This window comes from Corvus kubaryi, unplaced genomic scaffold (assembly GCF_017639235.1).
Source record: "Corvus kubaryi isolate FWS band 111438036 unplaced genomic scaffold, C.kubaryi_AGA036_p1.0 37322, whole genome shotgun sequence".
Classification (NCBI taxonomy): domain Eukaryota; kingdom Metazoa; phylum Chordata; class Aves; order Passeriformes; family Corvidae; genus Corvus; species Corvus kubaryi.
In genome coordinates this window covers 2564638-2626205 of record NW_024581101.1, presented here as the reverse complement: position 1 = coordinate 2626205, position 61568 = coordinate 2564638, and the positions used below count along the sequence as shown (strand labels likewise).

Here is a 61568-nt window from a genome sequence, read left to right as displayed (position 1 = left end):
GGGTCCCCCCCGGTCCCCCCGCGTCATCGCCGCCGCCTCGCCCGCTGCCCCCGCGGCCCCGGGGCTGCCCCGCTCCGGGCCGGGCTCGGCCGCGCTCCCGCGGCCTTGCGGGGGGGACGTGCCGGACGTGCCGCCGGGCCCGGCGCTGCCGGGCTGGGTCAGGGATTCCCGGCCTGCGGCGGCCTGCGCGAAACCCGCTCCTCACCGCGGCGTCTGGGCCTGCTGTCAGGCAGGAAAGGAGGGGTTAGGAAGTGTAATGTTGTGGGTGTTAAATGCCGGTGAAATAAACGGAGTGGCTGCTTTTGCTGAGGTATAAACCTTATGAATGTGTGTCATTGAGGAAGGTCAGTCCCTCTGCAGGGCCGGGAGTGGGGGGTGGCCCTTGGCCCCGCACCCCCGAGATGTGTCTGTGTGAAAGCGACAAAACTGAAGTCGTTCCAGCCCTTTCCCAAAGAGTTCAGACGGCCTTGATTTCATTTCTGGGAGCTCTGGGCAATGACGTGTGGCGCTGATGTAGCACTTTGCAGCTGGAACGCTGTAAACTTCCCAATAGCGTTTACAGCATTGATACCTGTGACCAGCACTGGCACCTCACCTGGAAGGAATGGAAGGCACGTCCTGGCCTCTCCCGGCTCCCAGGGAGAGCAATGGTGACGTGGGATTTTGCTATGACTGTTGCTCAGACTCCTCTGCATCTGGCTTAGGAGGTGGTTTTCCACTTTAGCGACTGTGTAGAAGCTCAGGTGTGGACAGAACTCTTTGTGTGCAGAGCAGACCTTTGGACCCCGCTGCCTTTCTCTTTCCAAAGCCTGTTCAGAATTTCAGGTGGAAGTTGGGCTTCCTCACACCTCTTGTGGATAATTCTGGGACTGTAAATTGAGTGAACAGACATAGAGTAAGTTCTGCATTCAGTAAGTTTTGGTGCTCTATGGTCTTCCTAGAGAAGGTGAAATCTAACTGTGTGCTGTCTCAGGTTTAGCTTGGGACTGCACCCAGTATCCAAGAGGAATATTAGCAGTGCCACTGTGAAGTCTGGTGTCAGACAAAGTGGTTTTGCCTATCACTTAGATTAACATCTAATTTTTTTCCTCTCATTCTGTGTGGCACAGAAAAGCCTTAAAACCTTTTTTTTAAATGTGTGTGTGAACATGTTGAAACATGTACTTTTCTTAGCATTTCAGAAATGAGAGAAATCAATTTTGAAGTGAGTTACGGAGTTAATGAGAAATTTCTTTTTTCTGTATAAACTCATCATAATTAAATTTCAAGGGTTTTTTTTCCTGTATGTTAAACTAATCAGCACTAACTAATGCTTTTAGTTTGCCTTCTTATCTGGTATTATTTAACTGTTTCTCATGGTTTACAGTAAGGACCAGGATTGTAAATGAATCTTTACAGTGAGACAGGTTGATGCCAGGTGGGATGAGCTGAGTTTCTCTCTGTGAATCCTCAGAGTGTTGAGAATGTTGAAGGAAGGCTTTTTCTACCCTCATTGCTTAGGGTTTGCTGTGTTTGGAATTTGGACTTTTGGCTGCATATGATTGTTTATTAACCTGAGCTCCTCGACTTCAGGGCTGGCTGGATGTCTGAATGCCATGTTCAGAACAGAGCCAGGGTTGTGAAGGACACAAAGCACTCCAACCTTCATTTTAATTATCTCAGGCACATAATGAACCCAAATTAAATTGGAGATGCCAGCAGTTGGAGGTAAGGGGTTTTTACCTACCCATTTCTGGTAGCTTTTTACAGACAGAAACCCAGAATTGTTTACAATCTCAGCTGGATGGTGCAGCTACTCTGGTCAGGCAGGTAATTGAACTGATGACAGTTTACAATCTGGAGAAGTCTGATTTGTTTGTTTGCCCAATATTCTGACAGAGTATTTCTCGTTCTGGTGTTTCAGCTTTGTTTTCCATCCTCAGTGTGGCTGTTTAGGTTCGGAGTGGCGTTTTTCAGAAAATATGCCAATACTGTGACCACTCAGTACGTTGTTATTGCTCCTGGGCTTTTGAGAGTGATAGAGATGGAGCAGCCCAGTGGCTACTGGGTGGTTTTTATCTAGGGAATGTCTACTCCCACTTCACTCGAGTTTTTAGGCAAGATCTGAAAGCTCTCTGTGAGATTTCTTTGTTCCTTTTTTTTAAAACTTAATCTTTAAGTGTCAGGTATCACAGGGCAGATGAGTAGTTTAAGACACGCTAATAAGAATTGTACCTCATGGAGCAAAACCACACAGAATGCAAGTTTATGTGCATTTGTGTTCCCTTTGTTTTTCCTGTTTATTTCCATGTTTTTGTGCAGCGTGTGGCTGCCTGTCTAGGTAATCACAGAATCACAGAATATCCTGAGTTGGAAGGGACACACAGGATCATCAGTCTGACTCCTGGCCCTGCACAGACACCCCAACAATCCCACCCTGTCCCTGGGAGCGGTGTCCAAACACTCCTGGAGCTCTGGCAGCCTCAGGGCCGTGTCCATTCCCTGGGGAGCCCTTCCAGTGTGCAACAAGTTCTGGGGGAAAAGAACCTTTCCTGATCTCCAGCCTGACCCTCCCCTGGCACAGCTCCAGCTGTTCCCTCGGGTCCTGTCCCTGTCACAGAGAGCAGAGCTTGGAGCTGCCCTTCAAGTGGCGCTGCAGCCCCCCATGACTCTCCCCTCAGTCCCCTCTTCTCCAGGCTGAATTCTCCAGGTGTACTCCACAGTGGTTTTACTTTGTCATTGGCTGCTGGTGGTCTCGAGACATGAGATGTGTTTGTAAAGGGGAGGGTCAGTGAATCACAGAATCCCAGACTGGTTTGGGTTGGGAGGGATCTTCAAGCCCATCCCATTCCACCCTCTGCTGTCGGCAGGGACACTTTCCACCAGATCAGGTTGCTCCAAGCCCCATCCAGCCTGGCCTTATGAAGGTCTGAAGTGTGTCCAACTTGCAGGCAATTAGTGCTCTGGTTTTAAATGAGCTGCAGCAGCTCGGTGTGGAGTCAGCTGCTGTACAGATGAGTCAAGCTGAATGACTCCGATTATCAGCACAGTCTCCAGTGACCTGCTGTTCCACATTATCTTTGTTTATTCCTGATAAAGGTGACTGGCTCTGCTCTGGTTTTAAGAACTTTCTGATGGGCTGAGTCTTCTGGCTTGGCCTGGTTTAGTCTTTGTGTTGCAAAACGTGTAATTCCAGGCAAAACAGAAAATCAGCTGTTGTTGGACAGTGGGGAATTTGCATCCATGAGCGGCTGTGCTGGTATGGAACAGCTTATGGGATTTGGCTCTGAGTTCCTGACTTGCCCATCTGCATTGATTTAAAACTAGCCCTGTGTCCGAGGTGCTGGTATTTATAGATCCTGCCAATCCCAGCATTAGCAGAGCAGAGATGTTACGGTTTTGTCACCTCAGGAAAATGTCATCTGATAGCATGGTCGTTCCAACCTGTTCTTTCTGGGGACCCCAGTGGGTAAAGGCTTTTTTAATTCCTGTCTATTTGCATATTGTTGCATCTTGTGCAGGTCCAGTGTCTTGAGCTTCCTTGTGCTGAGATTCCCTGTTTGAGGTCATGAGTAATTTCCTGCTTGCTCAGCTGCCTCAGCCTCTTGGCCTCCTCCACTACTTTTTGATACAGTTGTCAATTGATTCTTAATTGATGGTTACTTTGGCACATGAGGGAAGTGTTGGAAGACTACCTGGAGGATAGAAATCCACTGCTGAGGCCCAGCAGGGCCTGCCCACCGGGAATGGGGACGGAGCAGCCTCCGAAGGGCCGTGTCGCTGCCTCTTTCAGTCTGCAGCTCTTGCCTCAAATCTGTGCTTTGAAGAGATGTTCCACTGGGCTTCCCAAAAGAGGTTGTTCCCAGAGCTCCCTTGTTCCCATCTCTGGGAAGACAGACATCTTATTTTAAGTAGTAATCACAAAGAGTCTTTTTTGGGTTGTTTGTTCCCTGTTTATTGAAACCTTCCTTGGAGGAGGAGTTGTCAGCAGCTGTAGAATCACAGACTCCTGACTTGGAAGGGACCCACAAAGATCATCAAATCCAACTCCTGTCCCTGCACAGGCACCCCAAGAATCCCACCCTGTGCCTGAGAACATTGTCCAGGCAGGGATCAGAGTCACACCAGGGGATTTTGTTTCAGGGATCAAGAAGCTGCTTCTCCCAGCTCCAGGGAGGACTCTGTGCTCATGGTCTCTGAGGTGATGCTTCCAACCACGGGACCATGGACAGGTTCAGGGGTTGAATTTCTCCGAGCCCTGATGTGACTTCACTAATAGTTCTTTCCTTGTGCTTATCACTGGAACAGCTTATCTCAGCCTGGCTCAAGCAGTCAGGACTGGGAGAGTATTTTCAAAAGAGAATTTTTTAAAAAGAACGGATTCGCTTCACTTAATCCATCACTTTTTAGATCCGTTGTACCTGTGTGGTTACTGTGTCAGAGGACTCATCTGTGATACAATTGCATTCTTGTGCTCTCATATTTTAACTTTTATAGTTTTTTTTCACAATCTAAGGCAACAAAACATATTTTCTTTATGATTTATCCCAAGATGCAGCATTTGTTCTCACTTAGCATGTTTTCAGCTCTGCATTATTTTAACATGCGTGGTTTGGGCCTGTACTACTCATCTCTAATTTTTTTCCAGTTTTCTGATTATTTTCTAACATATTTTCTCATTATATTCTAAAGTACTTTCTAATTATCTTCTAAAATATTTTCTAATATATTTGAGGAGCTGATAATATCCTTGCTGCTGTTTCATTTTGCCATGTGGGATTTGGACGAGCACACACTAAGAGGTGTAGCTGCACTTATGCCTTTTTCCATCCTTCTTTTAAGGAAAATCTGATATGGGAGACTTTGTTCTTTTCAGCTGGATGTTTGCAGCTTCATGTTCTAGAAAAATAATTAAAATCCGTTTACAGCTCTCTCATACAGAGGTGAAAGGAAGGATTTTTGATTCAAGTTCTTTTGGGAACCTGAAAATAGAATTGCTTGTTTAGCTCTGGGCTGTGATTTAAGCATTTTTTCTAGAAGTTATTATGGAAAAAATCACCAGGAGAATTTGCTGCTCTTGCTGCCTGCCTATGGAGCTGTTTGTTAGTAACAGCAGTGATAATACTCAGATTAAGGGCTGCTTATTTGGGGCTGTTGTGGGTTGTGGAAACATGGAAATGTCAGGGAAAGAAGTGTGATCAGGGAATGCTGTCGGGCCCCACGTGTGTCAGTGTTTGCTCTTTGCTATTCCCTATAAAATTGTGTCTTCATCTTCGAGCAACCAAGTCCTTTTCCATTCTGGAGTCAGTCAGGACTGCTTGTGGAACAACTTGGGCTCTGTCTTTCCAGTGGGATATTTGCTGCCAGGCTTAATTCAGCACCTTCCTAGGCATGGAATGTGGTGAAACTCCCAAACCAGCTCCAGGGTGAAGAGGGGAGTGTTTGCTGTGCTATACTGGGAAAATGGTTTGGATTTTTTACATTTCCAGAAAGAATGGTGTGGTTTGGATTGTTTTGGTACTCTGGAAGTAAAATTCCAGAGCTTTTAGGTTGGTCTTTTTGATCTTTTAATCTTAAGCTTGATACATTGCTGTTTGTTGGCAGTTGGTGACTGAGGGGCTTGTTGCTGGTTATCAGAGATGGAAATAAGAATTTCATACTCAGATTTTACTTAATTGCAGATTCTCTCTCTAGAATTTCCCTTTCAGACCCTTTCAGAAATCTTACACCCTGCAGGGAGGCTGGTGCAGCATCATAAAATATTTTATAGCATGAACACATTTACAGTGTTTCAGGAATGAGTCAGAGGCAAATACCAAAGTTTGGATAATCCTTTTTCTCTCATTTCAACTTCTGTTACATCCCATCATTTACAGTGAAAGACAATTCATGCTCATACACTGAACTTCACTGCTTGTGTCACTGGGAAGGTGTCAATATAATTTTGGAACTCTGATTTTGGGGAAAAAAAGCTAAAATGACTGGAGAAACCTGTCAGTGCAGGAGAGCATTCCCAGGGTCATTCCTTGATGCTCGCTCACAGGATGAAAAGTCTTGGAATGGGAACATGTTAATGCACTCGTCAGGTTTCTCATTCCTGCACTGAAAAAATGATGATTTTGGATCTTCAGAATTACCATGATTGATGAGATGATTCTTTAACAAGCAGTGACTGAGGGATGAGTAGAGGGAGAAACCTGTCTCTTTTCCAAGGGTTTCATTCACATTGGAAGAGTTTTTAGTCAGATTTAGTTAACTGTTAAGCTGTATATTTAATTAGATATATTTCCCTTTTCTTTGGATTAAAATCTTAATTATGGGACAGTGTTGATCCTGCTCATGGTGCAGGTGGTGACATTATCCAGCCCTGCCTGGCTATGCTGGGTCCTGTAACTCCACTGCTGTTGCCCAACTGGAATGAAAAAATTCCCAACGCCATGTCCTAATAATCTGTTTGATGACGCAGTTGAGTGAACAATGTTTTGGCAGCGGGGCTGAGGGAATTACAAACCTTCTCCTCCTTCCTGATGCCTGGCACTCCCTCCGGTGTGCTGGGGCGGGAGCTGGGCACATCCCTGGGGTCTTGGTAGGCAGGAGGCTGTTGATCCATGAAAAGAGGTGGATGGAGCTGGGTGTCCTGTGTCAAAGGAGCTCTGATGGGCAGCTTTTCTTGCCAGTTTGTAAATATAGGAGTCAGGCAGTGCAGGACATTCTGGATAATGCAGCACAATTTATTTGTTGTTCGAACAGAGTGTCAGAAAAAACTGTTGTCACTCCATAGAAAACAGTCTCTGTCCAAAGGGAGAAATAAAGGCTGTTTTCCCAACATGACAAAATTGGACCTACACATGTGGGTCTTAAAGATACCTACTCCCAGGAGGTGGAAACTGGAGACTGAGTATTGATTTTAGGGTAATGTTTAGGGGTTTTAGGTAATTTTTAAGGTTTTTATTCTTTTGCACACATGCTTCATACAGTAATGTAAATGCAGGGCTGTTTCAGTTAAGCAAAAAATGGGAAGAGAATGAACTGAAAGGTAAAAAGGCTTAAAAAAAGCTGTTTGAGCAGAGCACTGCACTGGGAGCTCCAAGTTTCAGGGGATTTTTGTTTCTTACTAAGGGAAATCCTGAATTTACAATTAAGCTGTTCCAACCTGAAATTTCTGGTGTGGCTTTTGCAACACTCTACATCACTTTAAAATGCAGTATAATTAATTTTGAGGGGGTTTTCAGGGGGTTTAGGCTTGGTTGCAGTAACTTTACACTTGAATATGAAGCAAAGTACTACCAGTAGAAGGAAGAATAAACCAGTTTTCTAATGTCTGTGTTGTTTGTGTGTTTAGGTGGCTGTCAATGCACACATCCCTCCAGATTATCTTCTTAGGATCTGTGAGAGACTTGGACCCCTCTTAGACAAGGAAATCCCCCAGAGTGTGCTGGGGGTGCAGACTTTGCTGGGTGTTGGGCGCCAGTCTCTCCTGAGGGCAGCAAAAGGTAAGATTTTCTCAATTTACCTGGCTTGAATTCTATTTTAACGATTAACCCCCTTTTGTTTCCATTCCTTTTGGGATATCTGTGTGTTTGCATGAGCCCTGGTTTGTCTCCTGTGCTTCCCGGCTTTTTTCTTCCTAAAATGCAATTGTTGCTGGCCCTGTTGGATATGTTTTCTTGGGTTGGAAATGCCATTTTAAGCAATTCTTGCCTACAGTTGCCTGATCTTGTTACTTCCTCTGCCTCCTTCCCCAGTGTGTTGGTGTTGGTGTAAATGATGTGAATGGGATTAAGGGTTTGATCCAGTTGAAAAAGGCCATTTTTTCCATATCCATTTACACACACTTGTGTCTAAAATCACTGAGCTGGGCTGTTTTTCAGCCTGATTTCTTCCATTCTTTGTCTCCCTAGCTGTGCAGACACAGGATGGGGTGGTGGCATTTGGGGCAGCATTTAGGGAGTAGAAGAAGGCCAGGCTGATTCTTCATTGACAATTCCTGCTTGTCCTTGCGTCAAGTTAATTTGAAAGCCCCCAATCCTTTCATGAAGAGAGCACCAGTCCTATTCCCTTTGAAAAATTCTCTGCTTGAGAGACTGATCCTGAGAGCAGTTTTGTGTTAGAACGAAAGAGATCTGAGAGCCATCTGCTATTGAAGTGATTCCTGCTTCCCTCCTCACTCCATGCCCCTGCCACTTCCTCCCTGTAGGAGCCAGAACTTCCTTGATCCTGTGATGTGCTGATTCAGAGAGCTGAAATGTTGCAAAATTTGTTGTAGTGAGTTAAATGAGCTGGTGGAAAAGGATCACAGGGCTGGAGGTGACACAGGAGGAGGAGCATCATCCTGGGAGAGGAGGAGGGATGGCAGAGCAGGACCTTCCTGTTTTGGTGGCAGTTGAGCCCTTAATGCCCTGCATCCTGTGAAGTCACACTGTGATGCTGACGAGCATATCTGCTGATCCATTGGATATCTCCTGGAGGGATGTGCCGTTCCCAAACATGTTGCCCTACACACTTTTGGGGCTGAGTCTTGTTTTGCCTGTGCTTTGCTGTAATTAGGTGCAGAAATTCAGGTTTGCAGAGAAACATTCCTTCATTTCATACTCAGTTTGCAGCTTAGAAGCAAACAGCAGCAAAATGTAAAGAGAAAATAAACATTTTTCTGCAGGGGAACAGAAGGGTTTAGGTGGATGGATCTATTTTAGGAAGTGTGAGTGCTGTTTTTAATGAGTATCATTTAATACTCTGTGCAGCAGTTTGGGGTTCAATCAGAAGGTGCTCTCAGGAGTCTCTGAGTCACCTCAGCTTGTGCACTTTATGTTCAGAGATCTACATGGTGCTACACAGATCCACCAACTTGCGGCACTGTCCTTCTGTTTCAGTACTTACTCACCGTGGAAGCTCATTTCTCTCCCTCCAGATGGCCAGAAATGGAAGAAATCCAGGTCTAATTTCTGAGGCACTTTGAACAGTCTCAGAAAAATCACTATTGTTCTAGAGAGGAGCCTCTCCGAGGCCAGTTGGCAGCAGAGGGCTGGAGAGTCTTTAAAGAGAACAGTCTTGACTTTAAAACAATTTTTTTTTGGGGGGGGGGGCGGTGGGAGGGTGCAGAGGACAATCTGAAAGGAGGGCATGTTGCCACAAATTGCAGGAAAACAGATTTATTGGAAAAAACCCTCACTTCTCCTACTTTTTAGGCAGCAAAATGTGTATTCTCAAATGTGCAGTTCCTAAGCAGAGTTGTTGAGATTGCAGAAGGTAAACATGGCAAGGATTCAGTCCTGCCTCCATACAAAGTGCACCCACTTTTTAAATTCACTTCTTCTCTCCATGGATTTAGAGTCAATAATCACCCAAATTAGGCAAAAATAAGCTGAAACCATTTATGGTGACGCTGGCGAGGAACTGGAAATCAGAGTCACAATCTTTAAATGAGGAATGTCTGACAAACTATTTAACGAGACAAATCTCGTTCTGGGCTGCTGGGAGTGGTGCTTGATCCATTGGTTATTTAATGTATTGATTATTTTTTGTCCCTTGTCACTCTTGCTGGTGCAGACTTCAGACACACGCTATGGAAAGGATCTGCATTTGCAGCTCTGCACAGGGGCCGACCCCCCGAACTCCCGGTGAACTACGGGAAACCACCAAACGTGGGTGAGTTTGGAAGTCCATAAAATGGTTTTTTCTCCTATCTATATTTATTCCTGTCCCACAGAAAGTTCCTCTCACTGACTAAACCACTAGTATGAGTCTGCATTAGTATTTTCTTTAACATTTCATGATGAATTAGTCTAAAATAGGTCTCTGCCTGACAATAGGATAATTTTTGTGTTATTCAGGCTTGGATTTTCCACATTGTGTGTAGCCATGTTTTGCAAAGCTTTGCTTGGTTGTTTGGAGGGCAACAGGCTTGAGTATTTTTTTGTGATATGCCTCCATAATATGTACATGTGCTTGTAAGATTGGATGGGCATGGTCACAGGAGCATGGAATCCTGGAATCATCATGGTATCTTAGCCAGAACAGTATCTGGCTCCCAGGGAACTTTTTTGACTCAAGAATTCCTTTTAGTTGGATTATGACAGAAAACAGACTGCTTGCAACATCCCTCTCCAAAAAGGAAATAATCACCAAAGCAACATTTGTGTTCCTTCAGCCTCAGTTGTCCACACAATTAGATAAAGAACTTGTATAAAACTCAGATATATGTGGGCTCTCAGCTTACATCTCATCACAGAGCTGCTCTGTTTTATATAAACTCAAGTGTTTGCCTTGTATGGTTTGAACTTTCATTAACTGTTTTTATAGCAAAAAAATTGATTCTTGCAGGCATAAAAGTAAATCCTGGTTTGTTTCTTCTTTAGGGTATTTTATCTCTGTTTGTGCAAGTGGATACATTTGCCTGGTTTGTCAGGGAGTCCTTTCACGTATGGATCTTCCCTCCCTTTGCAGAAGAAGGGATGGTGCTGGCAGTTTTCTGTTTCTACCCTATCTGTGTATTTATTATTTTAGGCTGGTTCTGCAGTTACTTTGCTGTGAGCAGTTGTGCTGATGGATTACTAATAGTCTGCATTGTAGATTTATTGCACACAACTCCTCTGGTTGTATTTCTGCACGGATTCTTGGATCAATTCTTTCATCAGACTGGGTGTTTTTGGAATATGTGGTATTATTAATGAGGCATCCTGGCAGATGGGACTTCAGCATTTGTCATGCTTTCATGGCAAAGGGCTGTGCTGCTTGTTTGGTAACTCTTTAGTGACTTAAAGAACACGATAACTGTTTGGTTTGGGTGTTTTCCTAATTGGTTTATTTTTTTTAAGAAAGGCAAAGGTATTATACGGAAAAGGGTCTTTCACAGCCAGGAATTAATTTTTGTAAGTATTGATTCCTGGAAGAATGCAGTCCTTAGTGTAGCTACATAAACTACTACTAAGAGAGGAAAATGTGTATAAATATTAAAATAAGGATTCGACTTCAGACAGGAATTTGATTTTCCTTGTTAATCCTGAAGGGGAAGTCAGAAAATTCTGCGTCTGTTTGTGCAAAATGGGTGTTTTTTTCCTGGTGAGTGGTGCCAGCCAGAGATGCTGCAGTGTGTGTGTCTTGTTTTAAGTGCAAGATGAAGAAGTGTGCCCGACCTCTTTGGTGTTTTGGCATAACTGTGAATTCCCACACTGTGCTGGCTCAGGCAGATGGACTTTTCTGGAATTACTTGCTGAAGGAGTTGGGCTGAAGTAAAAGACACCCATTAATGTGTGTGATGATTGTGTAATTACCTGTGCAAAGTGGTAAATCGAGGTATAGAATGAGCAGCCAGGAGTATTCTCACATCGTTTCCCTTCCAGTGATAAGGATTTAAGCTTCCCACCATAAATGCTGTGAGAATGGGGTCAGTGATGGTCCAAATGGGATCAACTGGGAAGGCCCAGCTGGAAGAGTCAGGCACTGCAGCGGTTGCCTTTCCATGTGGTTGGGTTGGGATGGAACCTTGTGTCTGTACTCCAAAATGAAAGGTCCTGCACAGTGGAACTGGAGTGGGAAATTCGTGTTGCCTTTTCCCTGCGTGTTTGTGCAGAGCTGGGAATCTTGTGGGGCGGGGGGAATCTCTGGGAAAGTGCTGAGCTGTGCAAGTCATTCCCAGGGATGTGGTGTTTGTGTGCTGGGGCTGTGGTGATCTGCTGGAGGGGGACAGGGAGGGAAAATGCTGGCTGGGCTTCCTGCTGCCGACAGGACAGCACAGAGGAGGAGAGTCTGGTTGAGCCTTTCTGGGCAGCTTTTGCTGTAGTGGAACTTCTGGAGTTTGCTTGTGCTCTTCCAGACAGAAAGTGGAAAGACTGGTCATGCAGTACCTCAGCACTGGGAGTGATTCCCCTTTGATAAACCTGCCTTTGATGCTACTTCGATTTTGTCAGGGCTTTTTTTTTTTGCAGGCAACTCAAAGCAGGTCAGAAAGAAGGTTGTTTTCAGTCTTTAAGAACTGCTCTAACCTGAGGATGGAAATATTTCTGTGGGCAGCTGTTGTCAGTGAAAACAACACAAAATTTGGAAGCAGAGAGTTTTCAGCACAGTCTCAGTGAACAAGCATTTCATCTGGGTGGAAATTCACAGTCAAGGTGATCCAGCTACCTTGGGCCTGCCAAAGAGCAGCGCCGGGATGAGGTCAGGAATCGATGAGGGTTTGTGCTGGAAATGAGTTCCATGAGGTCAGCAGCTCCCAGAGCTGGAACACGCTGCGCTTTTGCTGCTTCTCCTGCGCCCAGACTCTTTGTGGCCACACAGCCATTCTCAGAGAAGGTGTTTTCCATGTGGAAGCCAACTGTGTTTGCTTCCTGGCATTCCTATGAATCCTGACTTGTGTCTCTCCCATGAGTGGTGCCTGATCCCTGCTTGGATTTGTGATGAGGGCAAAATCTGGGTCCTTGGTACAAAGTTACAGTGCTTCTTGCAGAGGGTAGAACAGTCTGATAAGAGCTCATCACCCCTGAGAAACTGATTTTAACGCAAACATTTGCACCAGTTTCCCGTTTTCTAGTTTTCCTTGCAAAAAGTGGAGAGAAACAAGGGTTTTTAGGGAGAGCAGGAATTCAAGCTGGTGCTGCCCAGTGACTTTGCCTCACTGAAATGCTTTAATTCCTTCTGAAGTTGTGATTAAACTTTGAAGTTGAGGCTGTCTGATGATTGTTTTTTAAATCTGGCTTTCACTGGTGGGTTGTTGTTGCAGGGTTTGAAGTTTATCCTTCCTAGGTGAGCTTTCTTGCAAGGGTTTTTACATTTGTGCTGTCACCTGCAGTAGAATGGGGGGTAAATTGTTATTTAGGAATTGCTGTTGTCAGCCTATGTGACTTGCATTAAGGACTGCAATTTTCCTCAAGGTGTGGTCTTCCAGGACCAAGGGCTGTGGGAAAGAAAGAGAAAAACGCCTGTATTTTACAGGTTGGTAGTTGGAGGAGCTGAGATGGCCCTTCAGTGTTGGGACAAAATTAACTTTTCTTATCAAGAAGGCTGGATCTCCTCCCTTTTTATGGGAAATAACTGTCTTGAAAGTTTTTCCTGGCAGGGAATAGTGAGGGGGTGGACTTGGCAGCTCTTACACCCAGTGTGGCATGAAATACATCAGTTAATGAGATAGGTTAGTAAAATTTTTTAGGGTTACTAAGTTGCTATTTCTCCATGTGGGAATTGTTAGGTTTTAATGCTTTGGGGCCTTAGGAGGACAATAACTTCATTGTGCTGTAGAAAGGAAACTTCACAGGGATTTTTGTCATGTGGGGGTAATTCCCTATTTAGATATTGTGTATTAATCTTCCTAAAAATACAGGAATGGAGAATATTTGGTTTGTTCCTTTGAAGCAGTGATAGGTTTTTTTTTCCAAAGATGCTGTTGCCTTGATAAAGTTGTTGCTCCTCATGGCTCAACAATAGTTCTGGATGTCTCTGATGGAAGCATTTCATAAACAGGGCTTTTTATTTTGTAATTATCCATGGGAGATGGAGGAGTTTTGTCCTCATTGTGCAAATAGGGAAATAAACACAGAAAAAAAAAAAAACCAAATGACTTTCATATCCGCTGAAGCTGAACTGATCGCAAGGCTGGGAATCGACCGGAAAAGTGGGGTGCCAAAACTGTGGGATTTAGGTGCCTTTTGGTGCTTCCTTCATGGGATTTACAGCAAACAGCAGTGGTAAATGTTCAGAAGGTTTGCAGGGGGACACAGAAAATACTGTGATTATTAGGAATATTTTGACATGAGAGTGTATCTTTTTGATTCACACAGTTGTTTGTGTGGTTAAAAAAATATTCAAAGCCATTTGAAATTGCTTACAGGCAGATACACTGTTATTATGTATTTAAATATATAAATATAGATGTATTGAAATGCTTGAAGCCTTGAAAGGCACAGCAGAATCACCATGTTGCTGAATGACTCCATGTCTCTGTTGGCACACAGGGTGGGGGAAAGGGAGGTGTAATATTTTTAAGAATTCAGCTTTTAAGCTGTCATACTTGAAGAGTAAATAAAATAATGTGTAGGCAAAGCTGAGGTACCTTTGTAGAGCATTTATCACTACAGGATCTCTGCATTACAGGTAGGAAAAAGAGTTTAAAATTTCAGTTTTACTTTGCTTGGGGAGACAGTTTTGTTTAACAGCCCTCTATAAGATCAGGTATCAATTGAATAGTAGGTAGGTAGTAAATTAATTTGCTTTAGTGTGTTTTGCTTTTTAGTATTGCTGAATATGTGTTTTTACTTGCAAAGCAAATATTGACTGAAGGTGAGGTTATGCTGGAGCCTGATGGCTTTTGCAAGGATCTTCTATGCAGCTTTTTTCCCTCATGTGTCATGTTTCATGTTTCAATTGCATTGAGGGATTAAAAATAAGCCACATTTCGGAACTTAAAACTGAGACACAAAAATACTTTCTTTAAAGCTGGAAACAATTTCTTTCCCTTGCTTGTGTGTAAATACTTCAGTGATATCAATTTACACAAGGAGTTACAGGTTAGGAACCCTTTGAAATGGCACTTCTTGACTTTGTAGATTAATTTTTTAACGTATTCCATGATCTTTTTTTGTGTAGATTGGCAGTGATATCATGAGACAATTAAGAAATGGCTCGAGTTTTTCACTAGACTTTTAAACTAAAGGAGCGAAAGGCACTAAAGAGCTTCGTGGGGCTCCTGTGAAGCCCAGCCCACATCAAGGTGCAGGAGAAGATAAGGAGTTGCTCCAGGGAATCTGCTATCACAGAGTCTCCACAAACCCACCAGCACAGCTCTGTCAGATCCTCAAGTGCCACTGAAAAATCCTCTCAGAACTTTCAAATCCAAAGTTCAAGTGCTGTGAATGAGGATAGGTTAGGGAAAACCGTAGTAGGATAGGATTGGTGAAATTAAGTACCCCCAAATGGTCTCAAAATTGTGCATCCAATCAAAGGCTTTTTTATGGGATGGTTTTGTGCATTTAGGTTTTAGGCTGCTTCTGGAAGGGCTGCTGGCTATGGAAACAGGAGGGAATTCGTTGTTGCTGCTGCAGTTTTCTCTTACCTGCCATTCTGCCACTGGGACTTTTCCATTAGTGGCACCTATTTCTTGTTCTTGGATTCCACTGCCATAGGAATGCAGTGATGTGGATGTGGAAGTCCTTTGGCCCTCACATACAATCTGGAAGCCATTCCAAAGAAAGATTTTCATCACCAAAGAAGCACTTAAAAGAAACTGTTATTATACTCTTCTTGTAATTGATATTAGTAACATGTAATTTCCTTAACTTCTTAAATTTCCTTTCTTCCTTCAAAGATTTTCCTTAAAGATTTTCCTCATCCATGTAGGATAAATGTATCTGTTACCTGTTCATGAACTGAGCATTGGAATAACTCCCAGTTGTGGTGGGAACTTTGCATTCTGCTTTCATTTTTAGTAAGGAAGCAGGTGCAGTCTGTGGAGGGAATTGAAAGGCTCCATCAGGAGTGGGATTTCTTTTTATAACACTGGACAGAATGTTCTGATAAGGTGGAAGAGGTTCAGATTTATTATTGTTTCTAATACTAAAGTTGTTAATAAATACTGTATTGTATTTAATATTTATTTACTCTGAGTTCTGGACAGAATTCATGTCTCAGTCTTCCTTTTGCTTTGTTTTTCTCTCCCAGTTCATATCCTTTCTGCCAGGCAATTAACTGGATGTGGCCGTTTCAGCCACTTGTTCCCAACATCTACCTACCAACACATGAAGATGCACAAGAGGATTTTGGGGCACCTCTCCTCTGTCTATTGCATAGCCTTTGATCGCAGTGGGAGGAGAATTTTTACAGTAAGTTTAAAATTTGGACATTTTTTTGCAAGACTGCTTTGTTTGGTTTGATTTCTTTCTTTCTTGAGTCCCTCAACACCCTCTTAGTCACTGATTGAGATGCAGACATGACTTTGTTCAGCTGCAAGTTGTTTTTCTACTAAATTTACCTTCCAGGATTTGTAGTGTGTCAGTGAATACATGATAATTATTGTAAGTTTTTCTCCAGAATACAGTGACATCCATTTCTGTGCTGATGCCCTTGCTTTTTGTTGAGCATATTTAAAAATCAACAGATTTTTCAAATGAGCGTTGCAGTTTTAGCTGTCAATGTTTGTCACTGTGCATGGAGTGCCAGGGCAAGGGGGGATGACTTCCCACTGACAGGGGGCAGGGTTAGGTGGGGTGTTGGGAAGGAATCCTTCTCTGTGAGGGCGGTGAGGCCCTGGCACAGGGTGCCCAAAGAAGCTGTGGCTGCCCCATCCCTGGAGCCAGGTTGGACAGGGCTTGGAGCAACCTGGGATAGTGGAAGATGTGTGTCACTGCCTTCCAAATAGATCCCTTCCAGCATAAACCACCCTGTGATTCCGTGATTCTCTTTTATCAAATTGAAATCCTTGACTCTGTAAGATGATCCCCAGACTCTGCAGTTCATAGAACCATAGAATCAAAGAGTGGTTTGAATGGGATGGAATATTTCAAGGTCATCTGGTTCCACCCCCTGCCATAGGCAGGGACACCTCCCACTATCCCAGGCTGCTCCAAGCCCCATCCAACCTGGCCTTGGACACTGCCAGGGGTCCAGGGGCAGCCACAGCTTCTCTGTGCACCCTGTGCCAGGGCCTCAACACCCTCACAGGGAGGAATTTCTTCCATATATCCACCTTCACAGGGAAGAATTCCTTCATAAAACTCTGCCTCTGTGGAATCCCACCGAAGTTGTTCTGTCAGTTCATGGGGCTTGGGATCCCTGTCCCTCCACGGTGACCCATGTGTGATGTGCATGGAACGTGTCCCGTATTTTCTGTAACCTTTGGGAATTTCTGTGGGATTTCAGGGGTCAGATGATTGTTTGGTGAAGATCTGGGCCACGGACGATGGGCGCCTGCTGTCCACGCTGCGGGGCCACTCGGCCGAGATCTCGGACATGGCTGTCAACTACGAGAACACGCTGCTGGCCGCGGGCAGCTGTGACAAGGTGGTCAGGGTGTGGTGCCTCCGGACCTGTGCCCCCCTCGCGGTCCTGCAGGGCCACTCAGCTTCCATCACTTCCATACAGGTAAGGACTGATGGGGTTTTTCCTAACCCCTTGAATTGGAATGGTAATAAGAGCTGTGGTGGTCAAGGATAAAATTGATCTTTTTGTCTCTGCTTTGTCCCAGCTCAAGGGTGTTTTTCCTGGTTAAATAAATCATGCAGTGCCCAGGGGATCATCCTCCTGCTTCCACGTGCTCTTAGCCGTGTGATCCCACTGCTGCTTCCTTAGGTCTAGAAAATGGGAGATCTGATGCTCTTTTAGAGTAACTCAGAGAGCAGCAGCCTCTCCTTGGCTCAACTCGCTGACATGTTTGGCATCTTTGGTGCTCCTGGCACAGCACCTGACCCAACGCTCTTGTATTTACAGAGAACATTTGTTTTTCAGAAGGATCAGTTAAAATTCCTTACTCGCCGTTTCTTGTTTCCTTGTTATGTTAGCTTGTAGCATAAGGAGCTGCTCTGGATGTTGTAGCAAATGCAGGTTTTCTTTAAAAAATCCTCACAACTGCCAGGCAGAAACCTCCAAAAAACAAAATTCCAGGATAAAAAAGACAATCCGTGCAATTTGGCAGGTGATGCACATAGAGGGGAGAGTGAGTGGGGCTGTTTGGCTCAGAATCCCTCTCTCCTGGAGTGGTGCTGCCTTGGATTCAGCACAGGCTTCTCCATCATGCCAGTATTCCCCAGGAGTCTCATTTCTCCCCATCTTCCCTAGACTTTTTGTCTGATTTCAACCATGTTAAGGTGATTGTTTTGGAAACATATTTTACACCTGGCTTTATAACTGGTGTATTATTTGTTGACATATATATGTGTATATATACGTGTGTGTGTATGTGTTTCTCTCAAGCTCTCTATAAAGCTGATAATTTAGAGTATTATCAGTCATGGCTTTTTGAGGAAGCAGTGCTGGATTCCTTTATCAAATTACCAGGTAGCCTGAGGATTAAAGGTATTGCTGCAGTTATGAAATTAAGAATAAAAAGCTTTCCCACTCCTTGGAGAGATTTAGGAAGATAGAGGAGAGGGGATCCTGCTGTGCAGCTGTTCTTCATTGGGCTTGGATGCAGGAATCATTGTATTTGCCATGTTTGATCCAGTTCTATCCTAAAAAGAACTGTTTCCTCATGTTTTTGCCCCATTTACGGGGTCTGGGCTTGTTTCATTTCTCCAATTTCCTTTGTGTGATAAAAACAAAGAATTCCTAACCAAAACGTAGGTGTTTTCCATTTCCTCAGCTTTATTTTTATGGAAACTCAGGTCTGTGCTTACCCCTGCTCTCTGTACTCTTGGGGAGAAACTAATGTGTTAGTGAAAAACATTCTTGTCAACAAGTTTCCAGCATGATAGAAGAGAGGATAGGAGCTGGTTTAATTGTTACAACTTTTATTTTTAGTTCTCTCCTGCAAGGAAAGGAACAACTCGATACCTCACTTCCACCGGTGCCGATGGAACAATCTGTTTCTGGCAGTGGCATGCAAACACCATGAAGTTCAAGTAAGACTGTTTAGATAATTATAATTATTTTAACTCAAGGATGAATTTATTTTTAATTTTGGCATAGAGAGGAATGCTGAGATAATGAAATAAGGGCGTTTTCTTGCTTAATAAACTGGTGTGTGGGGCTGGAGCAATTTGGGATTCTGTGGCATTTGAACCCAAAGGGGAGGGAGAGATTGGGGTTGTTATTTCTGGGGTTTGTGCTTTGCAAGACAAAATTGTGGAAGAAATTCCAGCTTTTATATTCAGGATTAAATCCTTGTCCAAAATGTACAGGCAGAAGAATTAATTTGCTCATAATAAGAAGAATGTACATATGTAGATGTCATCAAACCCATATTTAATTGGGAGGAAATGCTATTGGATTAATGGTTTGGCAGGGTCTGTTTTAAATAGATTTGAATTGGTATCATGATAAATCAATTAAATAATCTTCAATTTAGAGAATTATGGCTTTCTTATTAAACTGAGGAAGAAAATTCCTAAAATGAAAAATAAGTTCTAGCAGACTTAGGTGAGAATTATAAAATTAAGAGATTTAAGATGAGCATGTTGACCTCAGCCTGCTGAACTGCAGGGAACTGTGTGTGTTGAATAAAGAAGGAAAAATAAAAATGTTGGTTTTTGCATGTAGGGATCGTCCTGTGAAGTTTGCAGAGAGGTCCAGGCCTGGTGTTCAGATCTCCTGTTCATCTTTCAGTTCTGGTATGTGTTCAGCATCAGCCGTTTCATGAATCTGGGGCCTTGGGTGACAGTTCTGTTATTTCTCTTTAAATACAAAGAGTGTTAAACCCTTTCCCAGTTATTTTTACCACTGTCAAATTGGGATTGTTGGAAATTTTCCCTGAAAAGTGTCTGCTTCAAGCTGCTCTTTCTCTTTTTTCCTATAATTGAAGCTAAAATATCTTGACCACTTCCAAGGCTTTCAATCTCTTGTTTTGCACATCAGAGATATTTCTCTGTAACATCCTTTTAAGACTTTACCTCGTGAAGGTTTTGAGTGAAAAGTTCTGGAAATCCTCTGTCAAAGATTCCACTTTTGCTAATCTTCCAAATCTGGCTGAATTCTAAGAGGATCAATTCAATGTATTGGAAAATCTCAGCATAAGAGACCTCCTTTGCAGCTTTGAATGAGCAAAATAAAATGATTTTTATGAAGAAAATGATGTAATTACTCATTAAATTTGCTTTTTGAAATTGAGAGCCCTTGTAGAGCCACATTGCTTTTTTAAAGCTAGAAATCCTGAATTAACTAAGCCCATTCCAATGCAGCAAACCACACAATAGTGCCATTTCTGGGCAATATTGTAAAGAAATTACAATAAAATACCTTAATCACTGCATCCCAATTCAGCAATAATTTCTCTGCTGTGTGTCAAGTAGATACGGAAGTTGCACTTAAATGTTTTATTTGTCATTTACCTGTTGACATTGAAATTTTCTGTTTAAAACTAGTTTGCTGCTTTGACAAGAAAGCAGCAAATGAAAATAAATGAAGTTAAGTTGTTCCTTGGATGACTTCTTCTCACAGAGAATTCTCTGTTTTAGGTGGCATGTTCATTGCAACAGGGAGTACTGACCACGTGATAAGAATTTATTATTTGGGCTCAGAATCTCCAGAGAAAATGGCTGAGCTGGAATCTCACACGGTAAGAGGCAAATCCAAAAGAAAATCTATTTTTCTACCCCTTTATCTCATTTCAGGAACTTGGTTTCTGTACATCCTATTTTTTTTTATTAACTGTCTAGAATTTGTTTGGCTTTCAACACTGTGGTATTTAAATGCCTGGAAAATTGTGGGATGTTTATTTTTAAATCGCTCTGAGGCAAGAAGTTTGTGCAAAATGCATTTCATTCCCCCGGAAAACTGAGGGAGCAGGTGATTTTCCCTCATTCTTGAAAAAAGTTTGTGTTAGAATGAGGAATTAAAACAGTTTTAATGCACAATGTCATATTACAATGTCATTTTTTCCCTATTAAACTTGCTGTTGAATGTTTAGTTAAATCCACATAACAAGACAAAGTAATTCATATTTTGGTCTGTGCTGTCAAAGTTTGGATCGTGATGGTAATTTCATTTCGAAAATAAAGCTTAAAGCATCTTTTTTTCAGGTAATGCAGAAGGGTTCCCATAAAAATTCAAACTACAAACTTACCACCTCAGGAACATTTTATGGATTAAGCCCAAGGTCTGAATTGATTTCCTGAGCTTCAGTGGGAGTCATGGCTCTCACGTTTAAGTCTCAAAGCCAACACATCAAATAAGTATTTTGTTCACAAAAGAAAAGAATATTTTCTGTATTGAACAGGTCTGGAAGAAGCTGTAATTCCTTTAATTTCTTTAAATCCACTCTTAATCCTGCAGACAGCTGTCAGCCCTCCCTAAAACAAATCCCAGTTACCAGGAGTTAGAGACATCAGTGGGAGTAAGGAGAGCAAAGCATGGAGCCAGCACAAGTATTTGGCAAATTAAAAAAGGGCAAAGCTATGTCTGAAATGTAACATTTGTTTCTCAACGATTTGTAAGTGTTAATAAAGCCAAGGTTTGCATTTTTGGGATTACATTTTTCTATGCACTTTCACGTTAGGTCTAAAAATGGCAGGAAACCATCACCTCTCTGAAGTTTTCTATTTCAGTGTTTTACACAATGTGTCTGGGGAAGTTTTAACTTCAAATACAGCTGTTCCGTACTTGAAATTTTTTTTGACAATCTTTTTATTTGCTAAATAAAAAGCTTGTCATGAAGATCTTTTAGGCTGAGTTTTTCACTTCTGTTGTTTCCTTCCTTCCTGTTTAGGACAAAGTGGTTGCAGTGCAGTTCTGTAACAACGGTGACAGGTGAGTGCTGGGCTTTGGACCTGACAATGATGGTATTTAATTTTCCAAACAACATTTCATGGAAAATTTGGCGCAACAGGAAGATTTCCCACGGGCTTGGCTTAATCCTGGGCAAATTATTGCAGTGTGTTGCAAGATGTGTGTCATGTCCACAGGCTTGAACTCGTTGTCCTCTGCTGTAACAACACAAATGTTCTGTAACTGTGCTTTTAATTTGTTTTTTCTTTCAAACAGCAAATTGGAACCCAAATTTTATAGCCTTTCTGTGTAAGAACAGCCTTCCTTCCCAGGTAGCCCCCACAGAGGGGTTGCTTGTGGAGTCAGAGCATTGTAATCAATGTAGTCTAAAGCAAAAGTTAGTAAATAGAGATGTTGTTAGCCCAGCTTTTGCTCCTATTCCTTATTTTGCGGGGTAGGAGGTTTAAGGGATGTGCCTTTAAGGGATGAGCCTTCCAAGCCAAGCTGTAGCTGTGCACCTGTACTTGGAGAGCTTTGTCATGTGAAGTTATGTGAGAATGTGCTGGTGTAATTGTATCACCAGTTCTTTCCAAGCCATGTGAGAGGCAATGAGGTCACATACTCACTGAAAACTATATTCTGTAATGATGCTTTGAATGGAAAAAAGGGGCACCTTCCTTTTTATTTTAATATAAAGAAGTAAAATTAAGAAGAAAATTAATTTGTCACAAGCATTTTCAAGCTCTTTTTCATCACAGTGAAAAAAATCAGACCAAGGAAGCTGAAAAGGTGAAACAATCACTTCATAAAATTGAATAGATTTGCCTTTTAAGTGTAATTTTGTATACAAATGGAATATACTTCCAAAGGTGTTGGCCATCCTGTGAAAATATATTACTTGAGGAGCTTTTTTCCCAGTTTCTCAACAAAAGTGATTTCTGTGACGTTGATGGCCAAAGCATTATGATGTGGTAAAATACATTTCCTGGATGCTTAAAATTTTTAAATAAGAAGGGGTTTAAAAATTAGAATATTCCTGTTCAGCTCCACAGGCAGGACAACCTCCTTGTGCTCCATTTGGCTCTTTCCCTTGCCTGTCTTCACCCTGTCCCTAAGTTAATGTATTATAATTTATGCCAGACTCCTGGCACGCAGTTTCCCTTTCTTTGCTGCCACTCTGAGCTGCTCCAGGGATTTGCTGATGTCATTAAAAAGGGAATGTGCAGCTCATATGAATTACGACATTGAAGTCATTCCAAGGCCATCTGCTGCTGGAGCCAAATGTAATTAATGTTGTGGGCTAGAAACTCTCTTGTACCCCACAATATCTGATAGGAAAATTGTAACCTCGTGAGCAGGAGAGGTAGAGATACACAAGTACACACTTCCAAGTGTATATATATCATTTATTGGTGTCCATGTGGGGATGAAACCATCTTTATTCAGAATTTCATGGGGTTTTTTTCCCTTTGCCCCATAGCTTAAGGTTTGTCAGTGGAAGCAGGGATGGAACAGCAAGAATCTGGCACTACCATCAACATGACTGGAAGAGTCTGATCCTGGATATGGCTACAAAAATGACAGGGTAAAGCAAAGCAAGCAGAACACACCTCATGGGCTCATTTACCTGCAAGCTAAATCCTCCATCATGTTGAAAACTGGTTATTTGCTTCCATTTTGAGTTAATTTCAGTGCATGTATTGAAAATGTCATGGCACTGTCAACTTACACAGTTAATTCACCCCCAAATAAATAATAATCTGTTGCTACTTCCCTATCCTAATGGTTGAGGAATATTTAGCATTTTACACATGAAATAAGAATGTCAAATAGTTTATCTCACAGAAGGAGGTTTTGGTGGAGCCCCAGTGATCATATGCTAATACATATATCCAACACGGTTCTTAAAATTGTATTTCTACCTTCGATTTCCAAGTAAGAGGTGAAATTAGTGTTTAGTTCTCAGGTTCAGTTAGGGTTTCATGTTTTTCTGAGATCCTCAAGTGACTACTTTAAGTGCCCTGTAATTGAATTGTAATTTAATATTCCCAACAACAAAGAGCAGAAATGGAGAAATCCATTAGGTTCTTGCTTTGCAGAATTCTCCATATTTCAGTGGCTACACTTGCAGTGTTTGCAGTCAGAATGTGAGTTGGGTTTATTTAGCAGGTTCCTGCTTGTCGTGGAGTTTACTGATACTGATGACTGATAAGAAAAATGCCTTGTAGAAAAAAGCTTAATAGGTCTGAAAGTAAGAATTGGGGTAGAGGAGGATGATGACAGTGGAATAGAGGAGGAAATGTCCTTTTTAAGGAAAGAGAGCTCTATAAATCTCAGTGGCACTGAATATTTCCCGTATCTGGTTTTTACCACTGCAGAACCATCCTTCCTTCTTCCGCCTTAGCCAGAGTCACAGAGGTGGCTGTGAACCATCCTTCCCCAAAATTCATACTGAATTAGCTCTCTTAAATGTTCCCATATGTCGTTACTGATTTATTCCTTTTAAAATTACTGATTTCCTTAGAAACAATGTGGCATCTGGGGAGGACAAGGTGACCAAGCTGAAGGTTACCATGGTGGCTTGGGATCGATATGATGCCACTGTCATCACTGCAGTCAACAATTTCCTCCTCAAAGTGTGGAACTCGTCCACAGGGCAGCTTCTCCATAGCTTATCCGTGAGTACAATTCCAGGGGGGAATCCCAAATGGATGTAGTTCACTCTGAGATTGATTTGAGGCTAAACTGCATCACCTGCATCAACTGCATCATTCCCCTGTCAAGGATTTGGTGTTGAAGTATTCAGCTGTCCCCTGCCTGCCAGGAGGAGGGTGTCCTGTGGGGAAAGGAGCTGATTGCAGAACCCTGGTGATTGCTGGCTGACAGGGAACCCTTTGGAGGCTCCATTCATGCCCTGATTTCTCCTTCCTCCCATTCCTCCCCATCTCAGCGGTGCCAAGCAGTGACAATGCCAAACCTGTGGCAGGAATGGTGACCAAGCACAGTTCCAGTAAATTGAGGTGTCCTGGGTGACTCCCTGCTCCGGGATGTCCTCTCAGTAACTCCCAGCACATCTGGAGATACCACATGGAGAAATGCAGCTTCTTTTTTTACTCCCTGCTGTCGTTGCAGGGTCACGATGACGAAGTTTTTGTTCTGGAGGCTCATCCCTTTGACCAAAGGATTGTGCTTTCGGCAGGACACGATGGGAATATTTTTGTTTGGGATATAGACAAAGGAACAAAAATTCGCAATTACTTTAACATGGTAAGAAGGATCACAGAAGGTTTGGTTTATTCTTTTTTCACAAAACTGGTCTTGGGACAAAAGCAAATTTCATTAAATACCTCTAGAGCCAGTACGGCTCTGAGATCTTTGGTGATCTTGCCCTATGTTTACAATTAACATAAAATGTAGACTTCCAGGTGGTTGTTCCAGAACATACATTAAAAGTTGGGCTGAAATTTCAGGACAGGGAGAAAATGTGAAGTTTTACTTCGTTTTTCAGTTTAACTTTAATAAATAGAAGTGTAAATCAGTCTTGAGTGAGATGAGAAATCACAGAATGAGGATTCAGTACGTGTTGGAGCACAGGGGAAATGTTTGTGAAAATGCTGTTATAGAGAATGTATGGTTGTGAAAGGAATTCTCTGTGCTTGGTACAGATTGAGGGCCAAGGCCATGGAGCTGTTTTTGATTGCAAGTTCTCACCAGATGGGCAGCATTTTGCCTGCACAGACTCTCATGGACATCTGCTACTATTTGGTTTTGGATGCAATAAATATTATGAAAAGGTGGGTTGAATGAATTTTAAATTCTTCCCTGTCTTGACCTGATTTTGTCTTAGAAGTATTGTGCTACAATTTATTCCCTCACCCTGCCCCAGGCAAAATAATAATTAGGTCATGGAGCTAAATCAAATTATCTGTTTATCTAAATCAAAAAGATTTAGGCAATAGACTCTATAGATAGAGGAGAAAAGCATTAACTTCTCTGTCCACCTCTCTTGGCCTGTTTTACTGTTGAATTTTTGCATCAGGCCTTGGTAATAAACCACATTTGTGGCAGGAATCTGTTCTTTGTCATAACATTCCTTGTGCTGATCCCAAGTGTAGGAGTTGTGGTTCATGGGAGCCATTCCAGAGCAGCAAGACAGCTGCAAATGGCCATTGATTTATTTCCTAAATTGCTTTTCTTTCAGATTCCTGATCAGATGTTCTTCCACACGGATTACCGGCCCCTGATCCGGGATGCCAATAATTATGTGCTGGATGAACAGACTCAACAGGCTCCACACCTTATGCCTCCTCCATTCCTGGTGGATGTTGATGGAAATCCTCATCCCACGAGATTCCAGCGGCTGGTGCCAGGGAGGGAAAATTGCAAGGATGAACAACTTATTCCTCAGCTGGGATATGTGGCTAATGGTATTCTGTCTGAACATCATGAATAACACAAGTGTGGCACAGTATTGAGCACCAGCTCCTGGGATGGTGCTGTGGGGATGTATAAATTAATGGTTTAAATTCAGTATACTGATAGAAGAGGAGATGGGGTGGGGTTATGGCAAAAAGGAAGTGTGTGGAATCAGATTGACTGGAGGCAAGAGTATTCCAAAGTCTGGGGATTTTTCCCTGGTATATGCCAGATGTTTAAAGCATTGTCTATTAACCTCTGTAACTGTGGATGTGAGGAAGAAAGCAGGAGGGTGAGGAAGAGGTGGAAAAAACAGCTTTTGTTTTTTAAAACAGTTCTTTTTTCTCATAGACACAAACTTCTGCAAAATGCTGATCCCCCAAAAAGACCTTCCATTCTTACCTACTGAAGCATAATTTCTTTCTGCTTTTTCTAAGGATTTGTGTTTATGTTCTACATGTGGTCTGGAGTTTTAGGATGTTATTGTAACTTCTCTTTTAAACTTTGCCTCCATTTATTACATGAGAGCAGAAAGCCAGCTGGTAGTCAGATGTTTTGCAGAGCAGACAAATAGTGGTGCAGAGTTCTAAATGGGATTATTTCTATGGTGTTTGATAATACAGAAATCCATCATTTTATCAGTATTTTTGGCTTTGTTCTTGTCAAGGTGATGGTGAGGTGGTTGAACAAGTCATCGGGCAGCAAACGAATGACCAGGATGAGAGTATCCTTGATGGAATGATCAGAGAGCTCCAGAGGGAACAAGATCTGAGACTAATTAATGAAGGAGAAACTCCTCCAAACCCTCCACTCAATAGATCCCACTCTGTTAATGGAGGTTAGTGTCCCAGCCTTGTCTTCATCAGTTTCTTCCTTATCACAGGAAGGACTGATCAAAGTGTTAAAGTCAGGTATAAAACGGTGTCTTTGAGGATACTTTCCTCTCCTCTTCTTGTACACCTTGTTAACCCCTGTGGAGCAGTGAGATGTTCTGTAGATTCCAACAGAGGAATTACAAATTTAAGGGGCAGCTGAGGGCACCCAGTGGTCTAACCAGACTGTTTCTGATTGCCTGGAGTTGTTAGACTGGAATTATTCCTGTTCTAAACCAGTTTTCTGAAAAATAAGCATGAAATTCACTGTATTGTCTTGATATCGATGCAGAGATGAAACTTCATAACTGCAAAATGCCAAAATGAAAGCGTGTAATTAAGGGTTGTCAGTGGAATACAGTGTTGTGACAGACTAATGGTTTCCTGCTGCAGCACAAGGCTGAGCATCAGTGCTAATAAACATGTTGCTCTGTCTTAGTGTTTCCTTAGAAAGCTTGAGATTATTCTCCTGGTAAGTGTTCTGCTACTGTGATTTTATATTTAATACACAAAGTGATTAAAAATTGAAACCACGCTCAATCAGATGTGAGCAGCTGAGTGAGTGCAGCTGATGGGAGGGAGCAGATGCCCAGGACTGTGCTGCAAGTCAGCCGGAGCCTTGGGAGAATTCACAGCTGCTAATAAATCACTTGTAGGTTAAGTGACTGATTACATGTGTTTGAAGTAGATTTCCTGGCAAAGCCCATTAGGATTTGGATTTGGAATTGCTTGTGTTTCAATTCGAGAAGGAGTAAGAAAAATATCAGGGAAGTACAGGAAAATGCATTTTTGCTTTGATCTAAGTTGATATGTCAAAAAGGTTGCCTAAAAGGCAGCTTCAGGTCACACAAAGTCTTTCCTGCCGCTTAGGATACGTTGATGTTTTGTACAGCCCCTGTTCCCAGTTTTATTTGTGTGTCCCTGTAGCTGTGTAAAGGAATTTCCAGATATGACTAGTGTGGAAATTAAAGCAGTTGCCTTCTAGATCTTGCATTGATCAATGACTTTGCCGCATGAACTGCCCATTTGAGTGAGTTAATTAGACTATGTATAAAGTATTTAAATAGCCAGATATTTTTATATAGCTTTGCACAACCATAAATGCAATATTTTCATGTGATTTACTGTATTTAAGCCTATGGGAATTGTGTCGATAAGTAAGGACAATGATTGCAGTGATTCCATTATTACCAAACTTTGTTTATCGATCTTTGTGCCGTCCTTAAGCTTTAAATTGTGGATGGGATACAGGAAAGGAATTGTTCCCTTTGAGGGTGGGGAGGCCCTGGCACAGGGTGCCCAGAGAAGCTGTGGCTGCCCCTGGATCCCTGGAAGTGTCCAAGGCCAGGTTGGACGGGGCTTGGAGCAACCTGGGATAGTGGAAGGTGTCCCATGGCAGGGGGTGGAACTGTTTGATCTCTAAGGTCCCTCCTAACCCAACCATCCTGTGACTCCATGGTTTTATTGATAGTTCATGGAAGTGAAGAAGCTCTTTCTCTCTCTCTCTTTCTTCCTTCCCCAGCTCTGCGCAGCCCGGGCTTGGACGTTGTCTCCCCGCCCAACGTGGGGCTGCGCAGGAGCGGGCAGATCGAGGGCGTGCGCCAGATGCACCACAACGCGCCCCGCAGCCAGATGGCCACCGAGAGGGACCTCATGGCCTGGAGCAGGAGGGTGGTGGTCAACGAGCTTCCTCCAGGCATCAGCAAGTAAGAGGCTAAGTGGGACAAGGGATTGAGTAGTGTAATGTGTCTGATCCTTCCGTGCTCCTGGAATGGTTTTTCAGTGATGCATCAGCTTTGGGGCTTGGTTGGTCGGGTTGTTTGGAATATTAGGATCAGAATGGAGCGTTGAGAATGGTAATTCCTTCTTTTCACAATTCAGTCTTTCTTCAGTAGTTCAAATACTGCATTTCCCTCCAGCTTTGTCTAAAAAAGGCTCGACAATAATTTTAATACATTGGAAAATAATTGTGGATGCTCAGCTGACAAGTTTGCTTCCTTAGCTTGTGATTCCAGGAGTGAATGGATGGATGCTGCTAGGGGGATTTGTGCATGGATTTCTTAGAGCAAGACAAGTATTTTAATGTTTATATTAATGAGGCTGTTGAGTTACATGATGATTTAATGAACATAATGTGTGTTTGTTATGTATAATTAGGGTCCAGGAAGAATGTCGAGCTGCCAAAGGTGAAATAGAAATCAGTTTATACACTGCTGACAAGAAGAGAAAGCCATCCCACACCTTACAACGGGTGAGTTAATGCCCTGGAAGAGAAAACCTGGGTGGGAAGCAGTTCTGAGCACGGAGCAACAAAAATAAGACCAACAGAAAACCCCAAACCAATTTTATTGAATTATTTAGAAGATCAGTAGTCCTAATTGTTTCTCTGGCTCACTGTCTTCCTTCTGTAATTGTGATTTCGCTGTCTATAACATCCAAATATTGGTAAATCTCTATCCTTGAGGCTTCAGTGGTGGGAAGATGCTGGGAAAGGAAAAGAGCAGAGCCACAGTGGGTTTTCAGTTTGACTTGTGGAAAGTAGAGGTGCCAAACTTTTACAAGGGGCTGGATTTATCTTATGCAGAGTCTGCAGGAATTTTATAGAAAAAAAAATGGTGTTTTCAGTCATTTCCTTTTCAAAGACTGCTACTTTATAAAGTAGAATTATTATTGAACCAAAAATCCACACCTGAACATCCACAATGTGTCAGAGATATTATCTAATTCTACAATGATTTCCTACTGCTCAGTTGTACGGGAGGTGCCACACTCAGTCACTGTAACCAGGCACCTTTTAACTGTGTAACTCATGAGTAACTCCCTGCTCTGTCCCTGTTTGTGCTCCTGTCCCCGTGGCAGAGCGAATTCCAGGCGGGAGGCGGCCGCTCCCTGCGCAGGAACCAGCGGAAGCGGCAGCACGCGTACCAGACCCGCTCCACCATCGAGCACAGCCAGCAGGGAGCCAGCCAGAACCCCTGTGCACGCCACGAGTCCGACAGCTCCTCTGAGGTCTGAGCTCCCAGCAACCTCCAACAGCTCCCCTGTTCCCAAAGCGTCCACTGTAGGGAGGAAATTCGTGCAGCCGAAGCTCAGCTGGAGCTGGAGCTGCTGGGACTGGAGGGGACAGTAAAATGAGGTTTTTCAAATGTATTCATGGCAAAAGGCAGGGTAAAAATAACATTGGCCAGTTCCAGGATGGGGATGGTCACCTCACAAACAGGGACAGTGACAGGGCAGAGGGATTTAACTCATCCTTTGCCTCTGTCTTCAACACAGATGATGGAGCAAGGGGGTCCCAGTGCTCTAAGCTGGAGGGCCGTGACTGACAACGATAAACTCCCAGTCAACCCTGAACTTGTGTGGGATCTGCTGCTCCAGCTGGATCCCTGCAAATTGATGGGCCTGAGAGAATTCATCCAAGAATCCTCAAATTGCTTCTGATGTCATCATGAAGTCTCTCTTGATGATTTTTGATCAGTCTTGGGAATCCAGAGAGGTCATGGCAGTGACAGGACCCAGGGAGCAGCTGGAGCTGTGCCAGGGGAGGGTCAGGCTGGAGATCAGGAAAGGGTTCTTTTCCCCCAGAGGGTGTCGGGCACTGCCCAGGCTCCCCAGGGAATGGGCACGGCCCCGAGGCTGCCAGAGCTCCAGGAGCATTTGGACACAGCTCCCAGGGGTGCACAGCGTGGGGTTGTTGGGGTGTCTGTGCAGGGCCAGGAGCTGGACTCTGATCCTTGTGGGTCCCTTCCAACTCAGGATATTCTGTGATTCTCCATGTGGGAAGAAACACTCAGGTCATTGAGTCCAGATCTGGGATTTGTGGTGTTCCTGTGGCATGTTGGTCTTGGAGAATGAAGGATCATTTACCTGAATGCCAGGACAGTGTTCAAAAGTAGCTTAAAACAGCTCCTGTATTTTTGGAAACCTGAAACATTCTCAAGTAAATTTAACTGGGTTGTGTTAAACCACTTGCTATTTTGGGATTTCATACAGCACATGGATTCTAGGTAAGCACTTTGATTTCATTTTGCAGTGCTTTGATTTCATCTACATCTGTAGACTGCTGTTGAAAGAGATTGAGTATTGGTATTAATCATTGATTTTGGCAAGGGAAGAACTTAAAATATACCAGATTAAATATAACTTGTTCTCCTTAAGGAGGAGACTGAACATTGTTGCTTTGTAAATGCATTGGAAGTACAGAACAGCTCAAAAAGCTGGGCCCTGAGCATTAAACTTATTAATCAAACATTTAAATAAGAATTCATTCTATAGTTCTGATATAATTAAAATTCACATTTGTTTCTATAGGAGCTATAAAAGGATATATTATAATATTAATTAAGGAAGAAACTGTGGACTTATTTATTTAAAGCTAAACCAGCCCTTAAATACAGAGCTTTCCTCCGGTGACACAACTCCCTTGCAAACAAAGCTGATACATTTTACCCTTGGCCCCAAAGTGAATCCTGGTGTTTTCACTACAGGAAGATGAGACTGTTGGCACAAGTGATGCATCCATGGATGATCCTGTGGCAGCCTGGCAGAGTGAAAGCAGTTCCAGGTACCTCCACTGGGCTCTGAATTGGTAACACTGCTTTATTGTGGGATTGAAGTAAGACAGTTGATATTGAGATACTCAGACTTCATTTTGAAGACTGATTTTTAGCCAGTTCTTCATGAGCCATTTTATATTGTGATTTTTTTTCTGTTCTTTTTATTTTCAAAGTCAAAAACAATTTTGAAAGACATTTATAAAAAAATGTTGTCTTTAATTAAGAGCTACTTTAAAAAATCAATGCCAGTTTGCCATATAAATCCTGTATGTGTGTTATTTGGTATTAAAGAAATCAGAACTGGATTTCTAGGGAAGTGCTCTAGTTCTTCAAATGTTTTATGCATTTTTTGCTGCCAGTTCTTATGGAGTTAGTCTGTGAATCAGTGAGATAATGAGAATTGATACCAGCCATAGATGTAGTTTTACTGTGAGTTTCAACTTGATAAAATAATTTACTGAAATCACCAATCAGAGAGCACTTGGTTTCCTTTAAATTCACACGATAACAAAATTTTGTGCTAATCCTGAGCAGAACCAGGAGAGCAAGTTGAATGTTTGGACTTTCCAATCCACTGTGAGAAAACTGAAGTTTTCTGTTCTCTTTCTTACAACATTTTTATTATCTACAGTGATTCATCAAGTGAATATTCAGACTGGACAGCAGATGCTGGGATTAATCTGCAGCCTCCAAAGAGACAAACCAGGCAGGCAGCTCGGAAAATCTGTAGTAGTTCTGAAGATGAAAATACGAAGGGAACAAAAGGGCTGGAGCCAAAGCGAAGGAAACTTAAACAGCCAAGGAAAAAGGTCAGCAAGTGTAATTCCTAGTGTCTTTTTTACTTTATGAATATGAATTTAGGATTTAGTGGTTGTTTTCAAAGTAAAATTTTTCATAAATGGGTATAGAGTAAAAAAAAAAAAAAATTATAGAGAGCACAGTAAATGTGGTACCAGTGGTACCAAGAAATTTTATTGTTTGTTTAATTGTGCTTCCATGCTTCCCACAGGTGATTCTCCATTACAAATGCCATTTTTTCCTCCCAGATTTATGTTCTTTGCTACAGTCAGGTTTACTCCAGGGTAGTTTTGCTGTAAAATTATAATGCATCTGTATTTTATTGGCATGGTCAGATTTCTTTTTCCTGTTTGTTTTTTTTTAAAGATATTTAGAATATTTATAAAAATACAATTTATTTCTTTATTATCATAGAACCACGGACTGGGTTGGAGGGCTCTTAAAGATCATCTCATCACACCCTCCTGCCACAGGCATTTTAATGATTTATGAATGTTTTAAGGCATTTTAATGATTTATGAAGGTTTTAATTTTCAATTATATTTATAACAAACCTGTCTTATTCTCTACTATTTAGTGGAGATTTTGGGAAGGATGACACTCCACAATTTGCTTTTCCTTGTATCTTATCTGCAGTACCTGCTGCATGATGAGTTTTCCATGTGTTCTGCCGTAGTAATTAACTGTATTCTGAATATTGGATTTTGATTGCATTCTAAATATAATGCAATATATTTAACTTCTGTATGTAACTTACCTGTATTAACTCCTGATGTGCTGTGTTTAGAAAGCCAGTGGGCTGCTGTCCCTGGAAGGGGAGCCCAGTGAGGAGTGGCTGGCTCCACAGTGGATCCTGGACACCATTCCCCGCCGCTCGCCCTTCGTCCCCCAGATGGGAGATGAGGTACTGCCCTCAGCAATTCCCACATTCCCAGGGAATCCGCAGCTCAGCTTGCTTAGGACTGTTCTACCCAGCAATATTTGCAGGGAATTGTGCTCAGGACAGGCCGAATTTTGATAACTTTGGTAATTCCCAGACAGTTTGTTGTTAACAGATCCACGTCCTGCGTCCCTTTTTCTGCTCGGGTAACTTGGGATTAGCAGGAAGAATTGGTTGTGCATCTTCACCTGCACGTATCTTAATGATCTCAGTTTTAAAGCACAGAGCAGGTGCCAGTTTGGGGGCTGATATAAATATTTTTAACTGGAATAGTGGTCTATGATGAAATGAATCAGTGTGCAATGTGTTCTGAAAGGGATAAAACCTGGTATAGAATGAACAGGAAGAGCACTATCAGTAAAATAGTTTTCACTATTTTTCTCTTTTCATTTTCTCTTTTTTTCTCTCTTAATTTTCTCTTTTTTTTCTCTTTTAAGATCATTTACTTTAGGCAAGGCCATGAAGCTTATGTGAGGGCAGTGAGGAAAGCCAAAATTTACAGCATTAACATGCAAAAACAACCATGGAACAAAATGGAACTCAGGGTAAGTTCAAGAAATACTTCAAAGAGCTGAATGTCTCTGTAATGTTAAACTGACGTGAAAAACCAGCATGAAAAATGTAAAGAAAGCATTACTTCAAAATGTTAATATCAAAGTTTTAATTTTAAATATTAAAGTTAGTTTTTATTAGCACAAAGTCTTTACATCTGTTCACTTCCTGGTTTTGGACTTGATTCTCAGGGGTCTCTTTCAACACAAATTATTTTCTTAAACACTGAATTCATTCAGAAGCCAGCACTGCCGAGCTGGTTGTGGTTCTCTCAGCACTCTACAGTGACCTGAGCATTTGGGTTCTGTTTCTTGTTTTTAATGTTGTGGTAAGAAGTAAGAAATCATGGTGTAAACACCTAAATGTGTGCAGGAGTTCTCTTAAATGCTGGATCTTGCTTTGCATGAGTTCCCGATACTTAATCCACAGGGTTGACAGATTTTTTCCTGCTTTCCTCGGATTTCATATCAAGAGAAGAGGCCATATATGTCCTCATATTCACTGAACCATGCCAGTGGTTCTATTAATGAAAATAATTACTTTACTGGGAAAACACTCAGTTACCAGTCCCAGGGATTCAGTGATTCCAGCTGCAATTTTCCAAGGCATCATCAGTTTGTGAGGAAAAGGAAATAGCTCTTCACTGAGGATGGGCTTTGACAGGACATGAACATAAAGGCTATTGTGGAATTTCTGTTTTCAGAGGAAGAATTTCCTTTTTTCCCCCTGTGCAAGAGTGAGGGGTCTTGGGGTAGGTCAGGGAGAACCTTTGGTGTGCTTAGAACTGGGTTTGTTCCTTTAGAATTTTCTTAAATAATTTGTGGGAATCATGTTCACATACCTACCAAGGGAATGATCTTCTTCATTTTTCTTTTTGAGGTGACAGTGATTGATTTTAGTATTTGAAGAAGAAAAATTAATGGGTAAAATTACCTGTGCTGTCAAGTGGAAACATATTTGGAGTTTATTAATATGTTTCACTTTAAAATGGATATTTTTGTTGTTGGCAAGTTAAAATAATGCTGTTCCATGCTTCTTGCTAACTAGGAACAAGAATTTGTGAAGACTGTAGGAATTAAATATGAAGTTGGGCCTCCCACACTCTGCTGCTTGAAGCTTGCATTCCTGGATCCAATCACAGGCAAAATGACAGGAGAATCCTTTTCCATAAAGTAAGTTACTGGAATGCTGATGACATTCTTCAAGAGCTTTCCGTGCTGTGTAGAAGCTTCCCCCTCCTCCTTTCTTATTTCCTGTGCAAGGCATGATGATGGCAGTAATGATTATCCCAAATGCTTGGAATCTGAGGACTGTGTAGTTCATCTAGAACTGTATTTCTGGGTAATAATAATTTTTTTGGTCTTATTTCCTGAAGGTACCACGATATGCCAGATGTTATTGATTTCCTTGTGCTGCATCAGTTTTATAATGAAGCCAAAGAGAGGAACTGGCAAATAGGTGAGTATTTTTCCCCATTTCCATGTGTTTTGCGCCAGTTCTGCAGCTGTTTAATGGGATACAGTGTCTTTATTACACGACAGAAAGGACTATACACACGTGATATTGTAAAGATTATTGGAAACCTTAATTTGATGTTTGCTGCAATTCCTGTAGCAAAAAACAAAAAGAGAAATGAGAGAAACTGTTGCAAGGGCTATGATAGCAGGAGAATCTCCTGATCTGTTGGGATCTGAGGCATGAGGCAGCTGTGAGTAATTCCCGGAGATGTGCAAGTCCTGCCCTGAGGGGAAGGGCTCAACTCCTGTAGTGCAAAATGTAAGGATGGAATTAGGGCATGCACAAAAGATGGAGTTGATTCTCTAAAAGGAAATATTTAGCAATTTTTGATGTTATTCTTTTGCTGAATGCAATGTCTGCCCTTCCAGGGGATAGATTTCGCAGTATAATTGATGATGCCTGGTGGTTTGGGACTGTGGAGAGTCAGCAGCCTTTCCAGGCAGAATATCCTGATAGTTCCTTCCAGTGCTACAGTGTCCAGTGAGTATTTCCATGTCCTGGGGCTCCTACACAACTCAGAGAACTTGAAAAATAGGATCAAGAACCTCAAGAAGTAGAATCCCTTTTTCCATTTAAATACATACCCAGACACTTTATTTACTTATTTAATTTAATATTCATTTATTGTACTTTTTATTTGTTACTTACTTTCTATTTATTTTAGAATATTTAGAATATTTACTTAATTTTAATATTTACTTATTTAGTTTTTGAATTTATTCCTAAAGCAACACTTCTGGTGTAAACAGTAGTGCAGTGACTCTATAGGAGATACAAGAGAATAATAGGGAGTTGGAATGGCTTATTCCTAACAGGAGTGACCTTTTGGGTCAAATCTGGTAAAGAAAAGGTGTATCTTTATATTCAGCTCTAACTTGTGTATTTGCATGTATTTTTTTAATAGCTGGGACAACAATGAAAGAGAGAGGATGAGTCCATGGGACATGGAACCGATCCCAGAAGGAAGTAAGTGTGTGTGGGATTCCTGTCCCTGTACAAAGCAAACAGCTTTGGGGCCCTGGATTTACTCTCTAGAATTGTTCCTCTCCAGCTGCGTATCCGGAGGAGGTCGGGGCTGGAGTTCCTGTGACCCCAGAGGAGCTGACAGCTCTTCTCTACAAACCCCAGGAAGGAGAATGGGGGGCCCATTCCAGAGATGAAGAATGTGAACGAGTAATCCGAGGGATTGAGCAGCTTCTTTCCCTTGGTATGTCTGGAGAGAAAAGGGGGAAGGATTAAGAATATCAGGGTGGTGGCACAGGATTGAGAAGTAGATGGGATGGAGTGCTGGGATTTGGTGGGGAGTATTTGAAGTGTGCTCAACTAAATTACTGAAAAGAGCCTTTTAAATTTCGTATTTCAGTTTCCAAGCTATATTCCCTTTTTTTTCTGGAGCTTCACCTGATTTCTTCCAATGGGGCTTCCTAGTGGGTCATATCTAAGTGTTAAAGAACAAAACATTGAACTAAACCCCTCAAAACCAACAAACGAATCTTCACTAAATACCCTCACCTCCAAATTCCTTGTAACTGGTTTGAAGCCATTTAAGAGCACACTGTAATTTAAATTCTGCCCCTGTTCACACCCAGGACATGTCTGTGTTCTTACTTTATGGTTCCTGTTGTAGTATTCCTGTTGTAAGTGCATATGCCACGTTCCTTTCAGTCAGATTTGGCTGCTGGCACACAAGTCTCAGATATGATACCTAAACCAAAAGTGCTTTTTCGAGAGTAGGAATAGATGACACAAGAGGAAGAACCCTGCCCTGTGGGTAATGACATTCTCAGCTGTAGGTCTGTGTTGCTTTTGCTGAATTCTTAGAAACCCCAGAAACCATTAAAAGGAATATTGGTATAACATCCCTTGGAGGCATCTAAATTACTGTGGTCTTTTGTCTTGCAGACATTTCTAATCCCTTTGCTGTTCCAGTGGACCTTAGTGCCTATCCCATGTATTGCACTGTCGTTGCTTATCCAACTGACCTCACCACGATCAGGAGGAGGCTTGAAAACCGGTTTTATAGGTGAGTTTGGGTTTGTAGCTGATATTTATTACAGCCTCATGGAGGACAGTGTGGAGCTGAATGCTGTGTAAACTGCATAACATCAGATTGGCCCTTGGGCAAAGTGAGTCTTCCTGAGCAATGAATTCTTCTGGCCACGTTGTTAAGGCAAAAGCTGCCATAGCTGGATCTGGAGTATTGGTTTAACACCCTGAGCCTTGCTCTGTGTTGGAGGCAGAGCATGTTTGCTTTGTTTCCATCCCTCCTGCCTTTGAACAGGGGCTTTGCTTGTGTTGCAGTTGCCAGAATAATGCTGGAAAACTGGAAATCTCAGTTTTTCCAGTTAATTTGGGAATAAATAATGTCCTGCTCTTCTTTTCCCCTCTGAGGACCACCTGTTTCTCCTTGATCTGAATTCCTAATTCCTTTTTTTACCAAAGAATCCTACTGAATGTGGAAGAAAAATAACATACACCTTCCTCTCCATGCCACTCCTTTCATTTTGTGTATTTTTCAGGAGAATCTCTGCCCTGATGTGGGAGGTAAGATACATTGAACACAATGCCAGGACTTTCAATGAGCCAGACAGCCCCATAGTCAAAGCAGCCAAAATTGTGACAGACGTCCTGCTCCGCTTCATTGGGTGAGTTTGGACCTCACAGACCCCACAGCTCCAATTCCTGAGATCCTTCATTGTGTACCTTGGTTTTTGTCACTGTCCTGCAGAGATCAGAGCTGTACTGATATATTAGAAATCTACAACAAGGTGAAAGCAGAAGACCTGAGCAGTACTGATGAGGAAGAGGAGGTAAGATCATTTCCTTTCCTTTTAAAATTCAGCACATGAAAGAAATTTTGCTTTTTGTTGAGTCTTTATTTAATGGGTAATTGCACGGAGTTTTGGAGATGAGGCTGTTTAGGCTCACCTGGGACAATAAGCTCCCTGAAGTAAAAATGCTTCTTGGAACTGCCTGTCTTTAGTCTTCTCTCAGCACATGATGTTTTGTTGGAAGGATGAGTAATGAGGGGAACGGGGAAGTGGAGCTGTTACTCAGTCAGAAGGACAACAGCTCTCCATTGTCAGCCAGGCAGCAGAGCTGTTTCCTTATGTAATTCTGTGTCATTTCCCATCAGTTGATCCCTGGAGTGAAATGTCAGGTAGAATCCAGGTTAGATATCACTGCCTTGAGCCGTTTCTCTCTCCTTACACCTTCTCCCCTTCAGTGCAGTTTGAAATGTGCTGTAGTTCCTGTTGCCAAGTGCCCTGTGGTTGTTGTTGGCTGGGTTTTAACCCTTTTTTCCGTGGCTGAGGGTGCATCCAGACCTGCCTGTGTGTGATCATTCCCTTTGCCTTTAGGTGGCAGAAGTAGATGTGGATTCAGACGCTCCAGGCACTTCCTCTGGGAAAAGACGAGTGAGTCAACTTTCTGCTTTGGTCATTTTTTTAAAAACCTTATTTTAAAAAAATATCTCCAGCAGTCAGGTTTCAATGCAGCTAATCAAAATAGCAAGGCTGGAGCTGAAATATGGCAGCTTCTCATGTGTCTGAGTGTTATATATGACCAAAAAAGGCAAATTTGTCTAATTTGCACATTGCTGTGCCATCAGCTCTGCTTTCATCTTCCTGGATTTCTGTTTTTAATTGGGGAATGCTTTGAATCAGAGCACTGGGAAATTAATAGGAACTTCAAGTGAACAATGTGAATATTCTGATAAAATCTGCAATACCTGTTTCCCTGCAGGTAAGACGAAGAGTGAAGAGGCAGCCCATGAAAGCCAGTGCTGATGCTTGGAAGGAGCAGTGCCAGCAGCTCTTAAACCTGATTTATGAACGAGAGGACTCAGAGCCTTTCAGGCAGCCTGTTGATCTCTTCTCTTACCCTGTAAGTGCAGCTTCCACATCCAGAATTGTTCCTCCTTTGGCAGGGCATCCATGCTGGGCATGGCTTTGTCCTCTCCCTTTATGAGCTGATGTTTTCAGGGAATTATTGCAACAACTCTCAAAGTAAAATAATGACTTGAGCCACTGGATGAACACTGAGGTGATTTTAGTGCTGTAGGATTTGAGAGCTTTGATTTTTTTCTTGTGTGTTCTCACAGGATTATCGAGATATTGTAGACACTCCCATGGACTTCAGCACTGTGAAAGAAACCTTGGAAGCAGGAAACTACACCAGTCCTTTGGAATTCTACAAAGATATTCGCTTAATATTCTGCAACTCTAAAGCTTACACTCCTAATAAAAAGTCTCGTGTAAGTAATAAATTTTAAAGCCTTTTTTTTAGAAAGACCTTGGCCCTACATGAAGAAAACACATGAAATGAGGTCTGAAGAGCAAAGCGCTGCTTGGTGTAATAAAAATAACCAGGGTACACCAACTCTGTGGTTATAAACTTGCTTTGTTCTGCTGTCCCAGATCACTTGTAACATCCATTTTCATATGGGATGATGGTCACTGTTGTAGCTGTTCTTTGCAATGTTTGTAACAGAAAACTGGGCACCAGTTGCTTTTACTTTTTTCAATAATTTGTCCCTGGAAACAAGGAATATAACTTGACAACTACACATATTGTGGATGAGGGTACACAGAGGCAAGGCCTAGAAAGAGGATAGGAAAGTGGTTTAAACATTTTGGCATCTGGTTTACAGAAATTCGGAACGAGGACATTTTGGGTTGCTTCTCTGTACAGCTCTGTAGGGGTGGTGTAAGGACAGTTCACCAGGGATTTAGTGCAAAAACAAAGGTGAGGAGGCATGAAATCCAGTTGTTTTTCCCTTGGTATTCAAGTTATCTTAAGGCCTGCTTCCATGCTTTATGGGGATTGACAAAGTATTCCAGTAATCCAGATAGCCATTTTCCTTCAACTCTGGAAATATTTTGTACTGTTATTAAATCCTTTTATGAAAACACTTTCTGTTGCAAGAATACACATAGCCCATGCAAGGAAATAATCTGTAAGGAGCCTCATAGTGGAACATCACCGTGAATTTTTTCTTTGTGCTACCAAGTCTGGACATCTTTGTGATGGTTTTTTGGTTGCTCTTCAAGTTACTCAACTCCAATAAGCCTGACCATTTTTCCTCACTGCAGATTTACAGCATGACCCTTCGACTCTCTGCCTTATTTGAGAATCACATGAAAAACATCATCTCTGAGTACAAGTCAGCAGTGCAATGTCAGAAGAGGAAAAGGCCTCGGTACCGAAAGCGGCTGAGGAGCAGCAGCAGTTCCCCTTCAACCAGCAGAGCATCCAGGTAAAACAGGGATGGTGAGCCTGGCTGGCAGTGCCATTCCAGAAGACAGTGGGAGATGTGCTTTTGGGAATAACCAGCAACAGTGTTGCTCATTTCCACATGAAGTTGCTCTTTTGGGAGATAAAATCATGCTCAGTTTGTAGTTTGTAATTCTGGTAAGTGAAAGATGATGTGGTTGCAAGTGTTCCCTCTGGAGGAAATGAAAGATCAGCTGTCTCTTTACCTTTTAACTGTTGAAAGAAGTTGTGTAACACTTCCCTATGTTCGTCTGATACATTATTTAAGTAAACTGACTGTTGGTTTTAAAAAGGGAGATAAAATCTTGTCCCTGCAAACTCCTGTACCTGTAGCAAACAGCAGCATGGTGTAACTGTTTTTAGTGTTATCACACATGGGAAAAAGAGATCATTTGTGTGATGCAAAAATCAAGGCACTTTGCAGGAGAAATCAGTTTTGTATTTGAGTCTTTGGTGCTAACAGATTTATCTCTTCGGGGTATTCTGTGTTTGCAGCCCAAAAGGGAAACAGAAGCAAATGAAGATTCAACCTAAACCCAACCAAAATACCTCACTGCCCCTGACCAGGACTAACTCTTCAGTCTCATCTCATGGTGAGGAGAAATCCAGCCTTTCTCTTACAGCAACTTGTCTGTGCAGGTTGAGTCTGATCCTCATGAGACACCCACCCGTTGAAGGAGCAAGGTCCTGGAAATGTGGTGTTTGTAGGTTGTTTTAGCTGAGTTTGGCTGTTGGAAAGTTCTGGGTAAGGATCAGGGAATTGGGAACTGGGTCTGGCCATGTTAAGAATCAGTCCAGTGACAAAAGCCCGGACTTCCTGTGTATGGGCTTCTTTCCTACAGCAGTTATGGATAAATTAATCCTACTTGGGATTACATTCAGGAGGAATTTGTCTTTCCATGGCTGCAGAGCAGCTTGGTGAGATTACCCTGACTTGGGCTGTTAATTCAGGGGGTACAAAACCTCCCCAGACACAGCCCTGTAAATAGAACATTAAAATCAGCCTGTTCCCTTGTGGTGTCCTGTCTGCAGTTTCAGATACAGCAGAAGAACCTCTGGGTTCAGCCACTGGTGAAGAGCTGGAGGGTCAACCATCTTCATCAGGCTCAAATGCACAGAGCCGGAGTGGAAATGCCATAGATCCAGGGAAAAGCAGACCAGTCAGGAGCAAATCTACACCAGTGAAACAAGGTGAGAAATAATAACATTCTGTTCTTTGACTGACTGGTTTCACTAGAGATGAAAGATTTTGCTTGTGTCTGATGTTTATGGAATTATTGCCTGAGTGTAGCCTTATATGTATCCCCAAACCATACCCAAAAATTGAATTTAATTTACACCCTACAGTTCTGTGGTGTCTTGTCTGAGGTGTGGAACGCAGATGATTCCATGTGCAGTTTAGTGAAGTCCTTTAAAATCTCTCCAGATGGAAAACTTAATTGCTCTTAAGCTCCTACAGTTCTGTCAGGAGTTACAAAAAGCAAACAAACCAAGAGAATCCCCACCCCAAAACCTTCGCCTTAAACCAAAGATGAAAAAAAGTTTACAAAACCATTTAAATATTTTTCTCACACACAAGACAAAGTAGGTGTGATTAGAAGGGAAACACTGCAGGTGTGGTAATCTCTGGGACAAGTTACTCAGAGTTTCCCCCAAGGTGAGCACTGAATGGGCATTTCCTGAACGCTGCAGCCTTTCCCAAGTCCACACTCCTGTGCTGTAGCAGTGCTGGATGCTGTAGGTGAGCTTTTCCTGTCCTATGTTAAAGAAGATATTTAATCTTCCTTGTCAGATTCATAACCCCGAAAATATGGAGGATTTTGGGTCCCAAGCCAGCAAGATACTTAATTTAATTTTCACTTAAGGTCTTCAGCAATCCCAGTGAGCTTTCTTGGGTCATTTACTCTGTTGAGTTAGGCTTTCCATTAATACTCCCTGGACTAAGCCTTTGGAGAACGTGCATTTGATAGGGAATAAATGCTGCTTGCAAAATGTTATTTTTGTGTATATATAGGTTTGAAATGGATTTTAGAGTTTCTCCTGCCTTGGCACCTCAGGTAGGATTCACCTGACTGAGTTTTAGATGTTTGTGTCCCACCGGGTCACTCTGGGCTTCTGTTACTGCCTCGATCTTCACTGAACTCTTACTCAGAAGAGTTTGCAGTCATTGTTTCCAGAGAAAAACTGTTTACTAGATAAAATTTCCCCTTAGAGCACCTGCTTGTGTCCACAGCATGTAAAGGGGGAGTACCTCCAAGCTGGATCAGCCCTGAGCACACCTCAGAGGCAGCTGAGGAGAATCCCAAAGGCAACTGAGGCAAAGCCCACTTTCTGTGTCCTGTTTGGCTCTGGTGTGATGCTGATGGGTTTATTCTGTGTTTGCTTAGATCACTCTCCTGATGGGCCACTCACCAACGGGGATGGCAGAGAACCCCGGGCAGGAGTGAAGAGGAAGCTGCTGAGCGCCTCAGAAGAGGACGAGCACTTGGAGGAGGCGGAAGAAGAGGAAAAGAAGAAGAGAGAAGTAAAGGAAAAGTCTGGTTTGTCTTCATCAGAAAGTGGGGAATCGGGATCCAGCTCCAGCTCTGAAAGCAGAAGTGGCTCTGATTCCGACTCGGAATCAACCTCCAGAACAGACCAGGATTACATCGATGGTGACCACGACTACAGCAAAGTTGTGCAATCCAAAAAACCCAAACGGAAAATCAAACGGAAACTCACCGGGGGCAAACGGAATTGGCAGGGCCGAGGGACAGGGAGGAGGGGCAGATGGGGCAGGTGGGGCAGGTGGAGCAGAGGGGGAAGAGGGGGCAGAGGTGGAAGAGGCTGCGGCAGAGGAAGGGGCAGCGGCCGGGGAGGAAGGAGAGGCCGAGGAGGCCGAGGGGCCTCGCGAGGAGCCACCAGAGCGAAACGCGCCCGGCTCGCTGACGATGAGTTTGAAAACCTCTTTGGGGGACAGTTTGGGGAGAGCGTGTTCGGAGGGAGATTCAGCCGCCCCCCTCGGATCAAAACCAGGAACGAGGGCAGGAGAACTGTCCTGTACAACGACGACTCCGACAATGACAATTTTGTGCACACCGAGGATCCTTTGAACCTTGGTACTTCCAGGTCAGGCAGGGTGCGGAAAATGACAGAAAAAGCCAGGGTCAGCCATCTCATGGGATGGAATTATTGACAGATGGAAAACTTTGGAACAATTTTAAAAGAACTTCAATGGCCTTCTACTGCAGGGATTTTACCAGAAATTCTACCAAGCAAGTTGTGCGGGGACTCCACTCACGTTTCACAGTGGTGCTTTTCCATCCTGTCAGTTTGTGTTTGTTTTAAAGCTTCAGATCTCCACACTTCATTGGTCAAAACAAGCCTTAGTCATTAGGCCTTAAATTACAGAAATTCTTCCCCACACACTACGAGTTCATCACATTACAGAGGCTTCCAGCTTCTCAGTAAGAACATGACATTTTCGAGTCACGCTTATGACTTCCCTCCCTCGTTTTGTTTTTGTATTATAGAAATAGCACCTTCTTACAGAGTTTTTATGTGGTTTCTGCCATAAATCCTTAGACACAGTAATAATTATAACTTTTGCACAATACACCAATCCTAAAGGCAGCTATAAAATGTTTACAGTTTCTATATCGTAAGAAGGATCTGGATTATTTTAATCTTCCCAGGCCAAACGTTGATGGAATTGTGCTGAACTGAAGTATGTCCATACTACAGTTTTGGGGGTCCTGATGTGCTTTCTATCGGTTCTTTATTCGTGTAAAAAAGTGACAAAGGGTTGGTGCCTTGTAAATATGTAGCAAACCTTTGATGTGGTGTGTCCTATGTGTGCATTAACTTTATTAAAAAGAGAATACTTGAGAAGTATGAATATCTAGACAAAAGGTGCCAAATGCAAAAGTTACTTGCATCTATTTTCTTTTTGTCCTCTCATATTTTTATAGTATTAATTGAGATTGTGCAGCTAAAGGGGTGACTTCAACATTTGAAAGGTTCCTCCTCTTCAAAGCATGATTTTTAATTGTAGCTCAGCTACCTCTTATTTACAACTACTGGAAACTGAAAAGAAAATAGATGCTGTTATTCAGAGCGTGGTGAAGAAGAGGCGAGAAGGAGCGTAGAGGGGTGGAAGTTGTGAGTAGCTGTATCTTCCTTGTATTGCCACCATGAAATCAAATGCAGTGGTTCTGAGAGTTCTCAGCAGCAGATGTTTGGGGCAGGTGGGGATTTGGTTGTGCAGAGGGGCTGGCTGGCTCCCACTGCCCTGTGCTCCGTGGAAATGTGGTTTGGGCCCTTCAGCCCCTCGGAGGTGCCGAGGGAGCTGTTGCTCTCCAGACTGACTCTTGTGTCTCAAGCTTCCAGAAGAGAATTCCTGTTGCACTGTGCTCTTGTTGTCCTGGGAAATGCTGACTTGAAATCCTCTGGCAGTGGTAGTGCAGTTGGTGAGGAGATCCCTGCTCACGCTCCTCGGTGACCTCGGCATTGGCGTGGGCTGAGCTGGAGGTGAGCGGCCTCTTCCTTCCTTCCTGGGCTCTGGCTGGAATATATGTGGGATTCTGATTTCCTCCCGTTGTCTGACAGTGCAGAGTCAGGTCACAGAGAGAACAAGTCAAACTACAAAGTTCCAGTGGAGTTTTTCAAGGTTTTTAGGTTTTTTTTAAGTTTTCATCCAATATTCTGAAGTTCTTCTGTGCACAGCTTGGTCAATAATTCTGGAAAACCTCAGGCAGCAAAGAGTGACCCATGTACTTTCTCAGATGCAGAAGGAATTTGATTTTTGACTTTCTATATTAAGCACTAGCTATTTTATCTTGCTTTCCAAAAAAATCCTAGTTAGATGCAAAAATGACTTGAAAATAAAAAAAGCAGAGGTTTAGTTTTGTGATGGAGGAGAGTATATCCTAAATTGCTCATTAATATGAGTTTATGGTACAGTACAAAACCCACACTTTTAATTTTGTAAGGAATGTTTGGAATCTGCCGTAATCCATTGCTAGACTTGATTTGGTTTTTGATGGGGGGGCGGGGGAACCAAGTGCAGAGGCTCTCCTAGTTCTGTGTCGGGCTTTAAAGTATAAAAACCTGTCCTATCATCTCTCTCATATATCTGTATATATATACACACATTTATATTTATAAGAGACGTATTATTTGTTTGACTGATTGGTCTTTTTACATATGGTAACCAGGAATAGCATGTATGCATCAGTCCATAGTTGGAGTCATATCCCTTAGATCAGTCCTGTGAGCTAATGTAAACACTATGGGTTCTGTCCTAAAGCCTGAAAAGCTTGAAATGCAAAAGAAATGCTTTTCCCTCTATTTCTGACTGGCCGAAAATCCACTTATTCCTTATTTATTTTGTATAGGGGTCGGGGAGAGAGAAACCACAGGGATTCCAGAGAAATCATTTTATAAGTTGGTGTATTTTAACAGCAAGATTAAATATGTTCTTAACTGTATCTTTTCTCTGTACTGTGAAGATACCAGTGAAGCATCACTTTGCTGTGGCGTAAGTATTACTGTGTCCCATGACTATGAGCTAGAGCAGGGGGTACTGGGACAGCAGAATTTAGTGTAAAAATTGAAAAAAAAAAAAGCTTTTTTTTTGTGCATGAGAACCTTTTATAAGCATGACAAATAACTTGGGTTTAGAGATGTTCTTTTTGCTTGTGTCTGGATTCTTTCTCTGAGTTGGGCAGTTGATTTCTCATAGTTCTGTGGAATAATGACACTTTTGTAGGAACTTGGATGCTCTCGAATCCCAAATCCTATCAGGGGCCACTTATGAGTGTGGTAAACTTAGGATGAGCCCACCAGGTGCAGCAGAAGCAGGATTTAAAGTGAGTTAAACCATCCAAAAGTCTCCCTGCTCCAGACCCTGCTGAGCTCCAGGCAGGCTGCAGCATCAGGAATGTGCTGTCTTTCCTTGCACTCACAACAAAAAACTCCAGACTCTGCCTAAGGAATGGGATTTAAGGTCTGATTTTGAGTGGGATTCCTGCGGGTGAGCAGGCAGGCCAGGGGCTCTTCTGTTCCTGTAGATACTTGGGCATTGATGCCTCTGTTCCCTCGAGATGTCCTGCTGGCAGGATCCCGATCCCGAGCTGCTGGTGCACTTCGGGGCACTGGGGGACGCCTTGGAAAAGGCCTCAGGCCCACACACTCCATCCTCCACAGAGACAGGGCTGAAATCTTGTGTCTTTGCTCTCAGCTTCTCCCAGCCCCAAACCACTGTCCCTGTAGTGCTCCCCTCTCTCTCCAGACCAGGGCATGGATGACAAGGCTTATTTGGCAGTAGTGATGTGCTGTTGGATACTTGGATACTAGGGAAAATTTTTTCATGGAAAGAGTGGTCAGGCATTGGGAGAGGCTGCCCAGGGAGGTGGCAGAGTCACCATCCAAGAACTGAGAACATGTAGCCCTTGGTGGTTCAGTGGCCATGGTGGGATTTGGTTGAAGGTTGGACTTGATGATCATGGAGGCTTTTCAGACCTTAGTGATTCCGTGATTCAGCCCAAACTTCACCTGCTTTTTATTTTCTTCATCACTTTTTATTTTTCTCTTTGCCATGCCCCACCTTTCTCCTGTAGTTTCCTTTTATAGGCTATTTATTTATTCTCTTGGAAACTTCAGATCTCATGATGAATTTTATTTCAGCTGGCCTGCCAGGCTGTAAGGTTAAATCCAAACCTTTGTGTTGGTGCTTGAACTTGGATGGATTTGGGCAGTTTTATTCCTCCTCCTCCTTTCCATCACTCCTTTCTCCATCAGCCAAGCAGAGGCCACCCCCTAATCCCAACCACCCCCACCCTGCAGACAAAAAAACTATAAAGAATTGTGGAGAAATAATTCATGGAGGATTTTTGGCTGCTTCAAATTCTGCGTCCTGTTTGCGTAGTTTCATTTTCCTGGAATGTTTTCCTTAATGTCCATCAGCTGCTCCTCCTGTGGGGAAGCAGAAGAACTGAGTAGTTCAGAGAGCATGGAAAAGAGCTGGCGCTGGGGGTGTGGCAGAGAGTTTTTAATTAATTTAAAAAATTAAAATACATGGAGGTTCTCTTGACTCCCAAAAGCAAGATGACCCTTGCCAAGCATTTGGAAAAGCTGCTCCTGGGTATCTCGGGAATGTTCCTGTGCTCCAAATCACAGAATATTAACATGAGAAAATCAGTTTGAATCACAAATTTTTGATAAGAACTTGATTAATTCCATCTTTGAGTGGTGAACACCAGGGAAAAGTGAACAGCTGTAGGTTTAAGGATGTCGTGTCCTGATCTGGAGCGTCCCGTCATGGATCTCATGGGTTAAAAATGTCTTTGTGTGTTTACATGTCTTAATTTTATCTTATTTAAAAACCATCCTGCAGAGTTTTATAAAATGCTGATGTTTTCCTGAAGGAGCAGTTAACCCTCCAAGGCTAACTCTATATTTAGTAGGTAGGGAGCTGTTGTTGTGTTCTTACAATGTGTATTATAGCAAATCCCTGCGCATGAGCGACAGAGACTTTTCAACTCTTTAGTATATCCGAGGTTTACACATGATAAAAAAACTCCTTTATGTACAGTAAGTAACAGCCTGCAAAATTTAGCCTAAAAACTTGTCTTTTTTTAGTCTTAGAAATGCAAAAGACCTGTTGGAAGCTTGTACATTTTTACTATGTCCTGTTTGGCCCACAGCGAACTCACACAACTGTGCTACGAATCCCTGAAAAATTTTGATTTCCAGTGGGAATTGCTGTCACAGCCTTAACTCTAGTGTTCTAAAAATGGTGCTGAAATACATTTCTGTGCGTGGATATGGGTACCTGATCCGAGTCTGTGAGACTTCCAAGGCAAACCAAGCACTTGGAATTACTACTCCTGGTAGTAACTGCAGCCGCGCTGGAGAGCTGGCAAATGTGTAAATAGTTGGGAGCTAATTCCACCAGTGGGCAGTTCGGAGCAGTTCCTCGGTTTGGGGGTTTTCATTGGCAAGCAGTGTGGATCTTCCTGGGTTTTGGGTCTGTGAGGAGCCATTTGGAGGGGGTGGGGGGTGAAATCCTGCCGGAATATTTGCAGGTAAAATCCAAATCTGCCGTTTCTCTTCCTAAAATTCCTCCTCAGAGTGGTGGCTGCTTGGGTGTGTTCAGAACTCAACGTCTGAGGATTATTTTTCTGTAGAAATATTAATTCAGGCTCTTCATTCCTCCATGAGTCATTAGAGCAGATTTCATGTAGAAATACCACTTGATGTTGGAGCAAAATTCACGTGATTTAGGCTCTCCAGGTCGTGTTCTGGGTTTAAAATACTCCAAAAATGCACAAAACTATTTAGAATTATGTCTACTTTCTATATTAATTTTTTTTCAGGTGATATTTATGCCCATATCTTCACATCTGCTATCTCAGGTCCCTTTAATGAATACTTCAGGGATTTTGATGCCACGTGTTGGCAGACCAAATGTAATATTTATATGCAATGAGCTGTTAGTTTTTTGTATTGTACAAATGTAAATTTGTAAAGATTTTTTTCTAGAGTTTTTTTGAAGTCACTGATGTAATCTAGGATGTTTCATTTTCCAGCTGTGGGATTGTCTTAATAAAAAAAAAATAAAAAGAGAAACTCTTACTTTGGTTTTGCGTTGCTTACTGAGTAGCTGAGACATCAAAACATTTTTTAAAAGTAGGTAAAATGGAGGTTTTAATGTAAAAAGAAAATTGTTTTTTAGTTCAACTGGATGATTTTATATTTTAATGGAAAGGTTTATAAACTGGATATAGAAACTTTATTTATGAAGTGGGCAGAAAAGCTTTATAAACTGAAGATCTCAAGCAGGATGGGATGAAGACCCTCACCCCAATCACCATTCGATCTGGCTCCGAAGTACCATTTTTCTGGGAAAAAAGGATAGGAGCAGCTAATGATTTCTTGGGAAAAGAAGGGAAAAATGCCTGAAAGTGCAGTGAAATGGTTAAAAATGCCATGAAATAGCAGGGGAGGAGGAGGAGGCTCCTGGGTGAGGTCCCTCAGCCGCTGTGGGACATGGGGTGGGTTCAGGGGGTGGCTTGGCTTGAGAAGGTTGTACCTGTTGTCTAAGGGATATTTCATGGAAAACAAGGAATTACTCCTTTCCCACCTCTGTTTGTGCCCTCTAGTTAAATAGCAGAGATAACATTGTTTAAACATGGATTTTTGGGGGTGGATGGGTTTGTGTAGAGCTGCCAGGGGGGCTTCGGGCTCAGCTGGAGGGAGGTGCTGACAAATACATGGAATAAACTCAGGAGGAGTTTCTCCATGGAAAGGGCGGTCAGGCCTTGGCAGGGGCTGCCCAGGGAGGTTTGGAGTGCCCATCCCTGGGGGTGTCCAAGGAAGGGCTGGAGGTGGCACTCGGTGCTCTGGGCTGGTGACAAGGTGGGGATGGGTCACAGGTTGGATTTGATGGTCTGGGAGGCCCTTTCCAACATTAATGATTCTGGGATTCTGTCATTCTATTTTGACTTTTCCCCTCATTAATCTGCTGACTTACTTGACATTTCACTTTATTGCGCTGATTCCAGTGGCATTTCCTCTCCAGTGGGAATGAATATCTCCTTTTTAACACAACACTCATCCTCCAAACCCCAGGGACAAAAGGACTTTTTTTTTTTCTTGGCCTCAATGGTTACCGAGAACAAAATTAAACTTGTTTTGCAGAGATGCTGGAGCCCCCCTTTATGTACATCCGTCAGATGGCATTGGAGGGAAGGAATTCCACTCCCTTCAGAGCTGCTTGACCTTTCTTAAACCCCCTTTGGCTGTCCCTGTGTTGATATTATATCGATATTATATTGATATTATATCATAGCTGTTAAATATTTTATATCATCATGTTTAGGTCATATGTGATAATACATGTTATAAAATACATAATATAAAATACAAGTTATAAAATACATGATATAAAATACCAGAGTGGTAGAGAACAATTCTTTTTCCCCTGTCCTTTGGAAATGCGTTTTGTAGAAGTACCTTTTTAATGGTAATTTTTATAGATGTCTTAGAATTCAACTGTGATTTTTATGCACTTCAGCAGCGTGTGGACTCAACACTGCCTTGCAGTGATGTGCAGGCCCGTTGTTCATCCCAACGCTCATTTCCAGCCTGGAAAACCCCAAGAGCACCTTTTTGAATCCAGGCATTCAGGGCGCTGCCGGTGATATCGGTGGTCGCGGGCACCAGGTGGCCCCTGGAGCTTTCTCGACCTGCACAGCAGGGAGAGGCCGAGCTTTGCCTCCATCCCACCTTTCCAGTTCACATCAGGCGCTGGAATGGGATGATCTGAGTTCCAGGAGTGTTTGGACAGCGCCCTCAGGCTCAGGGGGGGATTCGGGGGGATGGTGCTGTGCTGGACTCCGTGATCCCTGTGGGTCCTTTCTCACTCGGCAGAATCAGTGACTCTGTGTGATTTGCCCTTCCTTAGGTACACCCAGGAGCCGGGTTTGGGGCACACGGTGAGGCCGGTGCCTGGCTGGGTTTGTGCACCTTTGGAGCTGTGTGGAGCCGTTTCGAAGGCCGGGGGGTGCCGGGTGAGCGACCCCCTCCTTGCCCCGCCTGACGGGACTTTTGGGTGTCCTTGTTTCTGGGTGAATAAAAGCGTCTTTGTGCCGAGCCTCGGTAGATCAGGTGTGGAGCTGGAGCCCGTGCGGTGACGCAGGTGCGGGCGGTGCTGGCAGCGCTCCCGGCCCGGGCCTTCCTCCCGCTCTGCCCCGGGACAGTCCCTTCCCTCCGCCGGCGGTGTCCGGCCTGGGGCTGACGCAGGACCTGCCCTCCTGCACCAATATTTGCTCTGGTGCCAGGAGGGAAGGCTCGCAGCGCTCCCGCAGGAGCTCCAGCCTCACACGTCCCCGCAGACGGTGCTGGAGCCCCGCGGAGCATGAGGGACCGGCTGGCGGAGCTGCAGCAGCGAGTGGCGGCCGAGGGGGACCCGCACGACGACTCCGGGCGCTTCGAGAACCCCGCGTTCGTCGGGGACGACGCCAGCCCCGTGGGCCGGGCGCTGCGGGAGGCGGCCGAGCTGTGGCGGGCGCTGGAGCGGCTGGAGCAGCTCTCGGAGAGCATCGACAGGACGCAGCAGTCGGTGCTGTGCTGCACCTCGGAGGAGAGCATCGCCCGCGAGAAGAGCGGCCTCGGCGCGGCCCGGGCCGCCTTCGCCCGCCAGGCCGCGGCCCTGCAGCCCCAGCTCGGAGCGCTGCCGGCGGCCCCGGCCGGGGGCTCGGGCCGAGCGGGGCCCCGCGTCCGCCAGACCCAGCTGTGGCTGCTGCTGCGCCGCTACGGTGCCGTCCTCGCCCGCCACTACGCCCGGGAGAGCCGCTATCGACACCGGCTGAAGGAGCAGATCCAGAGGCAGGCGGAGCTGGCAGGCATCAACCTGGGCGCCCAGGACGTGGATCTGCTGGCCGAGAGCCCCCAGGGGCCTCGCATCGTCGGCCGCGACCTGGAGGAGCTCAAGGCCAAGCATCACCTCGGCCTGGCCCAGGCGCGCCAGCGGCAGCTGCTGGAGCTGGAGGCGCAGATGCTGGAGCTGCGCGGGCTGTTCCTGCAGCTGGAGGGGCTGCTGGCCCAGCAGCACGGCGCTGCCGACAGCGTGGAGCAGCACGTCCTGCGCACCCTCGACTACGCGGCCCAGACGGGCGGCGAGGTGAAGAGAGCCGGCAAATACCAGCGGCCGTCGCGGCTCTCGGCCCTGCTGACTGCGGCTCTCGGCCTCTGCTCCTGCTGCCCCTGCCTGCCCTGCCCCGGCCGAGGTCTGCGCTGAGCCGGGGCTGCGCAGGGGGATTCCAGCAGCGCTTGGGGATTCACCCTGTGCTGGGCAAGAAACGGTGTCGGGAGGCTGCTGCTGTCCTGTGCTCCTTCAACAGCGCGGCGCCTTGTATGATGGTGCAAGGACCATGCACACCTTGTACAATGGTGTAAGGGCCATGACACCTTCCTTGATGGCACAGAGACCATGCACAACTTACTCAGCGATGCAGGGTCCATGCACATCTCACATGGCAGCAGGGGGACCACACACACCTTTCCTGATGGCCCTGGGACCATGCACACCTGGATGCACAGGGACCAGCTGCATGGTGGTGCAGGGATGGTGGATTGGACAGTGATGCAGGGACCATTCAGACCTCGCCAGGCAGCACAAGGACCAGGAGCTTCTTGCACGGTGGGACAAGGACCACCAGCACCTTTCCTGATGGCACAGGGACCCTGCACACATTGCACGGAGCACGGGGACCAGGCACACATTGTGTGGTGATGTAAGGACAATGCACAGGTTGTATCATGGTGAAAGGACCATGCACACCTTGCTCGATGGCACAGGGACCACACACACCTCTGCTGGTGGCACAGGGACCCTGCCCGCCTTGATGGCATCGTGGGGACTGTGAATCTGCATTGCAGCACCCAGTGAAGAAAAGCACTTTGAACACTCCAAAACCTGACCTCAGAACTGTAACATTTCTTCTTTCTGTTATTGTTTCAAGGAGGAAAAAAAAAGCCTGTTGAAGTTTTTGGCAGGTCTGTGGTTACATGTGAGGGGGCTCAATGGCTCGGTGCCACCAAGGAGCAGCGTGATGGGGTGAAGGCTCCTCCACCACATCCCAGTCCTGATTCTCCCCACACTCTCCAATTTCTACTCCCTTGGGGTTTTTGGTGCATTCATGTTGCATTTTGGCCATTGCTGGTTTGTCAGGCAGTGGGTCAGGTTTGGGCTGGGTGTCCCACATGGCTCATCCCATGCTCTGACACCAGGAGAAGGTTTGCACAATTTTTTGGGAATCTGCAGGCTTTTACTTCAACCTGCAAATTCCCAAACCAGCCAATATACCACATGTGCTGGAAATGCTGGAAACTTGGAGTGGCCCTTTTTTCTGGTCCTCATATCACCACCTGAATTTCCCAAAACCTCTCAAATTAGAGCCTGGGGCTTGGTTAAGCTTTTTGGGGCCCTTTGTGGAAGGTCCCTCTGTGTCCTGGCAGTTCCTGGCAGCTCATCCCAGTGCTCTCAGCCACCCTTACATTTATTTTCATCTTCTGGCTGGGCTTTAATAAAACTATTTCTCAATAACCTCTAGAGTGTGGAGAGTTATTTCTTTGCAGCAGGGAGCCCAAAGCTAAGGAAGAGCAGAAATGGAATGACTTCTCAGTGTGTTGATTGAGTTAAATTCTTAGGAATGTAGAAAACTTAATTTTCAGGCTAATAAATTCATATTTTCTGTTGATCTGCAAGACCCCCACATCAGGAATGTCCATCCCTATGAGAGCTCTGGGAGCCAAGTTGAGTGGTCTCTGTTCCTGCCCTCTTCCTCCTTCTTTATTTTCCATTGGGGAGCTCTAAATGAATATTCCTTTTTCATTCAAACTTTGATGAATGGAAGTTCACGTTTATTTGATTTTCTTAAAAAAAAAAAAAAAAAATCCACCACTTCCAGCCCATTGGAAACACCTCTTGCATCTCACATCCACCCCCACATTTATTGTGTGGCTGCAAGAGCAGCCACCTGGGAAGCACTGGAATTATTTACAGACTCCCAGTATACAGAGAGAAGGGAATTAAACCTGCTGAGGTTGGGAGGTGGCAAATCTAAGCTAAATAAAACATATTTAACCTTCTTTCACGCCCCACTGTCACAGCTCCGTGCAAATAACCTCCCCGGAGCCCTCTCGGGTGGCTGGGCAGTGTCTGGCCTGACTGGTTTTGCTGCTCAGGAGATCATTATCCATAAAAGACAGGCAAAAAAGCTGTGTTCCCAGCAGTGCTTTCAGCCAGGACGTGTTCCCAGGGGATTTCATGGAGCACAACTCCCCCGGAGCCTGGCACAGAGGGGATGGCCCTGTGCTCGTGGGCCTTCAGCAGCCACGAGCTCTCCTGTGTGTGGGATTAGCAGGAAAATAACCCTGATTTGTGTTCAAGGACCCGTGAGGAGTTAAAGGAGGAGGAAAAGAGGAGAAACTTTACACCTCAGAGTGGATCTTCCCACCAATGGATTCAGTGGTTAATGAGACTTTATGTATTTATGAATTTATTTTTTTTCCTGCTGCCTGGTGGCCATTCATTAAATACTGGCCTCAGATAGGATCTAATTACTGCAGAGCAAAATAATTAGTGATGTTGTAATGTGGGCATGAACACCCAACAGGATGGGGAAGATTCCTTTCTCTTCCAAGGAAAGGCTGGGGTGTCATCTGGAGCACATTTAGGAGTGTTCCTGGAGATGGTGACACCGAGGTGGAGCACCCGCTGTAACAATTCCGAGAATAGACATGAGAGAGCTGTTTTAATGACGTCCCAAGTGAGCATCAGAAATGTAAAAAGTTCACATTTAAGGGGAAAAATAAGAGAAAGCCAAAGTTAAAATTTCAAGCCCCTCAGCTCTGCTCTGTGCTCACACACATGGAAGGCACCGCAAGAGGAATTTTTGGTAAAATGTGTAAAAAGGAGCTGGATGAAAAACCCAAAGCTTTTGTAACTGTGCTGGCAGCACTTGCAAAGCCTTTCAGTTGAAGAAGTGTCACTGAAAATAATTTTTATTTTAAGAACACAAAATCTTTTGCTGACGTTTAGACAAGTAAATAATTCCAGAGCAAATGAATCACCCTGCAGAACTCTTTTCTAAGGTGAGGTGGGTTACCACAGCTCACCAGCTCCTGCTCAGGGACCCCGGGGGGGTTGTGAATTTCAGCTCAAACACTGAGCTTTGGTCCCTTCGATGCTGCTGATTTTTGATGTCACAACAAACCCCCACAAACAGAATAATTTCTTGTAAATGCAGCATTTTAAAAGCCTCCTGAACACGGAAAAGGAACCCAGCTCCCTGAATTCTCTCGTGTCTGAAGCATCTCTTTGGCCAAACCTCTGGACATCCACATCTATCAGCAAAACTGGAGGGGGAAGTTGAGCTGTGATTTCATTTTGTTGTTCTCCAGTTCCCCAGCACGAGAGGAAGGATGAATTCTTCATTCAAAATATTTAGATATTTTAATTCAATAGGAGATATTGAATGGATTATGTTTGCATTTTCTTCATTGAAAACCATCACCCAATATTTCCCTTTCCAGAAATTTTTCAAGAAGGGGGTTTTTAGTTCTCAAATCACACTTGGTAATTTTATTGCGAATATACTTAGTGTCAAATCAGAAATTCATTCTTCTGTGGGGGCTACCAAGTGATTGCCTTGCTTCAAAACACTTTTTACATTTCCCTCCCCAATCCAAGAATGTGTCAGCAGTTTAAATTGATTTGATTTGTTTTCTCCGCGGTTTTTCCTGTATTTTCCAGTGAATCAACAACTCTATTCATAGAGCTCATCAAATATCTGCTGCTGCCTCTCCAGAAAATACGGAGATCTGGCTCACAAGCCTTTCTGCAGGAGTAGGGATCCCTGCCAAGAAATTCAGGGGAGACACTGCTTGTCTTGGAAACCCCATCCTTGGGTTTTATCAACAAATTGAGTTCATTTGTGGTGTTTACTTCAACTGCATGTCTTTGGTGTCCCTGATCTGTGTGCCTGGAGCAGGTCACATCTCAGTTTGAGATCATTTTTAAGGGTGTTTCGCTACAGGCATGAACTAAATTGTGTTTTCCAGGGATAAAATATTGTGGTTGGATTTCCCTGTCAGGGATGAAATTTTATGTCCATGTCTCTTCCTGCAGTCAACTCATACAAAACCTACCAGTAATAATTTAGGATCACAGAATCCCAGAATGGTTTGGGTTGGAAAAGACCTTAAAGCCCATCCAGAGCCACCCCCTGCCATGGGCAGGGACACCTTCCCCTATCCCAGGGTGCTCCAAGCCCCGTCCAACCTGGCCTTGGACACTCCCAGGGATCCAGGGGCAGCCACAGCTCCTCTGGGCACCCTGTGCCAGGGCCTCCCCACCATCTCAGGCAGGAATTCCTTCCCAAAATTCCATCTGACCCTGCCCTCTGGCAGTGGGAAGCCATTCCCCTTGTCCTGGCACTCCCAGGCAGCTCAGACTGGAAATTCCTGTTTCCCAGAACCTGAAGCCCTGTGTGCACAGATCTTTGTTTTTCCAAGCAGAGACTCAGATTTAGGGGCTGTGCCTGGCTGGGAGGGCAGAGCTCTCATGATGGGAGAGAAAGGAGAGGGATTTGTGGCAATTTTTTACCCTCACCATGTTCCCATCACGCCGTGGGAATGACAGATACGTCACAGTCTGCCAGGACCCCACATTGGCACTGGATGATGAGTCAAGGAGACAACAGCTTCTCCAGGGATGATTTGGTGCCTGACTGCTGTTTGCAAAGCTCCAAGTGAGATCCAGGGGACAGCTGCATGTTGTCCCTGGCAATCTGCATTGCTGAAGCTCTCGAATGAGTCACGCCCGGGACAGGACAGCGGTGATGTCCACGGGATCAGTGACCTGGCTTTGCCTGGAAATGGGGTCAGAGTCACCTTTGCACCCACGGTGATCACCAAGGCTTTAAATAACCCCAAATTCGAGTTCTGGTGCAATCCTCACTTCACAGGAAGTGTTTAATTTGGCTTCACACAACACATCCACCCTTCTCTAAAAACGGGCTTTGCTTGAATGATTTTGTCAATCCGTGTGCGCTACAACATTTCTGTGGAGGTTTAGATAAATCCTTTCACTGGGAATACAAAGCTTTTCAGGCTGGATTAACGCTGAGAGGCAAAAAATTGACTGTTCAAGCCCAGCATATGGGTCAAGCTGAACTTTGTTGTATCAAATACACCTTAAAGAGGGTTTTACCTCCTGTTTGTAATGTCACAGAGCCATTTGTGATGAGGAGCTGTTTTACAGCTCCAGTGTTCTGTCTGGCTTGCAGGAGTCTGTCTCCAAGACAGATCCTGCGGCGCTTGGTTTTATGGGAAAAGGATGTGGCCTCTCTGTCCTCCAGGAAAAGCCTGGTGTTTTTTATTCTTCACAAAATTACGGTGGCTGAGTGACATCATTTCCCTCATATTCCTCAACAGTGAATCCTACTCCCCAAATATTAGCACAGCAATAAACCTGAGACCTGTAGAAAGCTTTGGAGCCATCGGCTGACAGTGAGCGAACTTCTGGCGGTGACTTCCAGATGGAATCGTGGGCAGAAAGCACCAAACAGGAGCAGCCAATGTCATAAATCACAATTAATAACTGACATCATTCTTTGAGCCACAAAGAACAGTTTTTACTTGTCTTGAATTTTTTAACAGAAATGTGAATCAAACATGAAGTGGGAAAACTGGAAGAGTGGTTTCCAAGAGTGGTTTTCAAGAGCAATCCTCCTTCCTGCTCTCTGGGTGACATGGTGGAAACCTTTGCTGCCCTTTTGTCCCCAGGCCATATCCTTCAGAGGGTGAATATTTCTGCATTTAATCTGATGTTATGCAAATGGGAAGAGAAAAAATCGTGTCAGTGCCTCTCAGAGGTGAGGTACAAAGGCTTTCCACACCAGGATGCCATAACTGCAATAAGACTCTCTTTTACTCATTACTTTACACTCAACTCAACTCTAAACCAGCTCCTTTTAAAATCATTTACTCATTTTCTTTTCATATGGAGCCTGCCAGGCTTCAGAATAAGTGGAGAATATTAGGAATAGAGGAGCAGGGAAGATAAACAATCTTGAGAGCAGCGTACAAATGCAGCTCATTCCCTGCTGGAACGGGAACATTCAGGCACTTCTTCCAAAAGAAGCAATTAGCACTTTTTAAATAGCTGTATTATGCGGCTGCAAACACTCCCCGTGTTCAGTGCCATGAGGAATGGATGAGTTTTATTCACCACAACAAAACAGATTTTACTGAAAACAGAGAACAGATAGAAGACCTGAAACCCAAACTTTTGTTGGAAGTTAGTGGCTGTACAATCCAAGTGGGGAAGGGAGCTGGGTTGGTTAAGGTGGACAGCAGATATCCACAGGTTTGCTACAGGAATTTTTTTAAGTTGCCATAGCTCTTACCCCAGCATCCTCAGAGTTGAAATGTTTCCAGGTGTACTATTTCAATATAGAGTCCCAGGAAGGTTTGGGCTGGGACCTTAAAGCCCATCCCATTCCACCCCCTGCCATGGGCAGGGACACCTCCCACTATCCCAGGGTGCTCCAAACCCCACCCAACCTGGCCTTGGACACTTGCAGGGATCCAGGGGCAGCCACAGCTTCTCTGGGCACCCTGTGCCAGGGCCTCCCCACCCTCACAGGGAAGATTTGGTAGCTGAAAACCATCAGCATCCAGGAAGAGCATGGAATTCCTAACCCACACCTGTAGGAATGGTTTGGATTCAGCCCTATCCATCACAGCTGTGGGAAATCCAAATCCCAGCCGGAGTGACTGGAGGGACCATGGGGCTCATCCAGTCCAGCATCCCACAAGCCCAGGTCAGCCGGGGCTTTGCTCAGCCAAGTCTTAACAACCTTCAGGGATGGAGGCCTCAATCTCTGGGACATCACCCCTCGGGGGGGGTCTGTTAAACCAATTTCTATTAAATTTGGTGGATATTGGGATAACTGAAGTGCAGGTTGGCTATAACTTGGGACCTGCAATATTTCCTCTAATTTTGCTCCATTTTCTTGCTTTTTAACCGTGCCTTGTCAACGTTCAGAAATGTAAATAGATACTGGAACAGATGCGCCCCAGTCTCAGAGAGAAAATCAGTATTTTGTCCTTTTGTCTCTGAGCTGTTGAGGAAGCTCTGGGAGAAGATTGTGGACATGACCCAGCAGATCTGCTCTGCTGTGGAACACAGGCCCGCTGTCTTGTGCTGCCTCAGAATAGAGTTTAAAAGAAATAAGTCTTATTTCCATACTGAGTCATTGCTGGCACTTTGTTGAGTGACTGAATTTCGTTTCAGCTGGTGGTGAATTGGGGACAGGTGCAGAGGATCAGCTTTTTGTTTTCCTGGCAGATGCAAGGAGGGGGGAAAGCAATGTGGCTCTCCTCCATAAAGCAGCCACAGAATAATGGTAAATTAAGACTAAAACATTTCTGATGAATAAAGGCAGAAGCACAAAGTTCCAGAAAAAAATGTGCTCCACAAAAAACCTGAAGTTTTCAAACTTGCAAAATACGGATTTATTATAAAGCCAGATATTCATCATTTGTTTTAGTGAGTTTGAAACTTATTGTGGAATCATTTAGGTTGGAAATAACCCAGCTGGAGGAGCAGAAGGTGGATGAAGTCACCCAGCCCAGCACATCCTGGGCCCAGGTAGGTGGGAGGTGTTACAACAGGTACAGACCTCAGTGCAGACCCTGCCCAGCACCTTGGACCCGGCCTGCTGGGTCCTGGCCACCACAGACATTTCCCACCAATTCTTTGCAATCTGTTTTTCACACTTATATCATTACTAAATGTGGTTTGGGGTGATTTGGGCCTGTTGTTTTTACTCTTAAAAGGGTTATTTCTCAGTTAGAAAAGGCTACCACAAAAGTCTTCAGCAGTGTCAAAGCTCTACCTTGAGAAAAGTGAGGTAATAAATAAAATTAACTATGAAACATTCGATTCACTGATTAAATTTGTTTTTTGAACACTGGCAAACCTGCAAGATACTTTTCGCTGTTGGACAGTGAATCCTCCTGGCTTTGGGGACAGCCAGTTTTGGGGCAGGCAGATGTACAAGCACAGGCTTTGGAGTGAAAGAAAACCCGAGTGGTGATTTCAGGTGAGCTCCACCTCAGGGTTCACATCCTGCCTCCGTTTGTGCTTCCAGGGATAAACTCTGAGTTGTAATTCCACTCCAGGTCGGCAGTTTCATCACTTTGCATCGTTTTCCATCGTTTCATCGTTTTTCCAGCCAGCCACAGCCGTGTCCCGGCTCCTCTCCCGGGTAGTGGCAACACAAGCAGCCTCTTGGCAGCTCCAGGGACGCTGCTGAGGCTCCAGCAGCCCATCTGCCACGCGGGTTCCAGGGATTTGTGTCTCCAGCGGGGAGGACACAAGGAATTATTTATGTGTGGGTTCACACGGGCTCCTCCTGGAGCAGCCCCGGCAGATGGATCCCTCCGGAAAGCCACAAATCCCTCGCTTAGACACCTCCTGAGCGGAGGGATGGGGAGCGACTGCTCGGGCGGGGGATGCTGCGGGAGGCGGATGCTGGAGCCAAGCCTCCTCCCGGTTCCCTGTGGCCGCGGGGATGTCCATGGCCCTGAGCCCGTGGACACTCCTGCAGGTGGGAAAGACCTGGGCAGGTCTGACGGTGCATTTTAGAGGAGGAAAAGTGCCAGGGAGAGGAAGGAACCGAGGCCCCGTGGGTGGTTCGCAGGGAGGCTGCAGGCTCCGCTTGCAGGGAATGACGGGCTGAAATCCTGGAATTCGGCTGCACCATCCCTGTCTCATCCAGCGCTGTCACGGCCGCCCCGGGCAGTGTCCAGGGGGCTGGAGCCATCCCTGAGCCAGCAGCAGCGACCCCCTGTGCCAAGGAAGCCCAAGGCAGGGGGAGGGCAGTGGGTAATTAACCCGCGGGCGAGGGCACCGCGGGCAAACCCCGGCTCTGCCTCTGCCCGTGGCCACATTCCAGAGCGGAGCCTCCCACTCAGCTCATCCCGGACTGGCTCGTTCCCACCAGCCCTCGGCCTAATTAAAGGGTTTGATGTGTAGTAATGGCTGCACTAATTAAATGTTGCTGTTTATCATTAAATAATGAGGCTCATTAGCATAGACTGTGCAGTGAGACGCTCGTGGCTGAGCTCCACTGCCTGGCTCTGCCCAGGAAACCTGGGAGTTCCCTGCTCCAAAACTGGATGATCCATGGTTTTCCCAGCATATTGAAGCATTTTAACTCGTTTAGCCAAAAGAATTTAAAATTGTGAACATTTTAACAGGATGTGGAGGGAAATATCCATCTGCTTGCAGGTTTGGGTCACTATTGATCCCTTCAGTGTTCCAGAGGCACGGGGAAAATCTGATATCGAGCACATTCCCGAAGGGAACATTTTTGCATGTGTACAAAGCTAATTGATTACAAGAGTGCAACCAGCACTGTGACAAATTTCAGCTGGTTGTTTTGCTGGTGCACCACAGAACAATGTTTTCTGTGTCATTTCTGCACCATAATTCTCAATTCCCTGAGCTAAGCAGGGAAAAGGTTTGAAGAGCAGAGTATTAAAGACTCATATCCACTGAAATATTCACAATATAAAATCTTAACACATCCCCAACACTAGTCTAAAGCATTCCAGCCACTGGGTCAAAAGAAAAACTGGGAAAAAAAGCCCAAAACACGCGGCGGGGCTGAAAATCCAACTTGCTTTCAGCACTCGGTTGCAGATAGCCCTCGTGAATCAAAGTCCTTTTGAATCCTCATTTTATATAATTTATTATCAGAGGGG

General features: G+C 44.0%; 2 protein-coding genes across 2 annotated transcripts; both read left to right on the top strand.

Annotated features, from left to right (window-relative positions):
* Positions 1-876: 876 nt before the first annotated feature.
* BRWD3 (bromodomain and WD repeat domain containing 3) lies at positions 877-48860 on the top strand. The gene is made up of 37 exons (XM_042029245.1): positions 877-895; positions 7322-7472; positions 9526-9624; positions 15625-15785; positions 16822-17043; positions 18418-18518; positions 19156-19226; positions 20070-20170; positions 21320-21360; positions 22799-22903; positions 23843-23996; positions 24451-24585; positions 24984-25112; positions 25520-25745; positions 26402-26572; positions 28129-28312; positions 28764-28857; positions 29466-29615; positions 31094-31170; positions 31794-31971; positions 32748-32864; positions 33338-33445; positions 34500-34624; positions 34828-34910; positions 35339-35450; positions 35875-35936; positions 36022-36177; positions 36873-36993; positions 37490-37615; positions 37699-37780; positions 38330-38386; positions 38715-38855; positions 39073-39225; positions 40064-40227; positions 40740-40837; positions 41277-41435; positions 42632-48860. Exons 4-37 carry the CDS (start codon positions 15702-15704, stop codon positions 43417-43419), a joined length of 4875 nt encoding a protein of 1624 aa, XP_041885179.1. The 5' UTR covers positions 877-895; positions 7322-7472; positions 9526-9624; positions 15625-15701; the 3' UTR covers positions 43420-48860.
* A 2284-nt stretch (positions 48861-51144) lies between these two features.
* Positions 51145-52026, top strand: LOC121665323 (syntaxin-1B-like). Its single transcript, XM_042029371.1, has one exon. It carries the CDS (start codon positions 51145-51147, stop codon positions 52024-52026), a length of 882 nt encoding a protein of 293 aa, XP_041885305.1.
* Positions 52027-61568: the final 9542 nt, after the last annotated feature.

Bases quoted from the DNA above. Each gene is read 5' to 3' on its own strand.
- BRWD3 (XM_042029245.1), top strand. From the start codon at position 15,702: ATGAAGATGCACAAGAGGATTTTGGGGCACCTCTCCTCTGTCTATTGC. The intron at 34,911-35,338 runs GTGAGTATTTTT...CTGCCCTTCCAG, and splicing joins AGAGAGGAACTGGCAAATAG to GGGATAGATTTCGCAGTATA. The intron at 37,781-38,329 runs GTAAGATCATTT...CTTTGCCTTTAG, and splicing joins GTACTGATGAGGAAGAGGAG to GTGGCAGAAGTAGATGTGGA.
- LOC121665323 (XM_042029371.1), top strand. From the start codon at position 51,145: ATGAGGGACCGGCTGGCGGAGCTGCAGCAGCGAGTGGCGGCCGAGGGG.